This window comes from Pongo pygmaeus, chromosome 20 (genome assembly GCF_028885625.2).
Source record: "Pongo pygmaeus isolate AG05252 chromosome 20, NHGRI_mPonPyg2-v2.0_pri, whole genome shotgun sequence".
In the NCBI taxonomy this organism is placed as follows: domain Eukaryota; kingdom Metazoa; phylum Chordata; class Mammalia; order Primates; family Hominidae; genus Pongo; species Pongo pygmaeus.
Genome location: NC_072393.2, coordinates 48405894 through 48477982, shown reverse-complemented (window position 1 = coordinate 48477982; position 72089 = coordinate 48405894). Strand labels below are relative to the sequence as shown.

At 43.3% G+C, this 72089-nt stretch overlaps 1 protein-coding gene and 1 pseudogene across 3 annotated transcripts; both read left to right on the top strand.

The window, feature by feature from the left end:
* Positions 1–37783: 37783 nt before the first annotated feature.
* LOC129019879 (carcinoembryonic antigen-related cell adhesion molecule 8) lies at positions 37784–52610 on the top strand. Of its 3 annotated transcripts, none has more exons than XM_054463374.2 (6): positions 37784–38412; positions 39300–39659; positions 43454–43732; positions 44136–44390; positions 49859–49990; positions 51527–52610. In XM_054463374.2, exons 1-5 carry the CDS (start codon positions 38331–38333, stop codon positions 49948–49950), a joined length of 1068 nt encoding a protein of 355 aa, XP_054319349.2. In that variant the 5' UTR covers positions 37784–38330; the 3' UTR covers positions 49951–49990; positions 51527–52610. The 3 variants fall into 3 exon arrangements, with proteins under 3 accessions (XP_054319349.2, XP_054319350.2, XP_063514570.1); XM_054463375.2 differs by having other exon boundaries at positions 38253–38412; positions 51501–52610; XM_063658500.1 differs by lacking the exon at positions 44136–44390 and having other exon boundaries at positions 38275–38412; positions 51501–52610.
* A 16687-nt stretch (positions 52611–69297) lies between these two features.
* Positions 69298–72089, top strand: part of LOC129021075 (carcinoembryonic antigen-related cell adhesion molecule 3-like) — a 10116-nt pseudogene continuing 7324 nt past the window's right edge.

Genomic DNA, 72089 nt, shown 5'->3' with positions numbered 1-72089 from the left:
TCACAACAGGAAAATTATATAGAACTGGAATTGGTAAGAGGTAGGAAAATCTTAAGTATTCTGTTTTCCTGGTTAATCATCACTGGCCACTAAGTTTTGAAAAATGATAATAATAACTATATCAGATGACACTTCAAATAAAAACATAACCAGGGCATGAAACATCCTCAGCCTCCAACCTCAGAAATTGGTCCAGGACATGGAGGACCTTGGGAACGCTCATGAGCTCATCCACAGGAGTCTGCAGCCTGTCCCAGGCACTGAGGTGCAACCAAGATCACACAAGACCCTGCCCTCACAGAGCTCATGCTTTCATGGGAAGGAAGACAGACACGCAAAGAGATCTAGAATGTGAGGTCAGGTGTTGACAGGAGTCGTGGAGTAAACAGAACAGGGAAAGGTCAGCAAGGGAAGACTCCAGGTCTCTAGAGGAGGTGTTAGGGGAGAAGTCTCCCAAGGTTGCCCTGATGTGAGCGGGACCTGAGGGCAGTGGGGAGGGGGCCATGCGGACCCCTGGGGAAGAGGATTCCAAACAGGAAAATGCCATGGTCAGAGACGTTGAAGGAATGGGGATCACGCTGCTAACCTTGACTCAGTAGGACACACACACACACTCAAAGGCTGAGGGGTGAAGAGACCTTCTCAGGACCCAGGGCCCCATCTTTTCCCCCCAATACATAGGTCCCAATGTTGACTGATGCTCTCTCCCTCTCCTAGCCTCACTTTTAACCTTCTGGAACTCTCCCACCACTGCCCAAGTTACAGTTGAAGTTCTGCCATCCAGTGCTGCAGAGGAGAAGGAGGTTGTTCTACCTGTCTACAATCTGCCCCAGTATACACTTGGCCACGACTGGTACAAAGGGGAAAAAATAGATGCCGACCACCGAATTGCAGGATATGTAATACACAATGAAGGTAACTATCCCAGGGCCTGCATACAGTGGCCAAGAGACAGTATACCCCAATGCACGCCTGGAGATCTGGAACATCGCCCTGAATGACTCAGGATCCTACACCCTACAAATTTTAAAGGCAGATCTTACAACTGAAAAAGTAACTGCACAGATCAGTGTACACCGTGAGTGATTCCTCATGACTTCTGGGTGTTGGGGGTCAGTTCTACTTCAAACACACAGAACTGTTAGACCTGGACTGTGCCTGTCTACCCCTCTGCATTATGTCCCATTTTAGGGTTTGAGCATTTAGTGCAGGAGACACACAGGGAAGACAAACATCTGCAGATCAAAATTGTTTTCCCAAATCCAGACCCTGCAGACATTCACTGCAGAGGAAGGACAGTCTGATGGGAGGGACACAGTAGGTGGAGATCAGTCTCAGCCAAGCACTCCATGCCTTCCCCATGGACATGACCCTGAGAAATTCCCTGGAGAACTGGGTCAGGGCCTGGCCTCAGGGACCCTCGGGGATTCTCTTAGAGAATTTCAACCCTGGAAGCCTCAGCCCCAGAACCCAGTCCCAGAATCCTGACTTCATGTGACCCTGGGGAATGTGTGCCAGGGTTAGGTGGTGGCCTCCTGGGCAGGGCTGACTGGGAGCAAATGTTTACCAGCTGTACAAGGGCCATGGCTCCTGGAGCTGTTTAACAGCCAGGGCTCAGCACCCAGAGCCTCATCGGGGCATGGACAGAGCCTAGTCCTTCACCTGAGACTCAGAGTGGAGAGAACAGATGGACAAGCTTCTTAGGCCATCAGCCAACTGCCCTGGGAGACTTAAGAGACTCCGTAGATAATTCAATGTCTTCAGGGGCAGAAACAGAAGAGAGATGTTCCTGGTAGCCTCTTGTTCATCATGGATCAGGCCTACATATGCTCTTTCATGTAGGCAAATAATAATAAACATTGTTTGTGTGAACACGTCCTCTGTGCCAAGCATATGGTCAGGTGACTGTGAATAATTTAAACAGACAATGTGACAAGCCAAAGACCATTAGCCATTTAGCTTATTTGACTGAGAGAAAACTGAGACCAGGGAGGCATAGTCACTGAACCAGGGTGACACAAACACAAGGGGCAGATCAGAGTCACTAGAGGTCTGGCTGCAGCCACAGCCCCATCCTCTCCCCCACCAGAAGTGGGGATTTTGGGTTTCCGGGGACCCCACAGTCATCCATTGGCTCAAATCCTTTCTTCTTACTTATCTAGACCTCAGAGGAGTGAGAGCAAATGCACAACTGATAAGTTTTTACTCCAGAACTAAATTGCCTGCCTCAATGATCAAAGTCAGTGCAAGGAATATCCAGTCCTCCCCCTCAGATCCTAATGCCCCTCACTGGACCTGAACTCTTGTATCCTGATGTGTTGGTGTCACTCCCATGGGAGGATAGAAGAGAGGACATTGCTTTTTCTCCCCACTGGCACCCTGCAGCAGCACAGGCCCAATGTAACATACACACTCAGTAGCTTTCTCATGAAGGAGGAAGGGAATGAATGAAGGAATGAATAATCTATAACCTCTTCAGATACCTGATTCTGGATACAGAATCCTAGGAGTTTCTGTCCACACTGGTTTTCTGTCCCTCAGGGCCTGAGACCCATGTTCTAGCCCTATGAACCCCTACCCCTAAAGCCACCCCATCTCATGTGACACTGAGGCTCCCTGGGCATAGAAGGGTTTCCAGGGCTCCCTGGTCCTGGACTAAGGAAGTGGGGGCCCCTGGACCTTGAGGTCTCTTAGGTCACTGTAGCCCCCACTGCTCACTGCCATGGGTGCCTCTGCTCCTCCATGTCCCTCATTTTCCTCCGCCTTCATTCCAGCTGGGATACCCCACCCTGCACAGCTTCCCCGACACATAGGCCTTCCCCAGACACTCCCTCTAACAAGGCTGACTGTTCTGTTCCCTTCCTATTCACACTGTGGCCTGGCCTACCTCCTGGACAATAGGAAAGGCACAGAAATCAGCCAGAGCAGTCACCTCCGCCGGGCTCCATCATAAGCCAATGTCCCCAGGTCACCAGGAGAACAAGCTTCCACTGTGTCCCCATCCAGGGATCTCTTCCTCCGTGAGCCAAAACATGAAACAGGCCACTGGAAAGAAATGAGCAACTCCTCAATCCACTCTTATAATCACCTGATGGGTTCCTCTTGCACCCTGCACAGACAAAACCAATTTACTGAGATGGTGACTTGCAGTTACAAAAGATTTTAGTTAGGCCAAGACTGTCAAACAGGAGGACAGAAGTTTAGTATTGTACAAATTAGCCTCCCTAGAGGCTCAGAAATTAGAGGTGTTCAAGGATAGTTTCAGCTGCAGAGATCTAAGGAATGAGTACTGCTGACTGGTTGGGGATGAAATCATGCAGGTGGGGAAAATGATCTGTTTGTGTTAAATCTGCCTCTGGACAGAAGCCACATGAGTGGATGAATCATTAATCATGGGTCTGGATGAGTTCTGCTGGTTGCCAAAATGCAAAAGTCTGAGGAACATCTTAAAAGACCAATCTCAGGTTCTACGATAGTGATGTTATCTATAGGAGCAATTAAGGAAGTCATAAATCTTGTGACCTCTGTACACATGAGTCCTGAGCAGTAAGGGATTGCAGAAACTATGCCTACATTTTAGCAAAATTTGGGCCCCTCCAATAATCTTAATCTCATGGTCTTTCATTAGTTTTACAAAGGCAGTCCCTGAGCAAGGAGGGGATTAATTTTAAGGGGGACTATTATCATCATTGCTTCAAAGTTAAACTATAAATTCTTCCCCTGGTTAGCCTGGCCTATGCCCAGGAATTAATGAGGATGGCCAGCCTGAAGCTAGAGACCAGATGGAGTCAGCCATGCTAGCTTGCTCTCACTGTCATAATCTTTACAAAGGTGGTTTCACTTTCTACACTGACTCACCAGGGAGTTAGAGTCAGAAGCAAAGGTCTGCAGTCCCCAAAGCTCATGGGCTCAATTTGTCACCACCCAGTGGGTTCACCTTGCCCACTGCCTAGACAGAGACAACTTATGAAGACAATAGAGTGGCAGTAGAGAAAGAGTAATTCATGTAGAACTGGCTGTGCAGGAGACCAGAGTTTTATTAGTACTCAAATAAGTCTCTGAGCATTCAGGCATCAGAGATTTTAAAGATAATTTGGTGAGTGGGAGAAGGCAAGTGAGTCAAGAGCGCTGATTGGTTGGGTCAGAGATGAAATCATGGAAAGTTGAAGCTGTCCTCTTGTGCTGAGTCAGTTCCTGCGTGGGGGCCACAAGGTCAGATGAGCCAGTTTATTGATCTGGTTGGTGCCAGCTGATCCACTAAGGGCAGGGTCTGCAAAATACCTCAAGTACTGACATGAGGGTCAAAATCTTATAGCCTTCAGCTGTGTGACTCCTAAACCATAATTTCTAATCTTGTGGTTGTTAGTCCTACAAAGGCATTCTAGTCCCTAGGCAAGAGGGAGGTTTGTTTGGGGAAAGGGCTGTTATCATCTTGTTTTAAACTATAAACCAAGTTCCTCCCAAAGTTAGTTCAGCCTATACCCAGGAAGGAACATGAACAGCTTAAAGGTCAGAAGCAAGATGAGGTTGATTCGGTTAGATCTCTTTCACTGTTTCAGTCATAACTTTGCAAAAGCATCTTCAATCCCTTCCTCTGAGTTTTAAGACACTTTAAGATTAAGGTGTAGGCTATGAAGATAGAAAAAGGTCATCAACTGCTCTGGCTTCCTGCTGACAGGGGACATAGTGGGAATGGGAGTTGATCCCAAGGTGAGAGGAGTGAAACCACTTTGCAGCTGTCTAAGCATACTCATGTGAGCCACGCTAAATCTCCAAGGCTTGCATGACAAAGGCATTAGTACTCTCATTTACAGTTTTAGTATTTAAGTTAACAGCATAGTATAAGGTAAATAATGACTACTAGGATGAAGAGTACAATTCCCAATTTTAAAGGTAAAGGTTTGAAAGCTTTAGTTTGGGAACTTGAAGCCCACTAAGAATTTATGATTTAGTCCAAACTGCAGAATAAAACTCAAGAACAACCAACAACAGGTGTACTATAGAATTTCTTTTAAAGCGTAATTTTTCTCTCTCCAGACCCCATTTATTAAAAACAAATCATGATAGAAGTGTACTCTGGAATCCACTTATATGAGGTCCCTAGGGTAGTCAAACTCATGGAATCAGAGAGTAGAATTTCCAATGGGAGAAAACATTTGCAAAACTTCTTCCCAAATATATATCTCATATCCACCAAATAAACATGATCTGAGGGCCAGATTTCCAGCAGTTTATGCTGCCCCTTTCCACCAGTCAATTCTGCATTTGCAAATGTCCACATATATTTCTAGAAAGATCCACATGGTCCTCACCTGCAGGGGGAGGGAAAGCATCAAGGACCCAGGACAGGGAACGTGATTCTGATCCAAAGCTACCAGCTTTTTTCTGTTCTCTTCACTTTTTCTAGATCATTCCTTAGACTCTCCTCTATCTTTAGGGGTCACTGGCTCAAGTCAGTCACTATGAAACATCTCAGGAAAACTGCCCTGAGTTGTGGCTCCACTGCCTGAAGACCGAACTGATCTTCAGGCTTGCCCCTGGTCTCCCCTGTGTTATTTCTGCTGAAACATCTAGTTTCAGGCCAGGCTGCCCAGTATCCACAGGGTTTAAGGACAATGGGAAGTCTATCAACACCCATCTCTAGGATGTTCTTGAAAGGGAGGTCACAGAGAAAACACACCTAGGAGGGTGAAGTAGAACTGAAGCTGGAAGGGGCCCAGCAGCTGCACATTCCAGGTGAGGACCCTAAGTTGGGCCAGCCAGTCAACTGGACAGGGAGAAACCAGGAGAGACACCAGGGGCTGTGACTGCTGGTCATGTGTCAGTCCATGACCCAACACTGCTGCTCAATTTACACTTCAGAAAGTCTATGCTTCTCTAAGACAGAACAGGTGGCCTCATGGTCTCTGAGCCCTCAGATTGTCACACATCTGTTTTCTGACATACACACCTGCCATGGGCTTTCAAGGACTCAACTGGGCTGAGAGGCAGGAAATTCCAACTCTGATCAAAAAGTGTCCATGAAGCAATAAAAGTTGCCACACAGGGCAATCTTCTGTTTTCTGCACAGCGAAACTATCCAAACCCTTCGTCACCAGCAGCAACTCCAACCCCGTGGAGAATGAGGATGCTGTGGCCTTAACCCGTGAACCTGAGATTCAGAACACAACTTACCTGTGGTGGGTAAATGATCAGAGCCTCCCGGTCAGTCCCAGGCTGAAGCTGTCCAATGACAACAGGACCCTCACTCTACCCAGAGTCACAAGGAAGGATGCAGGAACATATGAATGTGAAATCTGGAATCTAGTGAGTGCCAACCACAGTGACCCAGTCACCCTGAATGTCCTCTGTGAGTATCTTCTGTTACTCTGTAGCCCAGGCTGCCAGCCCAAATCCACATGGCCAGAGGCCAGGCCTCTCAGTCCCTCTCGGGTCCAAGTACAGAGACCTTTACTCCTGGACACCCAGGCTGGCCATGACTTCCTGCCCTGGGCAAACCTGGGTAGGCCCAGCCTTGACCATGAATCAAAGGGGAGGGGCTGCTCCTGTCATGGGAGACCTCAGGGTCCACAGCTTGTAATGGGAGAAACAGGTGAATTCTCAGACTCTGGCTCAGTGACCACAGCGGGGTTTTGGCTGGGACTTCAGGGTTGTGACTTGGCTCAGAGGGACACTGTGGCTCTTCCACAGACCAGGAGCCTTCCCTTCCCTCTGATGACATGACTTTTGGCTCTATTTTCTTTGCTCCAGATGGCCCAGACGACCCCAGCATTTCCCCCGCATACTCCTATTACCATCCAGGGGAAAACCTCAACCTCTCCTGCAACACAGCCTCTAACCCACCCCCACAGTATTCTTGGCAGACTAATGGGAAGTTCCAGCAATCAGCACAAGAGCTCTATCTCCAAAATCACTAAAAAGAATAGTGCAATCTACATCTGTTTCGTTCACAACTCAGCCACTGACAGCAGATGTTTCACGATCAAGAAGATCACAGTCACTGGTAAGTGGAGCATTGGCAATAGATTTTCAGGTGAAGTCTATTTAGCTTTCTGAGAAGAACCAGGAAAATATTTTTATTCCCAGCCTGTGTCCCATGGGCACAAGCAAATCCCAAATTTTTCTCCTGACCCCTCCCAATTAGTCTCTACAGACTCTTCCCTTTGTTTTACTGATTTCTCATGGATGAACTCAGGTCCAGCCTGAGAAATGTAGGAAGGAGGCTTCATCAGCCCCAAGCCCAATGTAGTGGAAGGGGCTTTACGGAGAGGGAAGAAGAAGGGTCCTCAAGGTTAAGTTGCTTCTCTATTTTACCAACACATCCTTTTCTTTGCACCTCTTGGTTTACTTTTACTCACACTTGAGCTGCAAGGAACATCCAAGGCTTGAAACAAGCTCACATTTTTTCCTCAAATGAGAGAAGAAAGCCACTCAGATGAGGAAGGAGTAGCTGAGACTCTGCTCCCAGCTGTGACTGGCTTTGCCCTGACTCCACCTGCGGTGGGGCCGGGGTGTGTCAAGAAGGTGCCCAGGTGGCCTGTCTGGAATCTGGCTAAACTGAGCTGCCAGTGGAAGCAAAGTTTTCCCCCAGGTGAGAATGTAGAAAAATGGGAAGAAAAGGAGCCTTGGGGCACTCCTGTGTCCTGGTTCTGAAATCACTGGCTGTATGAGGCTGTGGGCACAGCACATGGGACACAGCACAGAGGACAGTGAGTGATGCACACTTGGAGACACACAGAGATGCATGGGAGGGAAAGGGCAGTACCAAAAAGTGTGTATTTATAGAGGGTAAGACTACCAGCCACTATATATCTGATGTAAGACTTACCATTAACTATTTCTAAGTGTGCAATTTAGTGTTGTGTAACCACACACTATCCATTTCCAGAACTTTTTCATCTCACCATACTAAACCTCTGTACCCAATAAACAGAAACTCACTCCTTCTCCTCCTAACCCTTGGTAACCATCATTCTACTTTCTGTCTCAATGTAATTGGCTATTCTATCTTTTTCTTTTCTTTTTAAGACAGACCCTTACTCTGTCACCCAGGCTTGAGTGCAGTGGTGTAATCTCGGCTCACTACAAACTCTGCTTCCCAGGTTCAAGTGATTCTCGTGCTTAAGCCTCCTGAGTAGCAGGGATTATAGGCACACACCACCATGCCTGGCTATTTTTGTATTTTTAGTAGAGACTGGGTTTCAACATGTGGGCCAGGTTGGTCTTGAACTCCTAACCTCAAGTGATCCACCTGCCTTAGCCTCCCAAAGTGTTGGGATTACAGGCGTCAGCCACCTATAAATGAAATTATCTAATAATTGTCCTTTTGTGTCTGGCTTATTTCACTTAGCATAAATGTCTTCAAGGTTCCTTCATTTTGCACAACGTATCTGAATTGTATTCCTTGTTAAGATTGAATAACATTCCAGTGTATGGATATACCTCAGTTTTCTATGCACTTATCTTTCAATTAACTTTTCAGTTCAGTTCATCACAACAACCTGCAGGCTATTGTGAGTGATGCTGCTGTGAACATCAGCGTACAAATATCTGTTCAAATTCCTTTCAGTTCTTTGGGTATATGTCCAGAAGCGGAACTGCTGGATCAAATGGTAATTCTTTAATTTTTTGAGAAACAGCCATACCATTTTCCACAGCAGTATAACATTTTATATTGCCATCAGCAATGCAACAGAGCTTCAATTTTTGCACCTACTTGAAAACACTTGTTTTGTGGTGGTGGTGGTGTTGCTGTTGTTGTTTTATCAAAGCTATCCTAATGTGTGTGAGGTGGTGCATCCTTGTGGTTTTAATTTGCATATCCCTAAGTGTTAGTGATGTTGAGCATCTTTGCATGTGCTTATTGGCCATTTGTATATCTTCCTTGGAGAAATCTCTATTTTAGTCCTTTGTCCATTTTTTAATTGGGTTTTTGGATTTTTGCTGTTGTTCATTTGTAGTAGTTCTTCATATATTCTGGAAATTAATCCCTTATCAGATATATGATTTACAAATATTTTTCCCATTTCAAGGGTTGCCTTTTCATTTCACTTTCTTGATAATGTTCTTTGATATATAAAAGTTTTTAATTTTCATGAAGTCCAATTTACCCACTTTTTTAGTTGCCTATGCTTTTGTTGTTATAACCAAAAAATCATTGTGAAATCCAATGTCATGTAGCTTTTCCCCTATGTTTTCTTCTAAGAGTTTTATTTTTGCTATGACATTTAGGTCTTTGATCCATTGTGGGTTAATTTTTGTACATGGTGTTAGATAAAGGTTCCACTCATTCTTGCCCATGGCTATCCAGCTTGTCCAATATCATTTGTTGAAAAGACTGTCATTTTTCCATTGAATGGTCTTGGCAGCCTTGTTGAAAATCATGTGGCTATATATGCAAGCATTTCTTTCTGAGCTCTCTATTCTATGCCATTGGTTTCTATGTCCTCCTTTATGTCAGTAGCACACTATATTGATTACTGTAGCTTTGTAGTAAATGCCGAAATCAGAAAGTTTGAGTCCTTCGCCTTTGCTCTTCATTTTCAGAATTGTTTGGCTATTTAGAGCCCTAAGATTCCATATGAATTTTAGGACAGATTTTTCTATTTCTACAAATAATGTTACTGGGATTCTAATATAAATTTCTTTGAGTCTGACGTTCACTTTGGATAGTATTGTCCTCCTAACAATGTTGAGTCTTCCAGTCCATGAAAACAAAGTGGTTTTCCACTTACTGATGTCATCTGTAATTTCTTTCAGCAATATTTTGTTGTTTTCAGGGTAGAATTCTTTCACCTTCTTGGTTAAACTTATTCCTAAATATTTTATTCTTTTTGATGTTAATGTGAATTGAAATTTTTTTCTTAATTTCCTTTCAGATGGTTTATTGTTAGTTTATAGAAATATAACTAATGTTTTCATGTTGATTTTGTATCCTGCAATGTTGTTGAATTGATTTATTAATTCTAACAGGTTTTTTCTATCTTCAGAGTTTTCTAGATGTACATTCAAGTTATCTGCAAGCAGAGATAGTTCTACTTCTTTCCAATTTGAATGTCTTTTTTCTTCCTTGCCTAATTTTTCTGACTAGGACTTTCAATACTATGTTTAATGAAAGTGGATAAAGCAGGAATCATTGTCTTGTTTCTGATAATACAGGAAAAACTTACACTCTTTCTCCCTTAAGTATGATGTTAGCACTGAGCTTTTCACATATTGCCTTTACTATGTTGAGGTGGTTTCCTTCCATTTATAGTTAGAACGTTTTTATTATGAAAGAATATTGAATTTTGTCAAACGCTTTTATTGGTTAAATCTTATTACTAACTGTATGTCTACTCAGGTTTTCTTGTGTGTTTCCAGAATTTTTTCCATTTCATCTAGGTTATACAATTTATTGGCATACATTATTCATAGTACTTTTGTAATCATTATTTCTTTAGAATTGATAGTCTTGTCTCCTAAGAGAGAGAGACAGGGTCTCACTCTATAGGCCAGCCCAGGCTGGAATGCAGAGGCACAATCAAGGCTCACTGCAGCCTCAACCTCCTGGGCTCATGCAATCTTTTTTCTTCAGCCTCCCAAGTAGCTGGGACTAGAAGTGCATGCCACCATGCCCTGCAAATTATATTTTGAATTTTTTGTACAGACTGGATATTCCTGTGTTGCCCAGCCTGGTCATGAACTCCTGGCCTTAAGTGATCCTCCCACACCAGCCTCTGAAAGTACTAGAATTAAAATATGAGCCACCATGCTCAGACTCCATTTTCATTTCTGATTTTAGTAATTTAAATCTTCTCTCTTTTTTCTTAGTCAATCAAGTTAATAGTAGTCAATTTTGCTGATCTTATTTTGAAGAACCAACTTTTGGTTTCATTAATCTCTTCTTTTTTTATTCTCCATTTTATTTATGTTCACTCTAATCCTTATTATTTTTTTCATTCACTATGGTTGGGTTTAGTTTGTTCTTCTCCTATGTCCTGAAGTTGTAAATTATGTTGTTGATTTGAGATCTTTCTTCTTTTCTAATGTAGGAGTTTACAGTTATAAATTTCTTGTACAAGATTCTTAACTTCTCTGAGCTTCTGATTCCTCAACTGAAATTTGCAATAAAAGTGCTTGCTTCATAGTATTGTTTTAAAGGTTTAATGTAATTATCAATGAAACCTTCCATAAAATGCAGAGGAAATGTCTTATAAATGTTACCCGCTTTACTACTACCATTATTATTAGCCTTGAAGTGAGGTAGTCCTAGAGTCAAATCTCAGATTCACCTCTCACTAGCCATATAACATCAAGAAAGTTTCTTCACCACTCTAAGCCTCCAGCTTTTCATCTGTAAAATGGAAACAATGTCTACCTGACAGGGTTATTGTATAAATCAAATAATATACAGGTAAAGTATTTACCACAGGGCTTGGCACATAGGAGGTGCCCCCCTCAACCATAACTAACATAGCATTAATCACCAGCCTGAGTTGACTAGTGAAGGCTAAAAGTAAATGCTTGCAACAGAAATAAAGAAACAGATGCAAAAGGTATTTTGTGTGTGTGTGTGTGTAGACAAGGTATTTTATGTAAATACACACAAACGTATATATATGTATATGGAAACACAGGTAACACAGAAAACACTAGAACATGGTTACTGACTACATGTGGGAGAGAGAGAACAAAAGCTCAGTGCAAACAATCAAGCCTGGTATGTTAGTTTTTACCCACTGAGATGAAGTCAAGATGGGATTAGATATGCAAGATAATTTATTAGGAAAAACGCAGGTGAGGGAAAGCGGAGCAGGCATGGAAGGAGCCTGGGAAAGCCCTCAGACCATGATGCAGACCTGATTCCTGTGAAGGAGAAAGACAAAGAAGTTTTAGGTATCAAGGCAGTTCTAAGAGAGTTTCAGCAAGGCTGATGGGGAGTCCTCCAACCAGTCACACATGAGAGTAAAACAAAGTCTCACAGAACTGGGCTTGCTTTCATACCCCTGCTGGGAGTCCCTGAGAAGCAAGGTATCTGTGCAAAGGAGTAGGTGAATTTGGAATGTGCCGACCTGAACCTTCTGTCAATCAAGTCCCTGCCATAGAGATCTGACAGGGTCTAATTCAGGCCTGGCCAAACTGAGACACTGAGAAAAAAAGATGCAATCATGAAAAGGTGGAAAGTTCTAATGATGTAGAAAATAGCAATCAGCCTTTCTCATATCCCAAATCCTTCAAAAATATCTGAGTGCAGAAAGGCCAGGACGGAATTGACAGAAGACTGATTGCCAATGTAGAAACAGTGAGAAGAAGACAAATTTCAAGGATATAGTTGGCTAACCACGTCCCAGCAACTTTCCCACAAAAATAATGTATTCCTTGAAGAAACAAATAGAAATTACTTCATCCTGAGAGTTGGCTCCTGGGGCACTCCGTTGTAAAATAACATCACCTTCATTTATTCTCTTCTTTTCTTTCCATGACAGCTGCTTCAGGTTAAGGAAGTTCTCCTGGCTCTCAGCTGGGGCCACTGTCGGCGTCATGATTGGAGTACTGGCTGGGGTGGCTCTAATATAGCAACCCAGGTGTAGTTTCTGTATTTCACTAAGACTAGCAATTATGATGGCCTTTCCTCTTGTTCTGTTTACTCCAAGATGACTTCCATGCTTGGGAGAGGGAGAGAACTTCTTTGCCTGTATCTGGGACTGGATCTACTCCTCCTTCCACCAATCTGCTTCTCAGCACTAATTCCTGTAGGTCTTCTCCCTGGTCTTTATGCTCCCTGTACCCCCACTGTCTTTTAAATGTAATTATCCACAGCCTCCGCTCATTCGTTTCTCAGATTCAATACATTGCCAAAGCCGCTTCATCCTTTAACATCTCTCATTTGTGTCATTCTCTCCATTCCCATAAACCTCAACAACTGCTCAAAGTCCTGCTTGACTTCTTCTCTCCAGACTTTGAAATCTTCCTTGCATATGACTGTCTCATTACCTTCCTAAAATCTAGTTAATTCACCTAATCAAGAAACTACAGGGGTCTACTCTGGCCAATTTTATAAGTTCACATTTCTTCTCTTTACTAATACTTCTTACTTCCTTTACTTCATCTATTCCCTAGCATAATTCCTCCATCCTAATTAGAACTGTCTTCCTACACATCCCTGACTCTCCACCCCATATATAAATAATATTCTTAGTTTCAATGCTATGTACAAAAACAGGGTGATCTCTCCTCCACCATCTGCACTGCAGACTTACCCACAACCTTCATCACAAGCAACCTCTGATCTCCTGGAAAACAATGATGCTAGCACTAAAGTGTAAAGCTGAGACTCAGAACACAACCAACATGTGGTTGAGAACCTTTTCCTGATGACCAATTCATGTGTTCCTGAAAGATACAGAAATTAAGAAGGCAAGGTCCCTACCCCAGGGAACATAAAGCCCAAGACAGGAGATAAGACCTGAAAAATAATCATAATACCAAAAAAGAAAGGAGCAAATGCCATAAAAATTCAGATAAATCTGATGGGAAATATAGCTACACATTGGAATCACTCAGAAACATTTTTCAGAATGAATGCTCAAGGCCCACCTATAAAGTCAAGTTTGATTACTTAAAGGAATCTACCATTCCAGTCAAAGCCTTGGTAAAAATAACCAGTTTTTCCAATTGTGTCCTGTTACAAAAGAAGACAGATTCTTATTGCACTTACGCAAAAAACTATATTGCCATAACTTAAGAATACTCAGGGATAGTTTCCAAATTATGGAGAAAATCAGGTAGAGAGAAACAAATATGCTCCAAATTGTATTCATGGGAGTATGCTAAATTGTTAAAAACTGTCAATAGCTTGAAAGAGAGGTTTCTTTGACTCTGAACAGCAAAACAAAGGATTAGCAATGTTTTCAGCAAAACATTAAAAAGATCACTCCAGTCTGCTATTAGTTCAGTTCATGCAGTTAATTCCTGTCCTGCTTGATATTAATGAACATTTTAGCTCTTCAAGAGTTCCGAACATTTTTCCTCTATTCTGATGTCACCATCTTATCTCCAAAGTTATCAGAAACCTGCATTCAAGAGCACCTGTTAGAGCTTTATAGCTGATTATAAAACCACCTTTCAAAGAGGACCAAAACAAGACAACAACTGTTTGTGGATGACAAAAAGTTTTAGGGTAGCCATAGTTAAAGACACAACTGACAAGGAAATCTGTTAACTCTGTGTCACACAATAACTTAACATAACAATAATAATTATTACTTATAATGTACACTAAGATATATCAGAATTATAGGAATCTTCCATAACTTTGGAACACACACCAATAACATATTTATACAAATATAGCCCAAAGAAAGTGAAACACCATTTCATATGTGACAATGCTTCATGTGTGATTTTATGAAATATTATGATATTCATAATACTTCATTAATATGATTTTATGAAATATTCATTATGTTATTATGAAATAGAATTCTAGATTACCATGTCATTTATTTTGCCAAAAATGATGACTCATAAATTTTAAAGAAGCAAAAACCTTTTATAACCCTTTAGAAATGTTGCCAAAGAACAGATTAGCACCTTAGGAAAACCTTGTTAAGCTTTTATTTCAAGAATAAGTATTTCTTTTTCTTTTTTCTTTTTTTTTTTTTTTGTTTTTTGAGATGGAGTCTCACTCTGTCACCCAGGCTGGAGTGCAGTGGCGCGATCTCGACTCACTGCAACCTCTGCCTCCTGGGTTCAAGCGATTCACCTGCCTCAGCCTCCTGAGCAGCTGGGACTACAGGCGCATGCCACTATGCCCAGATAATTTTTTGTATTTTTAGTAGAGATGGTGTTTCACCATGTTAGCCAGGATGGTCTCGATCTCCTGACCTCATGATCTGCACGCCTTGGCCTCCCAAAGTGCTGGGATTAGAGGCGTGAGCCACTGCACCCGGCCAAGAATAATTATTTCTACATAGGCCTTTTAGATTGACTTTGATGGAACTCTGTTCCCCAAGGAATCTCAGATGAGACCTTTTTTTTTTTTGAGATAGAGTCTTGCTCTGTCGCCCAGGCTGGAGTGCAGTGGCGCAATCTCGGCTCACTGTGAGCTCCACCTCCCAGGTTCATGCCATTCTCCTGCCTCAGCCTCCTGCAGATAAGACCTTTTAAAGCTAAGCCCAGCCATAGGTTTGCATCCTTAAATACCCCCGAGTTGGGTGATCCTCTCCTCTTAAAGTCACATAATAAACTGGGAACTCCTGGACCTGTTAGAAAGTGACATTCTTTACTGACCATAAGTCATGAACCCTGTACAGGGACAGTGTAAACAAGGGTATGAGGCCAGTCTCCCCCTGGGGCTTTTATTGGTTCTCCAAGTGAAGACTGACTCCTTCAAGGGAAGCATAGCCTTCCAGTCAAAGCCTTGGTAAAATAACCACTTTCTCCAATTGTGTCCTGTTGCAAAAGAAAAATGAATTCTTATTTCACTGATTCAAACAACTGTATTGCCATAGGAATACTCACAGATAGTTTCCAAATTTTAGAGGAACCAGGCAGAGAGAAACAAACATGCTCCAAATCTTGATCACAGAAGTGTATACCTTACTTAATTATTAAAGGATGTAAATAATTCAAAATAAGTTTTCTTGACTCTGAAAAGCAAAACAAGAATCAGCAAAATATTCCAAACAAATGTTGCTTCAGCTTTCTGAGTTCAGCTCATTTAGTTAACTCTTGTTTTGCTTGATATTCTTGAACATTTAAGCTCTTTATGGGTCCTGTACATTTTCCTTTATGCCAATGGTATGATCTCCAAAGTTATCAGAAGCTTATATTTGAGAGCACCTGTTAAAGTTCTGTAGCTCATTATAAACCATCTTTGAAAAGGATTAAAACAAGATAACAATTGTCTGTGAATAGCAAAATGTCCAGGGTAGTTACAGTTAAAAACACAATTGACAAAGAAGTTTGGTTATCTCCGTGGTTTACAAAAACTTAACATAAAAACCTTAATTATGGCCGGGCGCAGTGGCTCATGACTGTAATCCCAGCACTTTGGGAGGCAGAGGTGAGCCGATCATGAGGTCAGGAGATCAAGACCATCCTGGCTAACACAGTGAAACCCCGTCTCTATTAAAAATACAAAAAATTAGCCAGGCGTGGTGTCAAGTGCCTGTAGTCCCAGCTACTCAGGAGGCAGAGGCAGGAGAATTACTTAAACCAGGAGGCAGAGGTTGCAGTGAGCCGAGATCATGCCACTGCACTCCAGCCTGGGCGACAGAGCAAGACTCCGTCTAAAAAGAAAAAAAAAAACAAAAAAACAAAACAAAACAAAACCTTAAATATTATTGATAGCATATACTCAGACATTAGAATTTTAGAAATCCCATACAATGTTGGAACATATATTAGCATTATTCACCAAGATATAATCTAAAAAAATTGAGCATCATTTTGGCAATCCCATGTACCTAAACGTGTCAAATAATCCTATTTACCTCTCTTTCCTAGACACTTCAGGGGCCCTCTGAAATATTTGAAAAGCCAGGTGCCATGGAAGACAATTTTGAAACTGAAGTTTGATTTGGGGAAGGTTGTTAAGTGTTCAAGATGTTTTAAGATATTTCTACTTTATTCTACCAATAATTTTAAAACTATATTTATAAAAGATTACTATATTACATGTATTGAAAAAAGCATTTGAGCTTATTTACTTATTATGAGTACTCATTAATTTTTACATTAATTTGATACCATGTATAAATAATAAACATATGTATAGACATATACATATATGTGATACAACATATATATATGTCCACATAAAAATAGAGGGAGACAGACATTAATGTTTTGATTTTAGGAGTTTAAACATGGGACCAGTAAAACTCACTATTTTTAAAAAGACAGTTGAATTCAAATTGTGCCTTTGTAAATGGAAAAGGTTAACATTTATCTAAGGAAGCCTTTACTGAGTTTCAGAGAAAATGAGGAGCAAATTTACACCTCAAAGCACAGAGAGATTGAGAATTTAAGGTTTTACAAGAAGGAATTTGGGTGTGTTCAAGGAAGATTAAAAATAGATGCCAAGGTAACACCAAAATGTAAAAATTTACCATAGGATTTTATAAGGAGATAAATTTTATTTAGATACGTAGCTTTTAATTTGGTCTCCGTTTTCCAACTGGTCCAGGGAGCTTGGGGAGGAGCCCATTAAAGAAGAGGGCCAACGAAGTATTTCTAATTTTTAGATCTTAATAATTTCAATGTGTAAAAGGAGACCCAGTTGTAAGGGACAGCATCTAGACTTTTAAAACTTAAGGATTTCACTGAATCCCACGTCCCTAAGAAGAGGAACATGCCATGGGGATCATACTGTGAAACATTTCTATAGTGTACTTTGCCAAAATGGACTTTTTCTAGTTGTTTAAACCATGTCTTTCTTATCTACACGTGCAAAGAGATGAGTAGCCCTCTGAAGTAATAATCACTGACTAACCACTGTTAGTCACCTCAAATACCATAGCTCTTACCACTGACCCAGCAGCCATTACACACACAAGGAAGGTCGAGTCTTTTTACAATACAAAGTAAACTCTGAGCTGGGCACAGTGGCTCACGCCTGTAATCCCAGCACTTTGGGAGGCTGAGTCGGGCAGATCACAAGGTCAGAAGTTTGAGAACCTGACCAACATAGTGAAACCCCGTCTCTACTAAAAATACACTCAAAACACAAAAATTAGCTGGGTGTGGTGGCACATGCCTGTAGTCCCAGCTACTTGGGAGGCTGAGGCAGGAGAATCGCTTGAACCTGGGAGGCAGAGATCGCAGTGAGCTGAGATCGTGCCATTGCACTCCAGCCTGGGCGACAGGGAGAGACTCCGTCTCAAAAAAAAAGGAAAAAAAAAGTAAACTCTGACCCCCCAGAAGCCAAAAAGTTCAGGCAACACAGTTGAAAAGAGAGCAGAGTTTTAGACCTGAGAGGAATCCATTCACTTACAACTCTTGGGATTCCATGAGGAAAAACTGTGGTTCTTCCCAAACAGGGGAGTCTGACATCTTTTCTGTTTTCTTTAAGGGGTACCAGGCTGTTAGAAATTCTTTAGGTCCCCTCATGTAACATCAAGGGTAGCAAAAGAAAGGAGGAACAGAAAGAAATAAACTGAAAAAGAATCCTTGAGAAAGAAACAGAGAGACTAAGTATATGATTTTGAAAGATTTCAGTCAACTGGAAAAAGACTTTTAAAGATACAAAAAAGAAAAGCAGAAAGGCCTTGAGGCCTTCAAGCCCTTTCTGAATATATATACAGTATGAATATATATATCCTATATATTCTATAGGAATATCTATATCCTATACATACATTCTATAGGAATATCTATATATCCTATACATACATTCTATAGGAATATGTATATATCCTATATATATTCTATAGGAATATATATTCTATATGAAGATATAGATTTAATATAAAATAAATATATGGCTTGAATATCAGCTTTTAATTAAGCTGACTTTTAACAATAGAGCTCTTTTTAAAAATTCTTTGCTTAGCAGCCAAATGTAGCTGGTCATGGCACCAAAGAATATTAGCAGCAGCAAATTTGTACAAGCCTATAGCAACCTCAATTCTTGCCTCTTCAGAAGAAAGAATTTGACTAATGGGCATAAGGCAGAAGCAGAGACTGAGGCAAGTTTTATAGCAGGAGTGAAGGTTTATTAAAAAGCTTTAGAGCAGAAATTAAAGGAAGTAAAGTACGCTTAAAAGAGGGCTAAGCAGGTGACAAGAGATCAAGTATGAGGTTTGACATTTGACTTAGGCTTTTGTATGTTGGACTAATTCTGGGGTCTGCATCTCTTCTCCCCTGATTCTTTCCTTGGAGTGGGCTGTCGGCATGCACAGTGGCCCGCCAGCACTTCAGAGAGGAGCATGTGCAGTGTGTTTACTGGAGTTGTGTGCATGATCACTTGAGGCTTTCTTCCCTTACCAGTCCCTGGAAGGTCATATGCCAATTAAACTCTGCAATTTTGCCTCTTAATGCACATGCTTGAGCCCACTCACCCAACTTCTGAGAACTTATCGGGAAGCTGCTAATCACCAGTTTCAGGTGTTTCCTATGTATTGGGAGACTGCCTTTTTCTGGCACTGGCTGTGGCCAATTATTGTTTTAGAAAGACAGTTAACAACTGCCTGACCATCACCTAATAGTCACCTGATAGTCCTGATGCGGGGGACGGGAGGCCCTCTCCTGCCCTGCTCATGTCTGACTAACTACATGTAACACTTTCAGATTTCTTACTATCAGATTTTAGCTAGGACAAACAGGTGAAATTTCTGGTTTTTGAAACTTTTTTACCAAAAGTATCCTCCCATCTGAAACTAATAAGCCTTAATCAAGATTATGACTTAGCCAAGACTTAGCCAAGGATGTATGAGGCATCTCCAAAGAGGTAAATGAGTGCCTTAAAAAGTCAAAAATCACATAAATATCAAAACAAAAGAGGCTGGTTCCTTGACTTGAAACAAAATCCAGGTCAGGAGTGAAAGCATGGAATTTCAACTATTCCATGAAATGGAATATTGGAGTGGCTTTTATTCTTACTCCCTCAGGGGATCTAAAGCAAGCAGTTTGAGCTTACAAAAAAATTTAACTTTGTTTTAGGTCAGATTTTTGCTCTGAAATTTAGTCAAGAGAATTTTTAAGGCTAGCCATAACACTATTACATGTCTTTCTTTGAAATTTGATCCTCCTACCAACTGTTTAGAATAAGAGATCTCTAAAATACTTTTAACATAGGAGTCTGATTTCAGGAATCCATCTTCTGGCCATAGACAATTACAATTTCTGGTGGCATATTGATTCTAAGTGACTCAATTCAATAGCCCTCTTCAATGAAGAAGCAATTGTAGTGATCCTTCCCCCAACCCCAACAAAATAAAATATTCACTCCCAGCAATAGGCTAGGATAGCAAAAGACTCTTGTTGCCATGGCCCTATCCAGACAACAGAAGTTGGAATGACAAAAGCCCCTTATAGATGGGACTTCTTATGACAAGCCCTCCTGGGAGCTTGACACATTTGGAACAAACAAAACAAAACAAAAAATCTCGGGTTCCCAACCATTTTAAGGCTGGTCACCTAATGTGACTCAAAAATCACACATTCCTGATAATGGAGACCAAGAGTGAGTGCTCTCACTTGGTCACAAATCAAGCCCTCAAGGGCATATGACAAGATGAGACAAGGGATATGACAAGGAAACTTTATCCGGTACCCCACTTTATGAACAACACAGAAGAAAAGAGATGAAGGAAAAGACTGTCGATGAAAAGAGCCAAACTCTGTAAAGTATTTGAGGAAATTTAGTCTGAGCCAAATATGAGTGACCATGGCTCGTGACCCAGCCCTCAGTAGGTCCTGAGAACCTGTACCCAAGGTGGTCGGGGTGCAGCTTGGTTTTATACATTTTAGGGAGGCATGAGACATCAATCAAATACATTTAAGAAATACATTGGTTTGGTTCAGAAAGGTGGGACAATTCAAAGTGGGGACTTCCAGGCTACAAGTAAATTTAAACATTTTCTGATGGACAGTTGGTTGAGTTTGTCTAAATACCTTGGATCAATAGAAAGGAAATGTTCAGGTTGAGATAAAAAATTGTGGAGACCAAGGTTCTTTTGAAGTCTTATAGTGGCTGCCCTTAGAGACAATAGATGACAAATGTTTCCTATTCAGACCTTCAAAAAGGTGGTAGGCTCTTACTTAATTTCTTCAGGATTGGGAGGGCCTGGAAGAAGAAGATCTAGCTATGTTAACAGAGATTCTTTACAGATGCACATTTTCCTCCACAAAGGACAGCTTTGCAGGACCATTTCAAAACATGGCAAAGAAACATGTTTTGGGGTAAAATATTTTGATCTTCTTTGTCACATAATGTTATGCCAGAGTCAGACTGGAAAGTAAGTCATGATATTTAGGGTTAAATGAAACCCATCTGATGAGAATTTATGGTTTGTAGGGTATGACTCCCCAGACCACTTAGAAAGGAATTTGGGCAAGATAAAAAGATCAGAGCTTAGTTAGCAAGACTACCTCTGGGAAAAAAGGGATTAAACAATATGAATATTCACACCCAAAAATTACTAAAAAGTATATCAGAGTCACTACATGAAGTACTAGTCATAAACAAATCTTCCATTCCCATTAATCAAAATGTAGTGGAGGAAACGCTGATTTTTACCATCTGATTAAAAAGACTGCACGGAGAGAAGCCAGCAGCCTTGAGTGTAATAAATTCTTACTGTTTTGCTGGCTGATTATTTTCTTGCATTCCTGCATGGCCAAAAACAGGTTATGATGGTAAATCAGGTTTCAGTGGCAAGGCAAGTTATAGATGAAAGAAAAACTGTTTTTTTCTAGCAAAGCTGGTCTTGTTATGTACATGAAACCTTGTAGGTGGCAGCCCTCCTAGAGAATGGACGGTAAATAATTCTTTTTGATATATAAGTTAGAAGATTCAGTTGGTTTTTCCCAGATCCAGATAAAGGAAGACCTGCCTGCGTTAATAAAGATTCTCTACAGATGTAAATTTTCCCATGAGAGACAGCTTTGCAGGGCCACTTCTGTTTGCCGACCCTTATCAGCCACCTCAAAATTTGTCAAGGAACTATACTACTATATTTGGGTTAAAATATTTTTATTTCTTTCAACCAGCAAGTGTTTCTAGAGCTAAAATTTGATGTTATGCAGTTGGGGTTTTGCCAGTTTAGAGGCCTGGTTCATCATAATGTGGAGCTCCTGTTGGATTTGACCAACTTGGAAGGTGTTTTAAACACTAGACAGGGTGAAGGGTTGGTTAAATCCAAAAGAAGAATGATAAAAACCAAAATCACAAAAAGCAATTGCACAAATTACATACTGTTGAACACTCTAGGCATAAGGAGAGGTTAGAGCCAAGTATCAAGAAACCTTAACCCTTAACCTACAACTACCAAATTCTAAAACAAAACCCCAAACCAGCTCCTTAGCTGAGAGGAAACCAAGCTGAAGGCTGTTCTCTATTGTAACAGGAACAGGAAACTCATCTTCCTTATAAGAAGTGAGCAAAGCTGGGTGGGACTACAGGGGCATGCCATCATGCCTGGCTAATTTTTTATATTTTTAATAGAGACAGGGATTCATAATGTTGCCCAGGCTGGTCTGCACCACCTAGGCTCAAATCCTGCCTCAGCCTCCCAAAGTGCTGGGATTACAGGAATGAGCCACAATGCCTAGCCACCCATCTTAAAATCTTACTTAATAATTAAAATATTTGCACACATGCAAACATATGCACACATGTGTGCATACTCACAAAAAGCAGATGATTTGAGATTACGATGAATATCTCTACAGAGAAAAAAAGATAAATCTACATCTCTAATTCACATGACATGATAATCTTTTAACAACAGATAAAATTCATTGACATTGAGAATGTCTGTTCTTCAAAAGGCTCCCAATTTTCTTTCTCTCCTACATACACAACATATATAGAGACAGACATGTGTATCTATCTACATGACAAAGAAACCACATCCAAGGTACATAACAAAATAACAATAAGAGAAAGATTGACAACACAATGTTTTTAAATGGCAGAAACCTCTAAGAGGCACCAGATGGTAGAACATATGTAATGGCCCATGAGGACATGAAAAGATGCATTTACACCATTGTTTATTTAGGAAAGGCATATTAAAACCATTATGAAATCTCATCCCAACAACATAAGAAAGGCTAAAATTCAATCAACTGCCAATACCAAGAGTTGGAACAACTGGACACGGAGATGTTGCTGGTGGGAATTCAGATGTGATCAACCCTCTAACAGGAAAATCTACAATCTTAGAAGTTCCAGCATATGCAATGGTCTCTACACCCAAGGAAATGAGTAAGGCCACCAAAATACATGTGTAGAAATGTCCACATCAGCATGATTCAGAAGACCCAAATAGTGTCGCAGTCCAAATGTGCAACAATACAGGGGATAAAACTGTATTCAAACTAAGGGATAATTTACAACATGAAAATAAATGGATTCCTGCTACATAAAACATGCATGATCTCACACAACGAATTGCAAGAAAGGAGGCAATGCAGAAGGGAAAATGAAGCCTGATTCTACAGCTATAAAGTTCCCAAGAGGCAAAACCCATCTCTGGTGATAGAGATCAGAAGGACGGTGACCTGGTGCTTGCAATGGCTGGGAGGGGCACAGGAGTGTTGCTTGGTGCAGACAGTGTGTTCTCTCTTGATCTGGACAGGGCTGTCATTGGCACACACAAACATGCAGACATTATGCTATGTCCATGTTACTTCACCAAACAAGAAGTATAAAATCTCTTCAGTTTAAATTTTTTAAATCCACAAAACAATCAAAGACCAGCTCCTATCAACCTTACACAACACTTCCAGAGAAAAAGAAAATAAACAATACTCATTAACTCATTTTTGTGGAAGTAGAACCTTCTTATCAAAGGCAAACCAGGAAACAATGAAAAAGTAAAATTGCAGGCCCTACTCAGAAACAAAGAGGGAAAATCCACAAATGAAGTACAACCAAAATGAGTCAGAATTTACCACGTTGAGTTGCTTCCCCAGAAATGCAAGGTTTAACACAGCGTTCTGACATCGTGTTAAAATGCCACACTTTAACATAGCAACGTTAACAATTGTTTTTACTACATCAACAGATTAGCTAGAAACAAAATTATTATTAGCAGAACAGAAGCAAAATGGCCTTGCATGAAATTCCACATCATTCCATCATGATGGAGACAGTACAAATACTCTGGGCAAATGATGAAAAGAGGTCCCTCTCTTCAGGCCCTGGGGGGAAACTACACCCCGGTGGCTGTCACATCCCTCTTGATTCTTCCTGGTGAAGGCCCTCCTTGAAATCTCTGGGAGGACTTGTGCCCCACTGGGAAAGGCTCCACCTGGAAGTTTACACAGCAGCCCAGCCAAGTCCCTCAGGCACAAATCCTGAGTGACAGAGCCTTTAGGGACACAGGCGCATGGCCATGTCCCCAGCACCCATACAGGGCAGGAGTGTCTGGACCCTGAGTGTGCGGCCCCGTGCATGGACCCAGCCCCTCCCCAGTGACTTGGGCCCTGGGGTGGCTCCGGGTCCCCAGTCCATGCACAAAAATCTCCAGAGTCAGGCTCCTCCCTGGGGTTCCTGATGCCTGTCCAAGAGCCGCCCCGTGAGCAAACCTAAAGACTGTTGAGGGCTGGGATTGTGCCAGGCACGCTTGTCTTAGAAAGGAAAGGTAGAGCCTGAGTGCCGGGAAGGGCCAGTGCGCCCTCTAGTGGGCACCTCTTGCTAAGGAGCAAAATGAAGCCAAGAGAGTTCAGAGATCAGGGCTGGCCTTGGACTAAGAGCAAGTTCAGGTGGAGGGGACTGTTGGGCAACAGCGGAACTGAGGTGAAGGAGTGGTTGGGAGAGATGGGAGGAGCAGGTGAGAGGAAGCCCCAGGGAAGCTGAGGAAGGGCACCGCAGGGCTCTCCACTCCTCAGCATTGGCATTTGGGGTGGTCATGCTGGTGGGGCTGTCTGTGAGCTCTAGGATGTTCAGCACCATTTGGGGGCTCTCCCCCAGCTCTGACAACCAACAATGTCTCCGGACATTGCCAGATGCCCCCTGGAGGGCAAAATGTCCCCTGTCCGAATCACTGATCTACCTTAATATCTACAAACAAGTCACCAATAAAATGTTTCATCTCTTGGTAGAATTGTGAGTGTGAGAGTAAAACTGACATCTTCAATATCTGTTGAAATGACTTTGACTTAATCAGAAACTTGATGTCTCAGGAGAAGACACGTTTAGAGGTGATGTCACATGACTACCTGTACCTCACAGCAGGAAGGGTGAGGCTTTTCCAAGGGTCTGTAACCACAAATCAAAAGGGTCTACAGTCCACCTCACTCATGCCTGTAATCCCAGCATTCTGAGAGGCCAAGGCAGGTGGATCACGAGGTCAGGAGTTCGAGATCAGCCTGATCAACATGGTGAAACCCTGTCTCTACTAAAAATACAAAAATTAGCCAGGCTTGGTGGTGTATGCCTGTAATCCCAGCTACTCAGGAGGCTGAGGCAGGAGAATCGCTTGAACCCGGCAGGTGGAGGTTGCAGTGAGCCGAGATCATGCCACTGCACTCCAGCCTGGGTGGCGGATTGAGACTCCATCTCAAAAAAAATCAATTCTCTCATTAAGAAGAAATATCTTATGAAGAAGAAATTCATAGCAAAGGAGTTTCTATATATTTTCAAAATTGTATACTGTTAGATTATTCCTTAAATATGAATCCATCCCAAAATAGACCTAGTAGCTAGACTGTGCTAAAGTCTCATGCCGGCCCTGTGAGCTCACAGCATTCTGCTGCCTCTGCTGTGGACACTGTCTCAACCTCAGGGGCTCAATATGGGGTAGGAAGGTGTTTTGAACATCTTCACCATTCACCCGTCCACCACTCACACCCATTCACATCTCAAACCTGTTGCCCGCTCTTGAATTTGATCTTTAAATTACTGACCTCTATTTCTGTCCCTCATTCATCCCAACATGAGGTGGGCCGAGGTTGTTCCTTCTGCACATGATTTTCAGAAAAAGTACTCAACATTAATTTCCTTCACATCTCTTGAACTGACCTCTACCTGCAGCCCTATAATCATATTACCAGCAGCTTTTGGACACTTTTTCTGGTAGTCAAATGCTTTCCATCTTTTGTGGGGAAATGTGACTCGCTCCACCCCGAATACAGAGTTCCAAGTAGAAATGAACACAGGGATAATACCTTTGTGTTCACAGAGAAAATGGCTTCTATAAGAATGTATAAAAGTTGAAATTATAGGAAAGTCCACTTAAAACATACATTGTGTTCATGGTTCTCACCATTTCCCTAAGAGACATATTGTAAAACATGACATTAATAATGATTCTAGAAAAATAAACATTGATCACATTTGCTGATATTGTTTTCTTCAAATAATTTTAAAAGAATGAGGTGGTCCCTCACATGTGCCCAGGCCAGGCGTCTGAACAGAATTCTCCATCTGCAGTGACAATGCCTGACAAGATGACACGGACTCTGGCCTGATATGTAGCCATCCCTGTCTACCCCCTGCCTGCTACAGGACAGAACAAGCCCAGGCCCCAAATCTTCAGTTAGGGAGCTGAGAGAGGACAGAGGATACCCAGTGTCTCTTACCTTCTTCCAGTCCACTGCAATGGGTACCACTGTGATCCATTTGCCCCTGAGGACACCCACCTCCTGGCCTCTAGTTTCTAAGAGTCAGACCTTTCTGGCTTCTCTGGGTCCCAGCTGCTTTCACCCTGCTGAGCCCTGCTTCTCACCTGCCTTGCCAGGTATCACTTCTAGCTCCTGCTGACAGGTCAGCCAAGATCCATGCACCAGAGGATAAACAATGATTTTAATATCTACTGTGTCTGGTGGAGATGTTAGTTGTACAGAGAAATAAAGAAGTAGAGACGCATACAGCTCCTCCAACAACACTGTTTCCAAACAATGTCCTCTGTGCCCATCATCATGGAACTCATTGTCCCTCACCACATGGCCAAATGCTTCCAGCATCTCTCAATTCTTCCACGGGAGGCAATGCACACTTTAACACAGCACCTCAGCAAGGGAAGTGGGGATAATTTGTCTACTTAGATTAGGTTCCTAAAAAGGTCTCTAGACAGCCAAATTCCCTCCAGGAGGAAAGAGAAAAGCCTTCCCCAATTGTGAATGATTGACCTAGTTGTTTTTCAAAAAAAAAAAAGTACCCCTAAATAGCCAAAACAATCTTGCCAAAATAAATTGGAGGACTTGTACTTTCTTATTTGAAATCTCATGAACAGTACAATTATTAAAAGGGTGTGCTACTGGCATAAAGATACACACAGAGACCAATGGGATAGAACTGACAGTCCAGAAATAAACCCTCATACTTATGGCCAATTGCTCCTTAACAAGAGTGTCAAGATAATTTAATGGGGTATGAATAGTCTTCTCAAATAATGGTGCAGGGACAACTGGATAACCACATGAAAAACAACTTATGGAACTCTTCATCCCACCATATCAAACAATTACCTCAAAATTGATCAGTGACTTAAATATAAGAGCTAAAACCATAAAAATGTCTTAGAAAAGATGTAGGGGTGAATTGTGATGACCTCAAATGTGACAATAAATTCTTAGATATGACATGAATGCATGAGACACAAAAATGAAAAATAGATAAATTGGGCTTTATCAAGATGTAAGTCTTTTTTATGTCAATGGACATTATCCAGAAAGTGAAAAGACCAGACACAGAATGGGAGAAAAAAATTGCAAATCATATAGACAAGGGTTTCATGTCCAGAATATATAAAGAACTGCTACAACTCAATAACAAAAAGACAAACCTCCCAATTTATAAATGGGAAAAGGACTCAAATAGACATTTATTCAAAGAAGATATACAAATAGTCGAGGACAAGAAAAGACCCTCAACTTCATTAGTCATTAGGGAAATAGTTACCGTTCTTTTAAAATGTTAAATAACAAATGGGAGCCTTATGTAGAATTTGGAATCCTTATATATTGCTGGTGAGAATACAAAAAGGTACAACCACTATGAGAAACAGTTGTGCTCTTCCTCAAAGAGCTAATCATAGACTTCCCATATAAAACAACATTCTTTCCTGGGTATATACCCAAAAAATTGAATCCAGGGACTCAAAGAAGTACTTGAATGGGAATGTTGATTGCAGCACTATTCACAATAGATACAATATGGAAACAACCTAAGTGTCCATCAACACATAAATAGATAAACAAATATGGCAATACATACAACAGCAAGCTAATCAGCCATAAAGAGGAATAAAACTCTGACACACACTGGAACATGGATGGACCTTGGAAACATTATGCTATTGAAATATGCCAGAAACAAAATGACGTATGTGTATGACACCATTTATATGAAACATCAAGAATAGGCAAATTCATAGAGACAGAAAGTAGACTAGGGATTATCGAGGTCTAGGGTGGACAGAATCGGACGTTATTGTTTAAAAGATACAGGGTTGGCCGGGCGCGGTGGCTCACACCTGTAATCCCAGCACTTTGGGAGGCCGAAGCAGGCAGATCACAAGGTCAGGAGTTTGAGACCAGCCTGGCCAACATAGTTCAAACCCCAACTCTACTAAAAATACAAAAAAATTAGCTGGGCCTGCTGGCACATGCCTGTAATCCCAGCTACTCTGGAGGCTGAGGCAGGAGAATCACTTGAACCCAGGAGGCAGAGGCTGTAGTGAGCTGAGATTACGCCATTGCACTCCAGCCTGAGCAATAGAGAGAGACTCTGTTTCAAAACAAAAACAAACAAACAAAAAAAGATAAAGGGTTTCAGTTTGGAATGATGAGAAATTCCTAGGAAAGATAGTAGTGATGGTGGTTAATTCCATTTGATTGCACATTTTAAAGTGGTTAAAATGGCATAATACATTTATATATAAATATATATTTACACACATATTTGTAAATATATATCTCATATATATACACACACACACATATTTTATATATATATATATATACACACACACCCTCTACCACAATTTTTTAAGCCTTTGGTGAATAAAAACAAAAACACTATGTAAAACCCACCCTGATCAGATAGCCTTCATATACTTATATGCAAACGCTTCATGACTTTATCCAGAGGCAGATCCAAGAATTTGGAGACATGAGGCTGCCCAGCTAACTGTGGATGCACAACTTAAAAGTATTTGCAAAGAGACTGAGAATTAAGCTGGGGGCACAGACCTCAGCACTCCCAGGACAACACCCTCCCCATGGATTCTGATTTTATCTGACCTGGCGCACTATTCAGATCTTGATGTGGGGGTGGGGCAGGGGAGGTCATGAAGCCTGTTCTCTGGACACTCTGTGTGAGCACACAAGACTCCCCATTAGGTCTCCAAACACAGCTCTGGCTCTCTGGACATTGTGGGAAGGAATCTAGCTTGGGCTCAGGGAGCACACAAGGCAGTCAGTTACAGAGAAGAACATGGAGCTTGAGGAGCTGGTCGCTGACACAGAACAGGGTCCCTGCAGTCCATGGTCCAGCCCACTCTAATGTGCCCACCCCACTACGATCCAGGCACCCCTGAGAAACAGCTTTTGGGCCTCATCTGGGGTGACACATCAGGTTCTCTCACTGTCAAACTGTCCACAGAGAGCAGCACCTTGGACAGCACCCATCCCAGCTTCACCCTTCCTCCCTGCCAGGGATCAGTGTTCAGGGCTCAGAAGAAATGGCAGAGGCCAGTGAGCCCAAAGATGGTGAAAGGGGCAGCAACCAAGGGGCAGCTCCCTGGAACGAGAACAGGTAGGGCCACATGGAGAATGTGGTGCAGGAAGGAATACCCAGGAATGGGCAGGAGAGGAGTCGAGGACACAGGCTCTGTGGGTCTGCAGCCTAGGGTGAGATTGTGAGTGTGAAGCCATCTCAGCAGAAAAGGCCAGGTCCCATGAACAGGAGGGAAAGCAGCTCCCACCTCCCCTGCTAGAAACTGAATAAGTCAGCCTGTAATCCCAGCACTTTGGGAGGCCAAGGCAAGTGGCTCATTTGAGGTCAGAAGTTTGAGACCAAACTGGCCAACATGGGGAGACCCCATCTCTACTAAAAATACAAAAATTAGCCAGGTGTGGTAGTGCATGCCTGTAATCCTAGCTACTAGGGATGCTGAGGGAGGAGAATCACTTGAAGCCGGGAGACAGAGGTGGCAGTGAGCCAAGATCATGCCGCTGTACTTCAGCCTGGATGACAGAGTGAGGCTCCATCTCAGAAAAAAGAAAAAAGAAACTGAATGTGTCCCCCACAAAATTGTTGAAACTCTCATCCTTAATGAAATGGAATTTGGAGGTGGGGTCTTTAGGAGGTAATTAGAGAATGACTAGGTCATAAAGCTGGGGGCTTCATGATGGAATTAATTCCCTTGTAATAAAAGGAAAATACAAGAGAATGGCATCTCTCCCTCTCCCTTGCTCTGTCTCTCCACCCCCTCAAAAACCCACACCATGTGCAGATACAAAAAGAAAGTAGGCATCTGCAAGGAAGCCCTCACCAGGGCTGAGTCACCTGTCTCCTTGACCTTGGATTTCCCAGCCTCCAGAATGATGAGAAATAGATTTCTATTGTTTAAGTCACCCAGGCTATGGTGTTTGTTATAGCAGCCCAAGCCCAGGAATACCTCATCTAACCCAGAGTTTTGAGTGAAACTCTTCAGGTTCTCTATCAAATTAGCTGGCAGCTCCTGTCCCCAGCAGCATCAAGGCCTCAAGAAAAGCACTCCAGCAGGGGCTCAACCTGCATGGGTCCCTTGGGTCAGCCTCGATGTCAGGCCCCAGATGGCAGATGAGGCTTCAGTGAGTGACACAACCACAATGTAAAAGTGTAAGAGTTTTGGACAGGTGCACTGGCTCATGTCTGTAATCCCAACACTTTAAGAGGCAGGTGGATTACCTGAGGTCAGTAGTTTGAAACCTGCCTGGCCACCACAATGAAACTCCATCTCCACTAAAAATACAAAAAATTAGCCAGACATGGTGACACAAGCCTGTAATCCCAGCTACTCGTGAGGCTGAGGCAAAAATGAACCCAGGAGGCAGAGGTTGCCATGAGCAGAGATTGTACCGCTGCATTCCAGCCTGGGTGACAGAAAGAGACTCTGTCTCAAACAATTAGAAATAATAATAATAAAATCAAGTGTAAGAGTTTTACTACTTACAGACATGGGGGAGCACACAGCACACCTGGAGACCACAGACACAGAGGTCAGGGAGTCCAGGGAGGGAGGAGAGAAGAGTCCTGTAGGCCAATGGCTTTACTGGGTCCAGAGTGTTATCTGACAGGTTTACAACAGGGAGCTTTAATGGGTGGGTTTAAAACAATTGAACACTGGGTCAAGGAGATCATACTGTGACTGAGAGGTGGTCACTTTAAATTTGAGGACAAATGTCAGAACGATCAGTTTAAAGGAAGCAGCTGGAAGGATGGGAGCCCAGCACACTAGGCAGGAGAGATGCCTCTAAGATTTTATCTCTGGCCACCAACTGGAGCCTTTTTGACCGGGTACAGTATCAGAAACTGTCATGGTGACCAAGTCCTGCCTCTGATATGAGGCAGTTAAGCTTACACCTTAAGAAATGGATGCCAAGGACACATGAAATTATGAGCACTCACGATACCCAGGAACACAAACAGTGGGTTGCTGTGCCCCAGAATCAGGTGCTGTGCCCCAGAATTTGTCCCTGACAACAAGAAATGAAGATGATTTGTCCCTGCTCCTTGTCTGCTCCCCTAACATTGATATTCCTCCCCTGCACCTCCCTCTTCTGCTCCCAAACCCCTGCCCAGTGCTCAGCTCAAGGCATCACTGCACCCTGGGCATACACAGTACAACCTACTGGCCACAAACACAAACTCATAGAAGGTGATGCAAAATCTGCATTTGGAACATCTGATTGTGAAAGAGGCAGGGCAGTGAACTTGCAATCACAGAGACGGACTCGTGGGTCTGGAACATGATGGAGCTCTCCTATATACCAACAGCAACCAGGCTGAGAATCAAATCAAGAACTCAACTCCTTTTACAATACTGGAAAAAAAAAATACTTAGCAATATACCTAACCAAGGTGGTAAAAGATCTCTACAAGGAAAACTACAAAACACTGCTGAAATAAATCATAGATGACACAAACAAATGGAAACACATCCCATGCTCATGGATGGGTAGAATCAATATTGTGAAAATGACCACACTGCCAAAAGCAATCTGCAAATCCAATGCAATTCCCATCAAAATACCACTATTATTCTTCACAGAACTAGAAAAAAAATCCTAAAATTCATATAGAACCAAAAAGAGCCCACATAGCCAAAGCAAGACTAAGCAAAAAGAACAAATCTGGAGGCATTACATTACCTGATTTCAAACTATACTATAAAGCCATAGTCACCAAATCAGCATGGTACTGGTATAAAAATAGGCACATGAAACAACAGAACAGAACAGAGAACCCAGAAACAAACCCAAATACTTACAATCAACTGATTTTTGACAAAGCAAACAAAAACATACTGTGGAAAAATGACACCCTATTCAACAAACGGTGCTGGAATAATTGACAAGCCACATGTAGAAGAATGAAAGTGGATCCTCATCTCTCACCTTATACAAAAATCAACTCAAGATGGATAAGGACTTAAACCTAAGACCTGAAACTATAAAAATTATGTAAGATAACATCAGAAAAACCCTTCTAGACATTGGCTTAGGAAAGAGTTCATGACAACCCAAAAGCAAATGCAATAAAAACAAAGATAAATAGCTGGGACTTAATTAAACTAAAGAGCATTTGCACGACAAAAGGAACAGTCAGCAGAGTAAACAGACAACCCACAGAGTGGGAGAAAATCTTCACAATCTATACATCTGACAAAGGACTAATATCCAGAATCTATAATGAACTCAACCAAATTAGCAAGGAAAAAACAAACAATCCCATCAAAAAGTGGGCAAAGGACATGAATAGACAATTCTTGAAGAAAGATATATAAATGGCCAACAAACATATAAAAATACTCAACATCACTAATAGTCAGGGAATGCAAATCAAAACCACAGTGTGATGCCACCTTTCTCCTGCAACAATGGCCATAATAAAAAAATAACAGATGTTGGTATGAATGTGGTGAAAAGATAACACTTCTACACTGCTGGTGGGAATGTAAACTAGTGCAACCACTATGGAAACCAGTGTGGAGATTCCTTAAAGAACTAAAAGTAGAACTACCATTTGATCCAGCAATCCCACTTTTGGTATCTACCCAGAAGAAAAGAAGTCATTATACAAAAGGATACTTGCACATGCATGTTTATAGCAGCACAATTTGCAATTGCAAAAATGTGGAACCAACAAAAATGTCCATCAATCAATGAGTGGATAAAGAAACTTGGTATGTATATATGTATGTGTATATATGTGTGTGTGTGTGTATATATATATATACACACATAAACAATATATATTATATATTATAATATATATATATGTGATGGAATACTACTCAGCCATAAAAAGGAATGAATTAATGGCATCCTCAGCAACCTGGATGGGATTGAAGACTATTATTCTAAGTGAAGTGACTCAGGAAAGGAAAACCAAACATCATATGTTCTCATTCATAAGTGGGAGCTAAGTGATGAGGATGTAAAGGCATAAGAATTACACAATGGATTTTGGGGACTCAGGTAAAAAGGGTAGGAAGGGAGTGAGGGAAAAAATACTACAAATTGGGTTCAGTGTATACTGCTTGGGTGATGGATGCACCAAAATCTCACAAATCACCACTAAAGAACTTACTCATGTAACCAAATACCAATCTGTTCCCCCAAAAACCTATGTAAATAAAATATATATTTTTTTAAAAAAGAAAAAGAAAAAGAGGGGTAAATCTTGATGATTTCGAATGTGGTAATGGATTGTTAGATATGACACAAAAGCATGAGCAACAACAAGGAAAAATAGATAAATTAAGCTTTATAAAGATGCAAGCCTTTTGTGCATCAAAGGACATTATCAAGAAAGTGAAAAGACCAGGCACAGAATGGGAGAAAAAATTTGCAAATTACATATAGAAGAGCTTCCTGTCCAGAATATATAAAGAACGGCTACAACTCAATAACAAAAAGACAAACCACCCCATTTATAAATGGGCAAAAACTCAAATAGACATTTCTTCAAAGAAGATATACAGGCCAGGTGCAGTGGCTCACACCTGTAATCCCAGCACTTTGGGAGGCCGAGGCAGGTAGATCACGAGGTCAGGAGTTTGAGACCAGCCTGGCCAGCATAGTGAAACCCCATCTCTACTAAAAATACAAAAATTAGCCGGGCATGGTGGTGCACGCTTGTAGTCCCAGCTACTTGGGAGGCTGAGGCAGGAGAATTGCTTGAACTCAGGAAGTGGAGGTTGCAGTGAGCCGAGATCGCACCACTGCAGTCCAGCGTGGGCAAAAGAGCGAGACTCCATGTCAAAAGAAGAAGAAGAGAGAAGAAGAGGAAGAAGAAGAGAGAAGAGGAAGAAGAAAAAGAAGAAGAAGAAGAAGAGGAAGAGGAAGAGAAGGAGGAGGAGGAGGAGGAGGAAGAAATACAAATAGTCAATAAGGACATGAAAAGACACTCAACATCATTAGTTCTTAGAAAACTGCAAAGTCAAAGCCACAATGAGATACCATATCACACTGACAACAATGGCTATTGTTCTTTTAAAATGTTAAGTAATGTGTGGCAGCCTTACATAGAATTTGGAATCCTCATACATTGCTAGTGAGAATATAAAAAGGTACAGCCACTATAAGAGACAGTTGTGCTGTTCCTCAAAGTGCTAATCATAGAATTATTATGTGAAACAGCATCTATTCCTAGCTCTATACCCAAAGAATTGAATCCAGGGACTCAAACAGGTACTCAAATGGAAGTGTTGATTGCAACATTATTCACAATAGATAAAATATGGAAACAACCCAAGTGTCCATCAACACATGAATGTGGATAAACAAATATGGCGATACATAAAAACAAAATGTGAATCAGCCACAAAGAGGAATGAAGCTCTGACACCCGCTGGAACATGCAGGGACCTTAGAAACATTATGCTAAATGAAATATACCAGAAACAAAATGACATATGTGTATGATTCCATTTATAGAAACCCCAAGAACAGGCAAATTCATAGAGACAGAAAGACTAGAGATAATCAAGGTCTAGGGTGGAAGAAATAGGGAGTTATTGTTTAAAAGATACAGAGTTTCAGTTTGGAATGATGAAAATTTTCTAGGAAAAATACTAGTGATGGTTATTTAACATCGTGAATGTGGTTAATTCCATTTGTTTGCACATTTTAAAGTGGTTAAAATGGCACATTATACATACACAAATGTGCATATTTACAGATACATTTATAAATATATATTTACTTACACATATAAATATATATGGATGTACATATATACACTCTACCACAATTTTTTGAAAAGTCTTTGGTGAAGAAAACCTACTATGTAAAACATACCCACCCTAATCAGATAGCCCTCATACACTTACATGCAGACCCTTCATGACCTTATCCACAGAGAGATTCAAGGATTTAGAGACATGAAACTGCCCAGCCAACTGCAGATGCACAACATAAATGTATTTGCCAAGAGACTGAGAGTTAAGCTGGAGGCACGGACTTCAGCACTGCCAGGACTCTCACCCTCCCCCATGGATTCTGACTTTATCTTACTTGGCACATTATTCAGATCTTGTTGTGGAGTTGGGGCAGGGTAGGTCATAAAGCCTGACCCCAGGACACTCTGTGTGAGCACGAGCCACACACACACCATTAGATCTCCACACACAGCTGTGACCATTGTGAGGAGGACTAACACAGGCTCAGAGATCACACCAGAGAATCAGCCACAGAGAAAAACACGGGGCTGGAGGAGCTGGTCCCTGAAATAGAACAGGGTCCCTGCAGTTCATGGGTCCAGCCCACTCCAGAGTGTCTATCCCCCCACCCCCACCATGATGCAAGCACCCCTGAAGAACAGCTTTTTTCAAGGGCCTCCTCCTTGGTGACACATCAGGGTGCCTCACTGTCAAGCTGTCCACAGAGAACAGCACCTTGGACAGCACCCATCCCAGCTTCACCCTTCCTGGGATCAGGGCTCAGAACTCTGGGCTCAGGCCTCAGAAAAAATGGCAGAGGCCAATGAGGCCAGAGATGGTGAGTGGGGGCAGCGACCTAGGGGAAGCTGCTTGGAACGGGAGCAGGTGAAGCCACAGGGAGATGGTAGCACAGGAAGAAAAACCCAGGAATGGGCAGAAAAAGTGAGGAGGAAACAGGCTCTGTGGGGCTACAGCCCAGAGTGGGACTGTGAGTGTGAAGCCATCTCAGCAAAGAAAGGCAAGTCTCATGAACAGGAAATGAAGCAGCTCCCAGCTCCCCTGCTGGAAACTGAACGTGTCCCCCCAAAATTATTGAAGCCTTTATCCTTAACGTGATGGAATTTGGAGAAGGGGGTCTTCTCCCTGCCCAGTGCTCAGCCCCACCCAGACATCACTGCACCAGGGCACACACAGTGCAGCCCACTGCACACAAACACAAACTCACAGGTGACAGAAATCTGTGTCTGGGACATCTGATTGTGAAAAAGGGAGGACGGTGAACCTGCAGCCACAGAGACTGGGACTCATGTGGCTGGAATGTGATGCAGCTCTGACATAACATGTGGGTGACCTCGTGTGAAATGTACAGATCCATGTGGAATAAAACACGCAGCCTGACCTGGGACTGCGGCCACCCACACTTCCCTTCCAGTCCACCAGAGGGCGACAGAGTCCCTCCAGCCTGGAGCCTTCCCAGGGGCTGCTGACCTCCCTCAGCACAACCCATAGCCCAGCAGGGTCCACCCTCACCAGGGCACCTCGGCCCACGTCCTCCTTACCCTCCAAACTCCCCATATGGACTCTGTCAGCTCCTCCCTGCAGCCAGGCAGCCAGCAACATGAGGCCGCTCCCTCTGCAGGCAGCTCCTGCCCCACACACCCAATCCTTCCCTGGGCCTAGTTAAGGCATCTCCCAGGGCAGCGCTGGTGCACGCGATGCCACACTGGGCACTTTCCCCTCGTGACCTCCCTCCATCCTCATCAACTCTTTCTGTGACTGCTCCCTAAATGCCCGCCCCTGCTCCGTGTGTCCTGTTCTCTACGGCATGACAGGCTGAGCCCAGCGCTGACAGAACTACAGCTGCCTGAGGGCCCACACTGCCTCTGGGGAATCAGCCAGGCACCCTATGACCTTCCCTCTGCACCCCAGGAGGCTCGGAGAGCATGTGATGGTCACGCCCAGGCACTATCTGGGATGTAGCCACCTGCCCCCTGCTGTCCTTCGTGAAGCCAGGAGGGAGGACCGCGCTCTCTCCTGTACACAACCTTGGGGGCAAGGGATGAGCTCCCTTTGTTCCCAGAACATGGCCCACCCCTACCTGCCCTCTCCGGTGTGAGCAACTTCCCCCCAGACGGGCTCCGCGGCCGCTGCCCATCCTTCCTGTACACAGAGGGGCCTGACCAGGTCCAAACCCTTAGGACAGACCCCAGGGGATATCAGCATGGGGAGGGCTGAGCCCATCCTGGCTGCAGAGTAAGTTGGGATGAGTCTCTCCAGCTCTGAGCCCCTGCTCTGTCCCAGGCTCCCTCTCCTGGATCTCAGAGAGCACTGTCTTGTGGGTCCCCTGGGCAACTCCCCACTTCCTGCTGCACCAACCATAGGGAAGGTGGGGTGACCACAGGACAGTCAGCCAGGCAAAAACAGAGGACACCCAAGACGGTCAGAGAGAACATGGAAGGCCCGAGCCCCAGCTCAGCTGCCAGAAGCCAAAGAGCAAGAAAATGGCTGATACCTGTCCCTGATGACCACTAGGCCCACAGCCCCCACTGACCAACCAGAACAGCCCTCTCTCTCGGGAGGCATAAGAGATTATTTGCCCTGCACACCACCAGTAAGGACAGTCCCCTCTGGGATATCCAGGGCATTGAATGTCCATCCTTGGAAGCTGCAACCAAGCTTGATACAATGAGAGAGGGGGAGGATCCCTCTCACCAGTGAGCACACACCTCCCCAAAGCTCAGTGGTGGTGTCCCTGTGACAGGATCCTTGCGGAGCCCTGACCTCCTAATCTGAAGGGAAGCACCAGATGGGGATGGGAGAGGGCAGGGGGAGCGACTGTGCACCCCGACCTGGAGACATGGGCTGCAGGACGCTGAGGGCACAGGGCTGTGCTCACCCAGTCTCCAGGGTGTGTGTGTGACTGTGTGTGTCTCTTTGTGTGTGTGTGTGTCTCTGTGTGTGTGTGTGTCTGCATAGTGTGTGCAGAGGTTGGGTGCTGTGTGTGTGTGTGTCTGCATAGTGTGTGCAGAGGTTGGGTGAGAGAATCACTGCTGAAGGAGTCAGAGACCTCAGCAATTCCCAGGGGCCTGAAACACAGAAAATAAAGGGAAAGGAGGGACAGGGAGGCAGGACTGAGAGGGGAGGGGACAGAGAGGTGTCCTGGGCACAGACCCCGCCCATGAGCCTGAGAAGCGCTCCTGCCCTGGGAAGAGGCTCAGCACAAAAGGAGGAAGGACAGCACAGCTGACAGCCGTGCTCAGAAAGTTTCTGGATCCCAGGCTCATCTCCACAGAAGAGAACATGCAGGCAGCAGAGACCATGGGGACCATCTCAGCCCCTTCCTGCAGATGGCGCATCCCCTGGCAGGGGCTCCTGCTCACAGGTGAGGAGGGGACTTCCTGGGAGAGGACAGGAGGAGGAAGCACAGTGACTGGCTGGGGTCTCCTGGGGAGGACGGGGCTCTGAAAGGGGACAGAGGGCTTCTGTTGGAGCCTTAATAGAGGAGAGGACACAAGAGAGGGGACGAGGTCACAATAGGAAAATCACATTGAACTGGAATTGGTAAGAGGCAGGAACATCTCAAGTGTTCCATATTCCTGGTTAATCATCACTGGCCACTACATTTTGAAAAACGATAATAATAACCATACCAGATGACACTTCAAATAAAAGCATAATCAGGGTATGAAACATTGTCCTCAGCCAACAACGTCAGACATTGGCAAATAAACCCCAGGAAGCAGAGGGCCCAGGGAATGCTCAGGAACTCATCCACAGGAGCCTGAAGCCTGCCCAGGCACTGGGGTACAGCCAACATCACACAAGTCCCTGCCCTCACAGAGCTCACACTCTCCTGGGGACGAAGACAGACACACAAAGAGATCTAGAATGTGAGGTCAGGCGCTGATAGGAGCCCTGGAGGGAACACAGCAGGGAAAGGTCAGAAAGGGAAGACCCAGTGTCTCTAGAGGAGGTGTCAGGGAAAGGGTCTCCCAAGGATGCCCTAATGTGAGCAGGATCTGAGGGCAGTGTGGAGGGAGCCATGCAGAACCCTGAAGAAGAGGATTCCACACAGGGAAATGCCAAGGTCAGAGGTGTTGAAGAAATGGGGGCTGTGCTGCTGACGTTGACTCAGTAGGACACACACACACACACACACACACACACACACACACACACACAAACACACAAACTCCAAAGCTGATGTCCCCATTTTTCCACTCCAATACATAGGTTGCAATATTGCTTGATGCTCTCTCCCCCTCCTAGCCTCACTTTTCACCTTCTGGAACCCGCCCACCACTGCCCAGCTCACTATTGAAGCTGTGCCATCCAATGCTGCAGAGGGGAAGGAGGTTCTTCTACTTGTCCACAATCTGCCCCAGGACCCTCTTGGCTACAACTGGTACAAAGGGGAAATGGTGGATGCCAACCGTCGAATTATAGGATATGTAACATCAAATCAACTAACTACCCCAGGGCCTGCATACAGCAGTCGAGAGACAATATACCCCAATGCATCCCTGCTGATGCGGAACGTCACCAGAAATGACACAGGATCCTACACCCTGCAAGTCATAAAGCTAAATCTTGTGAGTGAAGAAGTAACTGGCCATTTCAGCGTACATCGTGAGTGATTCCCCATGACCTCTGGGTGTTGGGGGTCAGTTCTACTTCCCACACACAGGACTGTTAGGCCTGGGCTGTGCCTGTGTCCCTCTCTGCATTACATCCCACTTTAGGGTTTGGACATTTAGTGCAGGACACACTCAGGGGAGACAGACTTCCACAGATCAGAATTCCTTTCCTGCATCCAGACCCTGCAGACACTCGTGGCAGAGGAATGACAGTCTGATGGGGGGACTCAGCAGAAGGAGATCAGTCTCAGCCAGGCACCCCGTGCCCTCCCCATGGACCTGACCCTGAGAAAAACTCTAAAGAACTGGGTCAGGGCCTGACCTGAGGGGCCCCCTGGGATCCTCACAGAGAAGCTCATCCCTGGAAGCCCCTGCTCCAGACTCCTGTCCCAGGATCCTGACTCCAGGTAACCCCGGGAAACCTGTGCCAGCACTGGGTTGTAGCCTCCTGGGCAGGGCCAACTAGGAGCAAAGATTTACCAGCCGTCCAAGGGCTGTGGCTCCTGGAGCTGCTCACCAGCCAGGGCTCAGACCCCAGAGCCTCATCTGGGCAATGACAGAGTCTTGTCCTTCACCTGAGACTCAGAGTGGAGAGGACAGATGGACAAACTTCTTAGGCCATCAGCCAACTGGCCTGGGAGGCTTAGGAGACTCCATAGGAAGTTCAGTGTCCCCAGGGACAGAAATAGAAGAAAGATGTTCCTAAAAGCAACTTGTCCAGCAGGGATCATGCCAAGGGGACCCTCTCATGGAGGCAAATAATAACCCGTGCTGTTTGTGTGAGTGCCTCCTCTGTGCAAGCTTCAGGTCAGGTGACTATGAAAAATTTAATGCTAATTCACAGAAAACCTGGCAGAAAATATCATTTTCCTATTGAGAAAGAAACAATAATTCTTTTTATTTCTTTTTTCTTTTTTTTTTTTTTTTTTTTTTTTTTTGAGACGGAGTCTCTGTGGCCAGGCTGGAGTGCAGTGGTGCAATCTCGGCTCACTGCAACCTCCACCTCCAGGGTTCAAGCGATTTTCCTGCCTCAGCCTCCCCAGTAGCTGGGACTACAGGTGCATGCCACCACCCCTAGCTAATTTTGGTATTTTTATTAGAGACAGCGTTTTTCCATATTGGCCAGGATGGTCTTGATTTCTTGACCTCATGATCCACCCACCTGGGCCTCCCAAAATGCTGGGATTACAGGCGTGAGCCACTGTGCTCAGCCTATTATTTCTTTTAATAGAAGCTTATTATTGAGAAGAAACAGAGGCACAGGAAGACACAGTCACTGAACCAGGGTCACACAAACACGAGGGACAGATCAGGGTCACATGAGGTCTCTCTCCAGTCACAGCCCCATCCTCTCTTCCACAAGAAGGCAGGGCTTATTGCATTCCATGGACCCCATGGTCATCCATTGGCTCAAATCCTTTCTTCCTGAGCCTCCAAAGCTCAGAGAAGTGAGAGCAAATAAGCAACTGATTAATTTGTACTCCAGAACTAAATCACCTGCCCCAACTGTCAGAGCTGGTGCGAGGAATGTCCAGGCTCCCTCTAAGATCCTAACCCCCCTCACTGAACCTGAAATCCTGTTTCCTGATGTGTTGCTGTCACTCCCATGGGAGGACAAAAGAGAGGACTTTGCTTTCTCTCCCCACTCACACCCTGCACCAGGACAGGCCCAACATGTGACACACACTCGATCGTTCTCTCATGAAGGAGAGAGGGAATGAATGATCCAAAACCTCTTTAGAGACTAGATCCTGGATGGCCAGGCAGGTGCTGTCTGATGGGCTTACTGCCTGTTCCACACACATCTGTGTCCTCATGATGGCACCACTGTGATAAGATGGTGGTCCTTCAGGTGGGGAGATGCATGAGCCACCGGCGTCTCACTTAGACTCTGTCCAATTCGCAAAAACCGAATCCAACTCTACTTGTGTCTCCTGAGGTCAAGAGAAAATGAAGAAAGCATTGCACATGTCTGTTTTGGGTTCCTCTCAATTTTGCCTAACTCTGCGTAGGAATTAGGGGCAGGAAGCTTTCTAAATTTACTAAAATAACACACATCGCTTCTCCTAATTTGGCATTGTTCCTCCCTTTGTGGAATTGACACACCTAAGACTTCCTCTCTGACCAGTTCTGTCCTCCTAACAGGACTCACGTGCCTCCCTCTACCTGGGAGTTGCTAATTTCAAGAGAACTTCGGGATCTTCCTTTGAGCATAATGTGATCCTGCTGGAATTCACAGGACGCCTAAACCTTATTTTGTTAACAAGAGAAATACTCCTTCCACCAATTGGTTTTAGATCTGTGGACAATTAATAGCCATTTTTACTTATGGAAAAAAATTCATGTTTCCTCCCATTTTGTTTTTGACTATAGTCAGAACATAATATCTAAGCTCCTGACAAATTTTAAAATGTAAATTACATTTACACAATGACCATCAAAAATCCCAAATCTGAAATGCTCCAAAATTCCACATTTTTTGGCCACTAACGTGATGTTCAAAAGAAATGCTCACTGGAGCATTTTGGATTTGGGATTTTCAGATTTGAGATGCTAAACCAGTAAGTATACCACAAATGTTCAAAAATTTATAAAAGTTAGAAATTCAAAACACTTTTGGTCCTAAGCCTTATGCATAAGAAATACTAACTGTGTATGAACTATAGGCACAAAGCTGTACAGCAGATCTCTAGAACCTCCTCATCCCGTGTAACTGAAACTACAGACCCATGAACAACTCTCCATTCCCCCCGCTCCCAGCCCATAGCAACCACCATTCTACTGCGTGATTCCATGAGTGTGACTACCCTAGGAACCTCATGTAAGTGGAATCCTACAGTATCTGTCCTGTCAGTGACTTACTTTACTTTGCGTAATGTCCAGTGGGAGAAAATATTTGCAAAACTTCTTCCCAAATTTCTCTCTCATAACTGTCAAACACCCATGGTCCATGAGGGCCAAATTTCCAGCACTTCATGCTCCCCCTTCCCACCAGTCAGTTTGCATTTGCAAATATCCACATGTATTTATGGGAGGATCCACAGCTCCTCACCTGCTCCCTGCAGGGAAAGAAGGGACATTAAAAACCAAGGAAAGGAAACATGGTTCTGCTCCAAAGCCACCTGCTCTTGCCTGTCCCCTTCACTCCTTCTAGTTCATTCCTTGGACTCTGCTCTATCTTTAGAGGTCACTGGCTCAAGTAAGTCAAGATGAAACACCTAGGAAAAACTGCTCCACCTTGTGGCTCCACTGCCTGATGACGGAACCGACCTCCAGGCTTGCCCCAGCCTCCCCTGTGTTATTTCTGCTGAAACACCCAGTCAGGAATTAAGGACAGTGGCAAGTCCCATCATCTCCCATCTCTAGATGGGAGACAGAACCCTAAAAAACACACCTCGAGGGGCAAAGTAGGACTGTGAAGCTGGAAGGGATCCAGCACCTATATGTTCCAGGTGAGGACCCCTAGGTGGGCCAGGCAGGCAGCCGGTCAGGGAGGGATCAGAAGAGGCACCAGGATCTGTAACTCCCAGTCCTGGGTCTGCCCACAACCCAGCGCAGCTGCTCAATTCACACTTGAGAAAGTCTGTGCTTCTCCCACACAGGGAAGGGGGCCTCATGGTCTCTGAGCCCTGATCATCGTGCATCTGTCTTGTCACACACACCTGCCGTGGGCTTTTAAGTACTCGAGTAGGCTGAGAGGTGGGAGATGCCAACTCTGATTGAAAGATGCCTGTGGAGGAATCAAAGGTGCCACACAGGGCAATCTTCTCTCTGTTTTCTGCACAGCGGAGACTCCCAAGCCCTCCATCTCCAGCAACAACTCCAACCCCGTGGAGGACAAGGATGCTGTGGCCTTAACCTGTGAACCTGAGACTCAGAACACAACCTACCTGTGGTGGGTAAATGGTCAGAGCCTCCCGGTCAGTCCCAGACTGCAGCTGTCCAATGGCAACAGGACCCTCACTCTACTCAGTGTCACAAGGAATGACGCAGGACCCTATGAGTGTGAAATACAGAACCCAGCGAGTGTGAACTTCAGTGACCCAGTCACCCTGAATGTCCTCTGTGAGTATCTTCTGTTCCTCTGTGGCCCAGGCCGCCAGCCCAAATCCACACAGCCAGAGGCCAGGCCTCTCAGTCCCTCTCAGCTCCAAAAATGCAGATCCCCACCCACCCCTAGAAATCCAGCTGGTCATGACTTTCTGCCCCAGGCAAACATGGGTAGGCCCAACCTTGACCAAGAATAAGAGGGGAGGGGGTGCTCCTGTCATGGGAGACTTGGAGTCCACATCTTCTGATGGGAGAAACAGGTAAATGTCTCGGACTCTGTCTCAGTAGAAACAGCGGGGGTTTGGTTGGGACTTCCGGGTTGTGACTTGGCTCAGAGGGACACTGTGGCTCTTCCACAGACCAGGAGCTTCCCCTTCCCTCTGATGACATCACCTGTGACTTTATTCTTTTGCTCCAGATGGCCCAGATGCCCCCACCATTTCCCCTTCAGACACCTATTACCATGCAGGGGTAAATCTCAACCTCTCCTGCCATGCGGCCTCTAATCCACCCTCACAGTATTCTTGGTCTGTCAATGGCACATTCCAGCAACACACACCAAAGCTCTTTATCCCCAACATCACTGCAAAGAACAGCGGATCCTATGCCTGCCACGCCACTAACTCAGCCACTGGCCGCAACAGGACCACAGTCAGGATGATCACAGTCTCTGGTAAGTGGATCCGTGGAGCACTGGCAGTATGTTTTCTGGTAGAGTCTATCTGGCTTTCAGAGACGAGCCAGAAAAAAAGTTTTATTCCCAGCCTGTGTCCAACAGCACAAGCAAATCCCCAACTTTTCTCCTAAACCCTCCCAATTTATCTCTATAGACTCTCTTCTGCCTGTTTTTCTGATTTCTCTTGGCTGACCTTGGGGCTGACCTGAGAAACGTGGAGAGGGGCCTTCATCAGCCCCAGAGCCCTATGTCATGGAAAGGACTTCACAAAAGGGGAAGAAGGAGGGTCCTCAAGGTCAAGTTGCTTTTCTTTGTCACCAACACATGGCACCCCTGTTTCTGTTACCCCTTTGTTTTCTTTTACCTATGCCATTAGCTGCAAGAAACATCCAAGGCTTTGAAACAAGCCCACAATGTTCCCCAAATGAGAGGAGGAAGCCCCTTGGATGAGGGAGGAGCAGCTCAGACTGCTCCCATCTCTGCTCCCAGCTCCCCTGGTGACAGGCCCTGCCCTGACTCCACCTGGGGTGGGACCCAGGTGTATGGAGAAGGTGCCCAGGTGGCCTGTCCCAAATCTGGCTAAATCAAGTTGCCAGTTGAAGCCAAGCCTCCCCCCGGTCAGGCTGCACAAAAATGGGAAGGCAGGGAGCCTCCAGGAAGACTCCTGAGCTGTGTCCTGGCTCTGAAGTCACAGGCTGCATGAGGCTGTGGACACAGCACAGAGGACAGGGAGTGATGCACACTTGGAGACACAGGGAGATTCAGCCACAGGGTCTCTGCATGAGAGGGAATGGGTAGTGCCAGTTGCCCAGGCTGGAGTGCAATGGCACTATCTTGGCTCACCCTCCGCCTCCTGGGTTCAAGCAATTCTCCTGCCTCAGCCTCCCAAGTAGGTGGATTACAGGCATGTGCCAACACGCCCAGCTAATTTTGTATTTTTAGTAGAGATGGGGTTTCTCCATGTTGATCAGGCTGGTCTCGAACTCCTGACTTCAAGTGATCCGCCCGCCTTGGCTTCCCAAAGTGCTGGGATTACAGGCGTGAGCCACCGCTCCCGGCCACCATTAACTATTTCTATGCGTGCAATTTAGTGTTGTGTAACCATCACCACCATCCATTTCCAGAACTTTTTCATCTTACCATATTAAATAAATTTCTCTGCCCAATAAACAGTAACTCACTCCTTCTCCCCCTAACCCCTGGCAACCGCCGTTCTACTTTCTGTCTCTATGTAATTGACTATTCTAACAACCTTATATAAATGGAATTATATAATAGGTGGCCTTTTGTGTCTGGCTTGTTTCACTTAACATAATGTTTTTAAGGTTCGTCCATTTTGCACCATGTATCAGAATTTTCTTCCTTGTTAAGATTGAAGAACATCCCATTGTATGGATACACCTCATTTTTCTATCCACTTATCTTTCAATGGACTTTTCAGTTGTTTCCACCTTTTGGCTATTGTGTGACTAATGCTGCTGTGAACCTCAGTGTACAAATATCTGTTCAAATCCCTTCCAGTTCTCTTGAATATATGTCCAGAAGTGGAATTGCTGGATCCAATGGTAATTCTTTGTTTAATTGTTTGAGAAACAGACATACTGTTTTCCACAGTGGCTATAACATTTCACACTTCCATCAGCAATGCACTAGAGCTCCAATTTTTCCACCTCCTTAAAAACACTTGTTGTTTGTGTGTGTGTGGTTTTTTTTTTTTTTTTAATCAAAGCCATCCTAATGTGTTTGAGGTATTCTATCATTGGGGTTTTGTTTTGCATATCTCTAAGTATTAGTGATGTTGAGCATCTTTGCATGTGCTAATTGGCCATTTGTATATCTTCCTTGGAGAAATCTCTATTTCAGTCTTTTGTCCTTTTTTAGTTGGGTTTTTGGATTTTTGCTGTTGTGGATTTGTAGTAGTTCTTCATATATTCTGAAAATTGACCCTTATCATACATGATTTGCAAATATTTTTCCCACTTCAAGGGTTGCCTTTTCACTTCCTCGACAATGTTCTTTGATATATAAAAGTTATTGATTTTCATGAAGTCCAACTTATCCATTTTTTCTTTTGTTGCCTATGCTTTTGTTGTTATAACCAAGAAACCACTGTGAAATCCAATGTCATGGAGTTTTTTTCCCTGTGTTTTCTTCTGAGAGTTTTATAGTTTTTACTCTTACATTTGGTCTTTGATCTACTGTGGGTTAGTTTTTTTGTATATGGTGTCAGGTAAAGGTTCAGCTCATCCTTCTGCATGGATTTCCAGCTTTCCCAAAATCATTTGCTGAAAAGACTGCACTTTCCACATTGAGTGGTATTGGCATCCTTATCAAAAATCATTTGGCCATAGCCCCAAGCCCCAAGCATTCCTTCCTGGGCTTTCTATTCTATTCTGCTGGTTTCTATGTCTTCCTTTATGCAAGTAACGCATTGTATTGATTACTGTGGCTTTGTATAAATGCTGAAATCAGGATTCAGCATTTTTTTTCAAGGTTCCTTTTTTCACGATTGTTTGGCTATTTTGAGTCCTGAAATTCCATATGAACTTTAGGATAGATTTTTCTATTTCTGCAAAAAATGTCATTGGAAATCTGATAGAAATTGTGTTGAATCCGTAGCTCACTTTGGGTGGTATTATCCTCCTAACAATACACAGTCTTCCAATCCATGAAAACAAAATGTCTTCCCATTTATTGAGGTCATCTTTAATTTCCTTCAGCAATGTTTTCTAGTTTTCAGAATACAATCCTTTCACCTCCTTGGTTAAACTTATCCCTAAGTATTTTATTCTTTTTGATGTTAATGTGAATTAAAATTTTTTTCTTAATTTCCTTTTAGATTGTTCATTGTTAGTGTATAGAAATGCAACTGATGTTTGCATGTTGATTTTGTAACCTGCAACATTACTGAATTTATTAATAAATTCTAACAGGTTTTTTTCATCCTTAGAGTTTTCTACATAGAAGTTCAAGTTGTCTGTGAACAGACAGATAATTTTGCTTCTTCTTTCCAATCTGAAAGTCTTTTTTTCTTGCCTAACTTCTCTGGCTAGGACTTGTAATACTATGTTAAATAGACGTGGCAAAAGCAGGCATCCTTGTCTTGTTCCTGATCATAGGGGGAAAGCTTTCAGTCTTTATTGAGTATGATGTTAGCCTTGGGCTTTTCACATACTGCCTTTATTTTATTGAGATGGTTTCCTTCCATTCATACTTAGCATGTTTTTATTAAGAAAGAATGTTGAATTTTGTCTAATGAAATTTTTATTCAATCTTCCTACTAATTATAGGTCTATTCAGATTTTTTGTGTGTGTTTCTAGGAATTTGTCCATTTCATCTAGGCTATCCAATTTATTGGCATACAATTATTCATAGTACTTTTGTAAACAATATTTCTCTAGAATTGATATATAATATCTCCATTTTGTTTTCTTTCTTTCTTTCTTTCCTTTTTTTTTTTTTTTTGAGAGAGAGAGAGAGAGAGAGAAAGACAGAGTCTCACTCTTTAGGCCAGCCCAGGCTGGAGTGCAGAGGTGCGATCAAAACTCACTGCAGCCTCAACCTCCTGGGCTCAAGCAATCCTCCCAACTCAGCTTCCCAGGTAGCTGAAACTACAGGTGCATGCCATCATGCCCGGCTGATTTTTTTTTTTAATTTTGTAGAGACAGGGTCTCCCTATGTTGCCCCAGCTGGTTTCAAACTCCAGGCCTCAAGCAATCCTCCCGATTTGGCTTCCCAAAGTGCTGGGATTGAAGGTGTAAGCCACCATGCTGGGAGTCCATTTTCATTTCTGATTTTAGTAATTTCCATTTCTCTTTTTTTCTTAGTCAATCTAGTTAATGGTTGTCAATTTTGTTGATCTTATTTTGAAGAACCAACTTTTGGTTTCATTGATATCCTCTATTGTTTGTCCATTCTCCATTTCATTTATATCCACTCTAATCCTTATTACTTCCTTCATTCAATATGTTTGGGTTTAGTTTGTTTTTCTCCTATACCATGAAGTTGTAAATTTGGTTATTGATTTGACATGTTTCTTCTTTTTTAATGTAAGAGTTTACAGTTATAAATGCTCTTGCACAAGACTCTTAACTTCTCTGAGCCTCTGATTCCTCAACTTAAAATTGCAGTAACAGTGTTTGCTTCATAGCAGTTTTAAGGGTTTAATGTAATCATCAATGAAACCAGCAAAACGCCCCACACAGAGGAAATGTTTCATAAATTTTAGCTGGTATATTACTACTGTTATCATTAGCTTGAAGTTGAGTAGTCCTAGAATCAAATCTCAAGTCTACTTCTCACCAGCCATATGACATCAGGAAAGTTTTTTCACCACTCTAAGCCTTTGTCGTCTCATCTGTAAAATGGAAATAATGTTCTACCCAAGAGAGTTATTGTATAAATCAAATGAGATACAGGTGAAGTATTTAGCACAGGGCCTGGCCCATAGGAACTGCCCCTCAACAATAGCTAACATAGCATTAATCATCAGCCTGAGTTGACTGGTGAGGGTCAAAAGTAAATGGTTCCAATAGAAATAAAGAAACAGATGCAAAAGGTTGTGTGTGTGTGTGTGTGTGTGTGTGTGTGTGTAAAAGGTATCTTAGGTAAATACACACACATATAAAAAAAGAGGCAACACAGGAAACACGAGGGCATGGTTACTGGTTACATGTGAAAGAGAGAGGAAAAAAAAAGCTAAATGCAAAGAATCAAACCTGGTATGTTAGTTTTTACCCACTGAGATGCAACCAAGATGGGATTAGACATGCAAGATAATTTATTAGGAAAAACACCTGTGAGGGAAAATGGGACGGGTGTGAGAGGAGCCTGGGAGAGCCCTCAGACCATGATGCAGATTTGATTCCTGTGAAGGAGAAAGAAAAAGAAGTTTTAGATAGCAGTGCAGTTCTAAGTGAGTTTAGGCAAGGCTGATGGGGCATTCTCCAACTAGTCACCCATCAGAGTTAAACAGAGTTTCGCAAAACTGGGCTTGCTTCCATACCCCTGCTGGGAGCCCCTGGGAAGAGAGGTCTCTGTGCAAAGGAGGTGGTCAATTTGGAATGCACTGACCTGGGCCTTCTGTCAATCAACTCCCTGCCATAGAGACCTGCCACAACTAAGACACTGAGAAAAAGATGCAACCGTGAAAAGGTGGAAAGTTCTAATGACACATAAAATAGCAATCAGCTTTTTCACATCACAAAGCCTTCAAAATATCTGAGTAAAGAAATGCCAGGATGAAATTGACAGAAGACTGATCATCAACCTAGAAACATGGTGAGAGCAAAAATTCCTGCAAGAATATAGCTGGCTAATCACGTCCCGGCAATCTTCCCACAAAAATAATGTATTCCTTGAAAAAACAAGTAGAGACTACTTCATGCTAGGAACTGGTTCCTGGGGTACCCCACTGTAAAATGGCATCAACTTCATTCCTTCTCTTCTTTTCTTTCCATGACAGATGCTTTAGTACAAGGAAGTTCTCCTGGCCTCTCAGCTAGGGCCACTGTCAGCATCATGATTGGAGTACTTGCCAGGGTGACTCTGATATAGTAGCCCTGGTGTAGTTTCTGAATTTCAGGAAGACTGGCAGGTATGATGGCCTTTCCTCTTGTCCTGTTTCCTGCAGGGCTGACCGCCATGCTTGGGAGAGTGACCTGTATCCCGGGAATGGATCTCCTCCTCCTCCCAATAAACTCCTGCTTCTCAGCACTAATTCCTGCAGGTCTCTTCTTCCCTGGTCTGCATGCTCCCTGTACCCCACTGTCTCTTAGCTGTGATTATCCCCAGCCTCTGCTCATTTGTTTCCCAGATTCAATACACTATGAAAGTCTTTTGATCCTTTCTTAACATCTCTCACTTGTGTCATTCTCTCCATTCCCATAGACCTCAACAACTGCTCAAAGTCCTGCTTGACTCCTTGTCTCCAGTATTTGAAACCTTCCTTGCATATGACTGTCTCATTACCTTCCTAAAATCTAGTTCACTCACTTACTCAAGAATCTTCAGAGGCCTACCCTGGCCTATTTGATAAGTTCACATTTCTTCTCTTTACTAATTCTTCTCACTTCCATTCCCTCTACTCCCTAGTATAATTCCTCCATCCTAATTAGAACTGTCTTCCTACACATCCCTGCCCCTCTACCCCATATACACATAGAATTCGTAGTTCCAATGCTATGCCTAGAAACAGGGTAATCTCCCATCCAGTATCTGAACTGTGGAGTTACCCACATACCCTTCAAAGCAAGCAACCTCTGACCTCATGGAGAACAATGACTCTAGCATTAATGTGTGAACCTGAGATTCAGGACACAGCCTACGTGTGGTTGAGAACCTTTTCCTGATGACCAATTCATGTGTTCATGAAAGATACAGAAATGAAGAAGGCAAGGTCTCTAACCCAGAGAACATACAACCTAAGACAGGAGATAAGATATGAAAAATAATCATGATACCAAAGTAGAAAAAAGTTAATGCCATAAGAAATCAGAGAAATCTGATGGGAAATATAGCCACACATTGGAATCACTGAGAAATGTTTTTTTAAATGATGCTCAAGCCCCATCCATAAATTCTGACCTACTGCCTGGAGTGGGACCCAGGCATTGGTAATTTTTAAGCCTTCCCAGATGCTACTAACATGTAACCAGGATGGAGAACTCCTGTTCTAATAGGTAGAACGTGAGGTTAAAACAATGGTTCTTTAGCTGGGAGTATTAGAATTTCCTAGAAAACTTTTTCAACATATACAAGCCTATACTTTGCTGGCCCTGTTCATTAATGGGCTCCACCAATGACTCAGTAGTCCAGTTGAGAAACAGAAGCTAAGTGGAAAAGCCACCTTATTTGATATGTTAAATTACATGGAAAGCATTGTCAATTGATAAGTGGTGCTGAACCTTCTCTAAGTTGTATTTATGGTTATGTTACTGATATGAGTGTTCCAAAATTATATGAGATTCCTAGAAATCAAATATGTTATCAGTCATAATGTCATATGCCACAGAAGTAACTAAATTTCTATGTGAGCTGTGTCTTTATCATAATGAACTCCCCTCATAGTTTTAATCATAGTCATTTTCAATCTTTGTCATTCACAGACAGTTGTTTTTATTCTTCCTTAAAGCATTTGCAATCAGCTACCATTCAAAATTGCTTCTTCTTCAAGATTTATGGACAAGACTCTGACAAGTACTCTTGAACACGAGTTTCTGATGACTTCAAGATCATGCCACTGGACTGTCTAAGAACTTGCAAACAGGCTGATACCTTCGTGAAGTTGTCGACCAAAACACAGAAGGAAAAAAACATCAATTTCATTGAACTAAATAATAATGAGGATAATGTTTTTAAGATTTTTTTTTTTTTTTTGAGACGGAATCTCGCTCTGTCGCCCAGGCTGGAGTGCAGTGGCACGATCTCCACTCACTGCAAGCTCCGCCTCTCGGGTTCACGCCATTCTCCTGCCTCAGACTCCTGAGTAGCTGGGACTATGGGCACCTGCCACCACGCCCGGCTAATTTTTTGTATTTTTAGTAGAGACAGGGTTTCACCATGGTCTCGATCTCCTGACCTCGTGATCCGCCTGCCTCGGCCTCCCAAAGTGCTGGGATTACAGGCGTGAGCCAGCGCGCCTGGCCCGTTTTTAAGATTTTTTATTTGAAAAATTGCCAATTCTTTAAGTGTTTTCTTTTTCAGATTTATGAATTTCTTTATCTTTTAAACTATCTATACCTTACTGCAATTTGGTAAAGTAGACTTTTGTGAACAAAAATTATAACATTTACTTTTGCTCCCTACCTGACTGCCACAGAACTGGGCAACTATTCATGAGTATTCATATGTTTATGGTAATTCAGTTATTTGCACAAGTTCCGTGAGAATCTGCTGTCTTTATAATGGAATATATTTTAAAACATTGGTTATATTACCAAGGCTTTGATTGGGATGTTATATTTGAGAAAATACAGAGAATGATAGATTAACGGAGTGTCTAATCTATCATGTCAACCCCAAATTTTTACGTACGAGATCCTTTAGTCCACCCAATGGCTGACATTAGCAGCACCTTTAACACAACTCTTTGTTCAAATGTACTATGGTCTCTTTTAGAGTCAGACTCCTAGACTCACTTGTTCTCACTGCCTGTTTTAATTTAACCCAGGCATGCAATGCTAGATAATAAAATTGCTCCCTATTGGCTGATCAGAGAGGAGTCTGTGTAGTTCATGACGCTTCTTGGTGCACATGGATAAATATATCGGATATTATACAGTCTCAGTTGCAAAAGTTAACAAACATGCTACTTGGTTAAAATGGCTACACTCATCTGGTTCATTCTTTTATCTATTCTATTTCAGTTGGTTTGCATCTTACCAAAGGTGCATACTCCAAACTCTTAACATTATCTTCCTCATAGTCATACTAGTGGTCTCCCTGGTGTGCTGTAGTCTCTAAAAGTTTTAAATGTTTGCGTGCTGCCATCCATCAAATATCATATGGTCTCTATTTGGCTGGAATTACATAAACTCAAAGAAATGTGTGATCAGGAGGATATCATAACCTATAAATGATGGAAGCCAAAAATGATGATAACTGAGAGTAATGCTAATGCTTTAAGTTTTGGTCACACTCTCACTTAAGTGAGAGTCTAAAGACTCCAAATTAGAGCCACTCACGCTAAATGCTACATACTCCAACTTGGATTTTAAGGAAGCAGATCTCAAAACAGACCAATGTTTTCTGAAAACAGAAGATTCCAGTCTCCCTGAGTCAACATCATAAGGAAGTCCCCTCTGCTTTAACATTTACCCCAAAAAGAGTAACCTGAAGTACCCTGATGTTAACCAATCCATTTATTTCTATGGCTCTGTTTACTGGTTCCAATTTGACAAAACCCATTGTTCTGTTATTATATTGCCCAGGGGGAGCTATCACTGTATTTGTAGAGTGAGAGCTGCCCCAAATCCTGAATCACAATTAAAAGCCAATTAGATCTATAACTACATTAGTTGAAATTTTGTCTTTTGATGCATGTTCACAGCCAGCAATGGTTAGTGGAGTCTCTCAGACTGCAGCATTTTCACCCTGACCTTCCTGCCTCACTCTTTCACTTATAAGGACCCTTCTGATTACACTGGGCCACCCCAGATTATCCAGAATTACCTCCCCATCTCAAGAGTGAAGTCTTTTTGCCAAATAAAGTAACATGCACAGGTTCCACGGATAAGGATGTGGACATTTTGGGGAGGCCATTATTCTGCCTAACACTGGTAACTTCCATAAACATCACCCACAACAAAAATTTCATTTGCCTTCTTTCTATATCTCACTGTTTTGTGTGAATCACAGGCAAGAGCACCAACTTTGAGGTGAAACACACCAGCTCTGCTATGAACTGGCTGGATGATCCTGGACCACTCACTTCACCTCCCACAGCCTTTTCTCATCTGCAGCACAAAGATGACTCTTACTGTATCAGAAAATGACAGTCAAAGAGTAAATTAAGATGTGTAAGGTATTAGACACAGAGGCTGGTACCTGATGAGCACTTGGTAAACATTCCTTTCAGTCTGTTCTTTTCTCTATCCCATTTCTCTCATCCTCACCCATCTTCTCCTTCATCTCCTCTCTCTTCATCGACTTACACACTCTTAACTTGCCATTTAGAAAGAAGTCATGCCCCCCATTCTCTCGTGACTCTGCTAGAATGTTCTTGTGATACAGTCTGCCATCCACTCAAGACAGCCCACATTATTTATACAAAGAAGTCTGTTTAAAACAAGAAGTCCTCTTTATGTTCACATAAATTTATATGCACTTTCTCTTAACTTACACATACCAGTCCCGATTCTGCCGTTAATTCACACATGCACTTCCGTATTTCACACTTCTTCAGTCTTTCTCTTTACAAACTATAGACAAGAATAGTACAGAGACAAAAATAATAACCAGGGCCACAAGAGGGGATTCCTTTAGCAGAATGAATGTTTTCCTTTAACAAGATGAATGCTTTCCTTTGACGAGATGAATGCTATGTGCAAGGCAGCCCTGAAGCCCTTTTCTGTACTTGGCTTACATCAAAGCCATTTGAGTCTACGACACATTTTTAGACAATAATTGTGACAGAAGCCACACCCATTCTGGGTATTTCTGCTGTTAGGTAAAGGCATTTTCACAGAATCTTGTGCATCAGCTACTGCTCCCCAATCCTTCCACTCCTGAAGTTAAGCTGCTTCTGCTTAACCATCTTCATCTCCAGTTGGCCTGCTAGGACCCTGGCTGGAAAATACCTCCTCACCCTACACGTCCACGGTGGCACCTTTTCCTATTCCCATAATCATAATAGTTTTCACTGACTTAGAACTCACTATGTGCCAGGCACTATCCTAAGATCTTTCCATGTAGCTAACATCTTCACAAAAATTCCTGGATGTTATCCCCATTTTTACAGATTAAAAAAATGAGGCAGGCTGGGCGCAGTGGCTCACACCTGTAATCCCAGCACTTTGGGAGGCTGAGGCAGGTGGATCACAAGGTCAGAAGTTTGAGACTATCCTGGCCAACATCATAAAACCCCATCTCTACTAAAAATACAAAAAAATTAGCCAGGCGTGGTGGCAGGCACCTGTAGTCCCAGCTACTCGGGAGGCTGAGGCAGGAGAATGGCGTGAACCCAGGAGGCAGAGCTTGCAGTGAGCTGAGATCATGCCACTGCACTCCAGCCTGGGCAACAGAACGAGACTCCATCAAAAAAAAAAAAAAAAAAAAAAAAACGAGGCAGAGAAGTAATGTACCCAGTATCACGCACCCAACTCCATAACTTAACCTCATCCTCCACTTCATCTGGGAAGAAGATACCCTGAGATTTCCAAGGTTTCCTGAATGACATACACCTTCCAGAATGATTTTTGCCCCCTCTACTTTCAGGATTTGACAAACAGCCAGCATTTTGTTTTCTGTCTCACCCTTCACTTATGTACCTGTTCCCTAATGCCACACTCACAACTGCACAGCCCTGCATAAAAGCTGGCTTTGAAGAAATCTCAGTCTCTTTTGGAAAAAAACAGAGCCAGGTTCCCAGTCATTATAAAGTCAGTTTTACTCAATTGTCAACTATTTTTACAGCCTTTCTCTGGTCATAAAAGGAGTTCCCTATGAATAGAAAGTGTAATGGGAAGGAAGTAGGAGAAGGGTGAGTTCCCATTATGGCCACAAAGAGGAAAAGATTCCAAATCCAGTAGCAGTCATAAAACACACTCAGAGTGGGTGGCCCTGAGATATGACAGTCCCATCTGCCTCTTTTCATGCCTGTTTGCCTCTGATTTCCTTCTCAGCCTGTTCCTCCTGGCCTTGCCTTCTTAGGCTAATACTAATGGCCCGGAGCTAGGGCCAGACCAGGGCACACAGCACTGAATGAGGAGAGGGAGGTAGAGGAGGCAGAAAGGGAGAAGAGTGTTTGACTCGTGGGGACCTGACTCACCTAGGTACACATCACCTGGGCAGTAAAGGGATCAGTGAAGGCCTGTGCAAGACTCAGGGTGGTCATCCAGAATGACTGACTGAGGCAAGGGTCTTGATCAGTTAAGGTTTATTGAGCCAGAGCTTGAGGGTGCACCCTGGGAAAACATGAATCACAGAAAACCTCTGTGGGTGTGTTCTCTCTGAAGAGGTTGCAGAAGGCTTAGTATTTATATATTTCCTTAGAGGGGGGAAGGCAGGTAGAAAGAGATGGGATAGGTGGAAGAATAATTCATCTCATCTTGCCTTTGTTCTGTGCCTGGGAAGATAAATATTATCAGAATAAAACTTAACAGGCTTTAGTTTTAGGAGCTAGATTTTGATTGCACACCTGAAGTTATAATTGACATGCCTTGTTTTATGAAACGCTATATATCTTGAAAGATTTTGAGGCCAGCAAAGAACTATTTAGAGGGCAGTCATCTGGAGATCCCTGAGGCTTTTTGCCTTCCTGTTCCCCCAACCCCGCCTCCCGCTTTTTTTTTAAGAAGCAAGGTCTTGCTCCATCACCCAGGCTAGGGTATAGTGACATGATCATAGCTCACTGCAGCCTGGAACTCCTGGGCTCAGGAGGTCCTCCCACATCATCCTCCCGAATAGCTGAGACTACAGGCATGTACCACTGCACCCAGCTAATTTATTTTATTTTATTTTTTTGTAGAGATGTGGTCTCATTTTGTTGCTCAGGCTGGTCTTGAACTCCTGGCTTCAAGCGATCCTTCCACCTTGGCCTTTCAAAATGTGAAGGTTACAGGCCTATGCCACCACACCTGCCCACCCCCAACATTCTTCTAAATCTTTCAGAGAAATCACTGTTAAATACATGACTTTGTGGCTATGTTTCATCTGATCTTACATCACTATGAAGGCTCATTCCTAGGAAGTCATCTCCCATGGAAAAAGGGGTGAAGTCAAATCAGAAAAGGACTAAGGACTAATTACAGCAACAACAACAAAAAAGTATAATCCTGGAATCCAATTGAGGATACACCACTGCCTCCTCAATTAGAGAAATTCTTTGGGCCATGATCACTAACACTTTCAGTTGCATGTTGGCTGACCTCTAATGTCTACAGCAGTCTATAGACTCATTTTTCTTTTCTTTTTTTTTTTGAGATGGAGTCTGGCTCTGTCACCCAGGCTGGAGTGCAGTGGCGCGATCTCAGCTGACTGCAAGCTCCGCCTCCCAGGTTCATGCCATTCTCCTGCCTCAGCCTCCCGAGTAGCTGGGACTACAGGCTCCCGCCACCATGCCCAGCTAATTTTTTGTATTTTTTAGTAGAGATGGGGTTTCCCCGTGTTAGCCCGGATGGTCTCGATCTCCTGACCTCGTGATCTGCCCGCTTCAGCCTCCCAAAGTGCTGGGATTACAGGCATGAACCACCACACCCAGCCTATAGACTCATTTTTCTAGAGTCTCTGAAGCATCTTCTAACTGCAGTGACAATCTCACAGATTTCTACAAATCTCAATCCAAATCCAGTATTCATGTGACCCTTTTGTGTAGTCCATACATCAACAGGCACAAAGGTTGTTTATATATAAGTTGCTGTGATTTCTCCAAAAGTTCACTTAACTTGTCTAGTTTCAGTTTGCAGGGCTTGAAGAAAAGCACAGTTTTAATTTCTAATATTCCAAAATGGAAGAAAATCTTGAAATCATTACTTTTGATACTTATAGCCAGGAAAGAATTTAGGATTCAGTCCAAATTATAGGCAAACAATAAAACTCAAAAATAATGAACAAGCCTAGAATTTAATAACAGTTGTACTGAAGTTTTCTTTTGAAACACAAATTTTTCTCTCTCCAGGCTCCCATTTTTGTGAAAGACAAATCATAGTAGGACAAATATATTTGCAAAATAAGTTTTAGTCTTATACCTGGCCTGATTATTTGCATAAAGTATGGCAAGAATAGTGGTTGGCCATAGAGAGTCTTTTTAAATTGGCTTTGCTGAGACTTTTTTTCATAAGGAATCTCAGATTAGACTTCCAAAAGCCTCTCAAGGCTATGCAAGCCAGGAATTTATCTGTGCCTGTAGATACCTGTATGAATTTGGTGAATTCCTCTTTTCTTGAGGTCTCAGAATAACTTGGGGGTTCCTGGGCCTATCAGAAAGTGACATTCTTTACTTACCACAGATCATTAACTTTTTAAAGAAACTGCATAGACAAGGTAACCAGGTCAGTCTGTCCAAGAGGCTTTTTGTCAGTTCTATAAAGTCAATCTCAATTCCTCAAAGCATTCTGGTCATATCTGAAAATATACCATTTCACTCAAAGCCTCGGTAAAATAACCAATGTCTCCAATTGTGTCCTGTTATAAAAGAAAACAAATTCTTATGGAATTTATGCAAATATCTATATTGCCATAAATTAAGAATATGCACAAATAATTTATTTTTGTAGAAATTGGGTAGAGAGAAAGATAAATCTTTCAAATTTTGCTCACAAAATTACACTTTACCCAATTTGTTGTAAGCTAAAAAGCTCAAAAGAAAAAAAAAGCTTTTTTGACTCTGGAGAACAAAACATAAAAAAAGTCAGCAATTTTTTTTTAAAAAAAAAGGTCATGAAAAAATCATTTTAGTCCTGTATCAATCTACCCTCATGTAATTAACTCTTGTTCTGCTTGATGTTGGGTTAGCAATCATCATGAATGCATTTATTTTTAACTAAAGTCCTGGGTTTTTTTTCCTAGTCCAACGACATGATCTCCATAGTTATGAGAAGCCAATATTTAAGAGTACTTGTAAGAGTCTGTTCCACAAATATACTTCAAATGTGGTTCGAGGACAGCAAAAAAACATTTTGTGAGGGAAGTCACCCAGATATGCCTAGGGCCTTTTTATCTTCTCCTGGGGCTCTGCCTAATGTACAATGTTTTGACACAAGGTTGTAAAGTAACAGTTGTTCATTTGGGGAAAAAATGGTGGTCTTGCATGACTCAGTCTCCAGGCTGAAGTATCCCTTTGGTGTAATGAGTTTGGCAGTCCTGAGGTGTTTATTTTCCTTTACAGAATTTTAGAAGTTGTACTTCTTTGATATTGTCTGATTGAGAACAAAAGGATTCATGTGGAAGGCATCACAGCTTTCTCCCACTTACAATCCCATTGTCATTCCCTTCTTCCTCTGTTTGGTTACATTCCTCTGTTGATAGATAACTTATTTACTGAGTTGTGTTCACAAAAATCCAAATGTCAGTTGAACTTCTTAAAGTCCTAACCATTCAGTTCAGTTCAACGTCATCTTAGTTGAAGGATCTATAGAAAATTTTGATAAGAAAGTTCACACCACCCACAGTACCTTTGGAACCACTGAGCTACAGGAATGAAGAGGAAGTAATCTGCTACCTGCTGGGGACCTTTATGTTTTGTACCTCATGCAATACTCACAATGACCCTTTAAATAGGCACTATTATCCCTCTATTCCAAGACATCAATTAACTTGTCCCTTATCTCACCTGATAAAAGGTGGAACTAGGACTCAGACTCACGTATTTCTGAATCCAAAACTCATGCTTCCAGCAAAAGACACTATCAACAGAGTAAACAGACAACTTACAGAGTGGGAAAACATATTTGCAAACTATGCATTTGACTAAAATGTAATATCCAGCATCTATAGGGAACTTAAATAAATTTACAAGAAAAAAAAAACCCACTAAAAAGTGGGCAAAGGACATGAACAGACTTTTTTTTTTTTCTTTTTTTAGTGCAGTGGTGCAATCTCGGCTCACTGCAACCTCCGCCTCCCGAGTTCAAGAAATTCTCCTGTCTCAGCCTCCCAGGTAGCTGGGATTACAGGTGCCCGCCACCACACCCAACTAATTTTTTTGTGTTTTCAGTAGAGACAGAGTTTCACGATGTTGACCAGGCTGGTTTTGAACTCCTGACCTCAAGTGATCTACCCACCTCAGCCTCCCAAAGTGCTAGGATTACAGGTGTGAGCCACTCTGCCTGGCAAACAGACACTTTTCAAAAGAAGACATACATGTGGCCAACAGCACAGGAAAGAAAGCTCACTATCACTCATCATTAGAGAAATGCAAATGAAAACTACAGTGAGATACCATCTCACACCAGTCAGAATGGCTATTATCAAAAATGTCAAAAAAAAGTAACATGCTGGCAAGGTTGTGGAGAAAGAGGGTGCTTATACACTGTTGGTGGGAGTATCAATTATTAGTTCAATCATTGTGGAAAGCAGTATGGAAATTCCTCAAAGAGCTAAAAACAGAACTACCATTTGACCCAGCAATCTCATTACTGGGTATATACCCAGAGGAATATAAACCATTCTATCATAAAGACACACGCACACGAATGTTCACAGCAGCACTGTTCACAATAGAGAAGACATTTAATCAACCGAAATGCCTCTCAATGGAAAACTGCATTTTTAAAATGTGGTACATATACACCACAGAACACTATGCAGCCATAAAAAATAATGTGATCATCTTTTTTGCAGGAACATGGGTGGAGCTAGAGGACGTTATCCTCAGCAAACTAACGCAGAAACAGAAAAACAAATACTGCATGTTCTCACTTATAAGTGGGGCTAAGGCCAGGCGCGGTGGCTCACGCCTGTAATCCCAACACTTTGGGAGGCTGAGGTGGGCGGATCACGAGGTCAGGAGATTGAGACCATCCTGGCTAACACAGCGAAACCCTGTCTCTACTAAAAATACAAAAAAATTAGCCGGGCATGGTGGCGGTCGCCTGTAGTCCCAGCTATTCGGGAGGCTGAGGCAGGAGAATGGCGTGAACCTGGGAGGCAGAGCTTGCAGTGAGCGGAGATCAGGCCACTGCACTCCAGCCTGGGTGATAGAGAGAGACTCCGTCTCAAAAAAAAAAAATTAAATTAAATTAAAATTAAAAAATAAGTGGGAGTTAAATGATGAGAACACATGGACATAAAAAGGGGAACAACAGACACTGGGGCCTACAAGAGGGTGGAGAGTGGGAGGAAGAAGAGGAGTGGGAAACATAACTACTGAGTATTAGGCCTAGTAGCTGGGTGATGAAATAATTTGTACATCAAACCCCTGTGACACAGGTTCACCTACATAACAAAGCTGCACATGTACCCTGAACCTAAAATAAAAGTTTTTTTAAACCAAACATCAACAATTTAATCTCTAATCCTTCTCCAATCAAAATTTTAAGATTTTTTTAAAAGAAAAACTTTTAATGAGCAGAATAAATTGATTTTTTTCTAAAATATAATATAATGAAATAAAACTCATGTTTCACTCCACACCGTTGTACCTACAAGAATTCAAAGAAAGGAAAAGATGACTGCTTCTAACAGAAATAACTATACAGGCTTCAATGAAGAGACACGGTCTGAAATGGGCCTTTAGGACAAAGAACACGGCCGGGCACGGTGGCTCACGCCTGTAATCCCAGCACTTTGGGAGGCCAAGGAGGGCGGATCACAAGGTCAAGAGATCAAGACCATCCTGGCCAACATGGTGAAACCCCGTCTCTATTAAAAGTACAAAAATTAGCTGGGCATAGTGGTGCACACCTGTAATACCAGCTACTCAGGAGGCTGAGGCAGGAGAATCACTTGAACCCGGCAGGCAGAGGTTGCAGTGAGCTTGGATTGTGCCACTGCACGCCAGCCTGGCAACAGAGCAAGACTCCATCTCAAAAAAAAAAGAAAAGAAAGAAAGAAAAGAAAGAAAGAAAGAAAGAAAGAAAGAAAGAAAGAAAGAAAGAAAGAAAAAATAGGACAAAGAACAACTCAGGAGGCTGAGAAGACAGGCAAGGGTATGATATGAACAGGGAAAAGAATTAGAAAATGTTTGGAAATGAGAAAGTAAAATGTGGGTCAGGTCCTTCAATGTAAATCAAGGGAGTAGATTGGGGCCGGGCTATGAGGGCTCTGAGTGGCAGCCTAAGGAATGGGAACTTCATCTTACAGATAAGAGAAGTCACTGGAAAGCTGTGAGAAGCTCAGAAACGTGACAAACAGCATTTCCAGGAAGATTACTCTACAATATTAGGCAAGATAACTTGGGAAATAGTCTTCAACTCTGGCAACTTAACAGAAATATCTAGATTTCTTCTCCTTTTTTTTTCAAACTTTTCATTTTGAAATAATTTCAGACTTTCAAAAATGTTCCAAAAATAGAGTCCCCATATACTTTTCACTCAACTTCCCCAAACATTGTTTTAGATAACCACAGTGCAAACATTAAAATCAATAAATTATCACTGACATCATACAATGAATGAATCTACAGACCTTATTCAAATCCTCTTTATCTTCCCTCTAATGTCCTTTTTCTGGAACAGGGTCCAATGTACAATTACACATTGCATCTCATTGTTTTGTCCTCTCAGTCTCCTTTAATCTGGGACAGTTCCTCAGAATTTCTTTTGCCTTCATGACCTTAACATTTTTGAAAAGTATTGTCGTGTTATTTTGTAGAGTTACCCTCAGTTTAAATTTTTCTAATTTTTTCTCATGATTAAACTGAGGTTATACACTTCGGTCAAGAAAACCAAAGAGGCAATTTTGTGCCTTCTCCATCCATTATATTAGGATGCCCTAAGATGTCAATATCTCTAATTAACAGGATGTTAACTTTGAGCCCTGGGCTAAAATTCCTCCACAATAAAATGACCATTTTCCTTGGAAGCATTCTTAAACAACCAATGCCTGGGCCACACAATGCACCAATCCAATCAGACATACTTGGGGAAAGCACAGACATTGGTACATTTTAAATGCCCTACAAGTTACTCTAACCAACATCCAGGAATGGAAACCCAAAGTTTAGACAATGAAGATTAGAATCCTGGAAATCAGCTAAGAAGGCATTCCTTGGGCTGCTTTTTTCAAAAAGAACATCCAATTCTAGACACAATTAAACACATATGGACTTTGGCATGGACCCCTGGTAGGAAAATGAGAAGGTTAAAAATTCCCTTACTGGGAACATGACAAGTGAGTAGACTGCTGTCTAATAAAAAGAGAAGGCAGGGCCAGGCGTGGTGGCTCACACTTGTAATCCCAGCATTTGGAAGAGGCCAAAATGGCTAGATCACTTGAGCCCAGAAGTTCGAGACCAACCTGGGCAATATGGTGAAACCCCATCTCTACAAAAACAGACAAATAAACAAAACAAAAAATTAGCTGGGCATGACGGCATGTGCTTGTGGGCCCAGCTAATCAGGAGGCTGATATGGGAGGATCACTTGAGCCCAGGAGGTGGAGGCTGAAGTGAGCTATACTCCACTACACTCCAACCTGGGTGTCAGAGTGAGACTCTGTCTCAAAAAGACAGAGAGAGAGAGAGAGAAAGGCAGGGCACTAAGTAAAGTGACCAGCCCTCCTGGCCTATTTTCTCTCCAGATATCAGAAACCCTGGCTTCAGTAACAGTGCACACCCATATATTTTATTGTCATAAGCCTGACATGAACTCCTAATTGCCACTGACAGGGACAGAATTATGAATCATGTGATCCAAATATACGACCACACATGCAAAGATGCAAACTTCCACACAGAGTTGAATGAACAATTGATAGACTCCAGATTGAAAGTACATGACCTCCCTTAAACAAACCTGTCCTCCCCATTTGGTCCTTTGTCCTTAATCTCTTCTGAATCTGTTGTAAATTTTATGAAATAGGAAAGTGTACACATCTCCTGCCACCAAGCTGTTTAAGTTAGAAAACACTGTGCTCAACTTCCTTAGAGTTATTATCTTAGGGTTTCCATAAAGGGATATCATCAATAACCTCCTCAGAGAGGCCATCTGATAAGATGTAAAAGAAAACGCCAATTTCACCAAAACCCAGAGGCAGGAAGGACCCTGACAGGAACAATCCCTAAGGTATTCACATGCCTGCCCAGGGTCTGGTGCAGCTGGTGCAGGAGGAACTGCTGCTGGCAATAGCTGAAAAAAAAAGAGACGGCAGCTCTAACACTCAGAGGGTAGTAAGAAAGGAGCTCACTCAATTCACCTTCAATTCTCACACAGCCAATACCCTTCCAGCCTCCCTGTGGGGTCTCACTGGGACATAATTAAATGCCAATACATGGGTGAAACAATTTATAGAAGGGTGGGATCAATTGGGTCAGAAATGCTCATAAGGCCGGGCGTGGTGGCTCATGCCTGTAGTCCTAACACTTTTGGAGGCCAAGGCGGGCGGATCACTTGAGGTCAGGAGTTCGAGACCATCCTGACCAACATGGTGAAACCCCATCTCTACTAAAATACAAAAAAAAAAAAAAAATTAGCTGGGCATGGTGGCATGCACCTGTAATCCCAGCTACTCGGGAGGCTGAGGCAGGAGAATTGCTTGAACCCGGGAGGCAGAGGTTACAGTGAGCCAAGATTGCGCCACTGCACTCCAGCCTGGGCAACAGAGTGAGACTCCGTCTCAGAACAAAACAAAAAAGAAAAAAGAAAGAAATGCTCACAAAAGAGACGGTTCAGGTTAGGCCTTGAATGGTTCAGCCTTAGGAAAGCAGAGACATGGAGAAACATAAGCCAGGGAACCAGGTGTCAGGCACCACTATAGATGCTAGTTTTTTTTGGTTTTGGTTTTTTTTTTTTTAATTATACTTTAAGTTCCAGGGTACATGTGCACAATGTGCAGGTTTGTTACATATGCATACATGTGCCATGTTGGTGTGCTGCACCCCATTTACTCGTCATTTACATTAGGTATGTCTCCTAGTGCTATCCCTCCCCCCTCCCTCCACCCCACGACAGGCCCCAGTGTGTGATGTTCCCCACCCTGTGTAGATGCTAGTTGTAAAGAGCATCCGAGGAATGAGAGTGGGCTTGCAGATGTTATTTTATTTACTCTGTCAATCAATACATGAAATTATTTCAGAGGAGGATCCTCAGAAAGGGGAAGTAACTTGCCAAGGTCGGTGGTGGATATGGGATTAGAAACTTGGTGAGTCTAACACCAGAGACCATGTAACCACCACTACCACAGACCTGAACGAAGTATGTGTAGGGAACAGAAGGAGCAGGGAGAGCTAGAGCAGAAAGAGTCAGTTAAAAAAACAGGGAAGTTATGTAAGCTTGCTAAAGGGGGAATCACATGTTGTAGAGGCATGAACAGTAGTAGACACAGAGGTTCAAACTTGATCTTGTGATTATAGAAGAGCCCCTCAAGGTTTTGAGTAAGGGCAGACCCAGTCAAAGTGAAACCTGGAGCCAAGATCAGCGGGTGGTGGAAACGGGGTTCTGGGTTCCTAAGGTAAAGAGATGGCACCAACAACAGTGTAGGGGGCACGTGATGCGTGAAACGAGAATTGGACGCAGAAGCTGAAGCCCTGGGTTTAAATGCAAAAAGTCATGCAGTGAGGGCATGGCTATGGAAGGCAAGTTATATTCTCTCTCTGTAGTTTGGTCTCTCTTCAGCCATAAATCACATGGAATGAGAATTAATCTCTAAATGACCCTCAAGCCTTGCTACTCAAAATGTGGTCCACCAACCAGCAGCAATGACATCATCCAAAAGCGCCTTAGAAATTGAGAATCTCAGGCCCCACCAAAAGAATCAGAATCTGTATTGAGTCAAGATCTTCAGGTGATCCATGAACACATTAAGATTTGTGAAGCACTTCTCTCCAGTGTCTTCCAGTTCTAAAACGCAACTATTTCACCCTCAACTATGTCACCTCACAAGAGAAAAATAATAATGAAGTTTACCTTTCACCTCATTCGTGACCTTTTCTTAATCCTAAAAGCCTCTTAGGCTTGCCCACATTCAGGTAGAGGTTTTAGAAAACACCAGAGAGGGCCGGGCGCGGTGGCTCACATCTGTAATCCCAGCACTTTGGAAGGCCGAGGAGGGCGGATCACAAAGTCAGGAGATCAAGATCATCCTGGCTAACATGGTGAAACCCTGTCTCTACTAAAAACACAAAAAAATTACCTGGGTGTTGTGGCACGCACCTGTAATCCCAGCTACTCGGCTACTCGGGAGGCTAAGGCAGGAGAATCGCTTGAACCCGGGAGGCGGAGGTCGCAGTGAGCCGAGATGCCACCACCGCACTCCAGCCTGGGCAACAGAGTGAGACCCCCAGCTCAGAAAAAGAAAAAAAAGCAGCACTGCCACCTTGTGGCCATCATCAGTTAATGCACCTAACTCCTGGGGTAGAGAGGATAGGGCTGGCAGGGGCAGGAGCAGAGGTAGTTGGTGAAGTCCAAGTCACAGACTGGAGAAGAGAATCACAGCTGCCCACATGACTGAAAGTAACTGTCATAGAGAGCTCAGCCTGCATCACTGAGCAATGTCCCATTGCAAAGGACATTTTTTTAATATGTGATATATCAGTGGAAAACCACATTCCTAGCCAAGCTCTGCCCTTGTTACCTTAAAAATCATTCTGAGAGGTATTTTCAGACACCCAGCCCTGGCTTGAATTCTGCCAGTAAACTTGTAATTTTCCAAGGAAACTTCCTTTACTGTAACAGTTCTTTTTCATCTTGAGTCAAAATGTGTCTGATTCACACTCACCAATCCTCATCTTTCTCCCTATAGGCTGAAATAAGTTTAACATCTTTTCATACAACTGACCTTCAAATATGGGTAAACTACCCCATGCATCACCCACCCCATCTTCCCTCGGCCATTTCCCATATAGTGTCACCTGAAGCCCCACACCCTCTGGTCACTTTCCCATGGTTAAGTGAAGTGCAGCAACCACAGCAGACACTCCAAATCCTAGGGGTGTTCCCCAAAGCAGCAGAGCCACAGGACCCCCATCCCTGTCCTGGCACCTCACCCCTATCTAGAAGCCAAATGCCACATCAGCTGATCTGGGGACGCTGACTTTTCCTGCTTCTGCTGCTGCTCAGTCATCCTACACCTGTGTAGGTGTCTACTTTTTATTCTGTTTTATTTTGTAAGAAATATTTATCGGAGGTCTGGGTGTGGTGACTCACACCTGTAATCCCAGCACTTTGGGAGGCTGAGGTGGGCAGATCATGAGGTCAGGAGATCGAGACCATCCTGGCTAACATGGTGAAACCCCATCTCTACTAAAAAAATACAATAAAATTAGCCAGGCGTAGGGGCGGGCGCCTGTAGTCCCAGCTACTCGGGCGGCTGAGGCAGGAGAATGGCATGAAACCTGGAGGCAGAGCTTTCAGTGAGCCGAGATCATACCACTGCACTCCAGCCTGGGCGACAGAGCGAGACTCTGTCTCAAAAAAAAAAAAAAAAAACTTATCGGAGCCTGCTGTGTACTGTCACTGGAGAGACAAAGGTGAATCACACCTGGTCCCTGCCTCACAGAGCTCCAGGCTATGGATGGAACCCACTTAAAGTCAGACCATTACTGTTCAGTGACAAACACCATGACAGACATCAACACAGGATTTTCTGATCCATCTCACCAATGTCCTGTGAAATACCTTCCACTCTTGGTTTTCTGGGATCAGTTTTCCTCATTTCAAGTTCAAAGTGAAAAAGAGAATGCAAATGTTCCCAATGGTCCTTTGTGCAGTCACAGCTGGACCTGGCATGTCCTCCTGGTTAATCCAGGGTGCTCAGGGCTCCCACTTCATTCTGAACATCCTCTCTCTCCCATTGGAGCTCACCATGTCTGCACCTGCAGCAGCCAGGTGGCTGCACACTAACAGAAAATCCAGCAAGTCAGGAAACTTGCTTTACTCCTGTAACTTTGAGGCTAGGGACCTTGTAACATTGAACTAGTCCTATGAATTGCCTGCACCTTAACTTCCACATCTGTAAAGTGGGGCAGGTGGACTCGATCACCCTAGGTCCAGGGGTATAGTGAGAGCTCCTCAGAGACAGCAGCACACCTGATCTCAGCATCCACCATCTAGCAAATACCAGGCACACATTAGGCGCTCAAAGCCTCACTGAATGTGTGTGTGAATAAATGACTCTATGAGAGCCATGTGGATCATGGAAAAGGTCAACATATATTTTTGAATGTCTACCAAGTACACTGTAGAATAGGGAAATAAGTAACCCAGGCAGGGCGGTGTTTTCTCCCAAATTCCCCTGACCTCCTTCCTGGAGGAGGGAGGGCCTCTGTACATCAGAGAGACTCTTGACACAAATAATGATCTTGAAATGCATTATAAGAAGCTGTCATGTTAACAAGAGGAAAGTCCATTTGTTTTAGAGGTGTTTTAATCAATGGACCTGAGGGACCCAAAGCCCCCCGTGATGAGACACAGGATGTGACACCCACCCCAAGTGCATGGAGGGGAAACCAGATGGAGTGAACTGACAGGGAGCAGGACCTGGGAGAACAGGGGATAAAGAGATTGAGGGACCCAGAGGAAGGTCTGAGAAGGAGCTCCCGGCCCCTGAAGTGGCCTCGGTGTGGACTGACACAGAACTCAGCAGCATTTAAGTAAAGCGGCCGCACCAGGCTCCATGTGTACGTGGGATTGTTTTTCAGTAAGACTTTCTTTCTGCTCATAGGCTGCACTTTCACATTTTCTAAGACACAGGCTGCACTTTTGCATATTTTCTAACACATCAGGCCCAGTTAACAGGTTACAAAACGATCATTCCATTCAACAGTCAATTATAGAATACTCCCAAAGTGCCAGGCTCTATGAGTTCAGGGAATACAAAAATGAACACAAACAGCCCCTATCCTCAATGATCTCTATACAAAAAGCTCCAAAGAGTGCCTCTCCTACAACACACCCCTGCTCCACACAGCCATTCTCTCTGCCCTCCACCAACCCAAATCCTACCCCGCCCTATGAGGCCAGCTCAAGTTCCACCCAACTCAGAGTCCCCCGTGCACTTCTGCCACTTTGAGAGATGACTGCACTCATATCTCTAGGCTTTATAAAGTGGATGTCATCTCCCTCATTAGACTTGAGCCTCCTGAAGGCAGAGATTATTTTTAGAATTTTCCAGAAAGAAGTCACATCAGTGGTTTGCATCAGACCATGCTTAGGCCCTGCCTGACCCTTCATTTCACACACAGGCTCCACTGCCTAGCACAATCCCTGGCCCCTGCAGGTGCTTTATAACCCCTGCAGCAGCAAAGCCCACAACCAACTCTGTGACAAGGCAACAGGCTGGGATAATTTGAAAACACAGACAGAAGAATTGTCAAACAAAAATCAAAGGGCTTTGATTCATGGCTTGCCTCTTCCCTCCTCTCAGGGAAACAAAATCACGCCACCTGTTCTCACTCCTGCCTCATTCCAGGCCCCTTCATATTCCATGATGATCCTTGCCTACAAATAACAATTACTGTGTTGTGAGCCAAATAGTGATTTTCTATTTCCACCACTCCTTCTACATTTATTAACTGGAATTCTGCTACAGGAAAAAGCTATTTCTGCTCCCTCATTTATTTAATTTATTCAATTATTTATTTATATCAGCATGGATTCATGGGTATTTATGAACTGGAATCCATTACTATCATTATTTATTATGTTGTTCATATCGTCCCAAAATTCACCATTGAGAGCTCCTCGGAAATCTGTGACCTTTCGACACATCCCCACCATTTTTCGTGTAGTTCCTTACTTTCTGGCCCCACAAGAAGCTCCAGGTTCCTCTATGCTTTCCAGACCCAGCCCTGGAATCAGGTATTTCTCCAGGGAGCCCTGGTTCCTTTCATGGGAGAATGATGTTTGCAGACCATCGGCACTGATAGGCCCACGGTTAGAAGGTGCTGGTGCTTCTGTGCCCTCTAGTGGTCAGATCTGGGAAATACACACTCACACTAGTTTACTGTTACCCACGTTTTACAAATCAGGTAAAAGAGGCACAGAAAAGTTAGACAACTTGACCAAAATCGCAGAGCAAATAGATAGTAAAACTGTGACATGAAAATAATGACAGATGCACCACAAGTCCTAACGAGCGAAAAAGTAACTTATCACACATGCACGTCAGCAGAAAGCTACAAACCCAATATTTCAGCATAGACACTCTCTCTGGAAAATAACCAGAATTTCACAGCAATAACCACAATGATAACCATGAAGTACTGAACACCTGCCTGGGCACGGGGCTCCCACAGCAGCTCACTTATTCCCAATAACTCTGCAAGGTGGATTTTACCATCCTCCTTTTACAAATCAGGGAATCAAGGATCACAGAAGCCAAGTGACGTGTCCCAGTTGACATAGTTAAGTGATGGAGCCAGTAATTGACCCCAGGTCTATCTGGATATAAAGTGCACGCTTATGCCACTGTATCAGCGTTTCCCAAAACTGATTTTAGGTGAAAGTTAAATAAGCTGTTTTTTAATTTTAATACTCATGTGTTTATTTTAATGCATGTTAGAAAAACATTTAAGCACACAACAAATCCGTAATTTCATGGACAGTATTGCATAAGACAAGGATGTTTTGCCTCCAACTCCTGGCCTCAAGCCATCCTCCCACCTCAGCCACTCGAGTAGCTGGGATCACAGGTGTGAGCCACCATGCCCTGATAGAACAAAGATGTTTTGTAAACTAAATTTATTTAGAAAAAAATAGTATGGGCTGGCCACGGTGGCTCATGCCGGTAATCCCAGCACTCTGGGAGGCCAAGGCGGGCAGATCACATGAAGTCAGGAGTTCAAGACCAGCCTGGCCAACATAGTGAAACCCCATCTCTACTAAAAATACAAAAAATTAGCTGGGTATGGTGTTGCATGCCTGTAATCCCAGCTACTCGGGAGGCTGAGGCAGAAGAATCGCTTGAACCTGGGAGGCAGAGGCAGATGTTGCGCGTTGAGCTCAGGTCGCACCATTGCACTCCAGCCTGGGCAACAAGAGCAAAATCCCGTCTCAAAAAAAGAAAAATAGTATTAAGTAAATAATAAATGTGGTACAAGCTGTAGAGAAAATCATAAAGGCGATCTAGAAATGTCTGTGGTCTGGATGACATAATACTACAGCAATGTGCAGCTTCATTCTCAGTTACTTCCAGGAAATTAGGGTCACATAGCACTGCAGAAAGAACAAGTAAGAATCTTAGACCTGGGCTTTAGCCCTAGATGTGTCCATTTCTAGGACCCCAGACATCTTTGTGACCTCCTTGCTGGGAGGAAATCCAACCTTCCCAGACATTTAAGAACACTAAGAAGACCCTGAATACACCAAGGGGTTTCTTTGTCATAGAGAAAATAAACCATGTTCGGGGACCCCAGGGACTCTCTGTGTGGTGTTGACAGACCCAAGGCCAAGACACAGCAGAGATCAGTGCTAGGGAGGGTGGGTTGTCCTGTTAAGGGACAGGGGTCCAAATAAACCTTGCTTCTCAAAACATAGTCTGGGGAATTTAAATGAAGACAGAAAGGAAAAAAGAAGAATGGACAAGAAGGCAGGACTGAGAGGGGAGGGGCAGAGAGGCTTCCTGGGCAAAGCCCACCCCTACCCATGACCCTGGGAAGTGCTCCTGCCCTGGGAGGAGGCTCGGCACACAGGGAGGAAGGACAGCAGAGCCGACAGTCACAGCAGCCCTGACAAGAGCATTCCTGGAGCTCAAGCTCTTCCCTCAGCCCTCCCTGCAGAGGGCGCATCCCCTGGCAGGGGCTCCTTCTCACAGGTGAGGGGAGGACTCCTTGGGAGTGGGTAGGAGGAGGGAGCATAGAGACTGACTGGGATCTCCTGGGGAGGATGGGACTCTGAGGGGGGACAGAGGGCTTCTGTTGGAGCCTCAGAGGAGAGGACACCAGAGAGGGACAGGGGTCACACCAGGAAAATCTCAACGATCTGAAGTTGTTAATGGAGAAACAATCTCCACTGTTAACATACTGCAAGTGAATCATCACTGATTAATAAATTCTGAAAACTGATGACAATAAAATGTTATGTCAGGGTAACACTCCAGAAAAAAACAGAACCAGGGCCACTAAACACTGTCCTTACCCACAAATCTCAGAAATTGTCAAATAAACCCCAGGCCATGGAGGGCCCTGGGAACATTCATGAACTCATCCACAGGTGTCTGCAGCCTGTCCCAGGCACTGGGGTGCAACCAACATCACACAAGTCCCCACCCTCACGGAGCTCACACTCTCATGGGGAGGAAGACAGACACCCAAAGAGATCTAGAATGTGAGGTCAGGTGCTGACAAGAGCCCTGGAAGGAACAGAGCTGGAAAAGGTCAGAAAGAGAAGAGCAAGGGTCTCTAGAGGAGGTGTAAGGGGAAGGGTCTCCCAAGGATGTCCTGA

Coding starts and splice junctions, on each gene's coding strand:
- LOC129019879 (XM_054463374.2), top strand. CDS start 38,331: ATGCAGGCAGCAGAGACCATGGGGACCATCTCAGCCCCTTCCTGCAGA. Junction 38,413..39,299: donor GCAGGGGCTCCTGCTCACAG/GTGAGGAGGGGA, acceptor TCCCCCTCCTAG/CCTCACTTTTCACCTTCTGG. Junction 39,660..43,453: donor TGGCCATTTCAGCGTACATC/GTGAGTGATTCC, acceptor TTTTCTGCACAG/CGGAGACTCCCAAGCCCTCC.